General features: G+C 40.4%; 5 protein-coding genes, 1 long non-coding RNA gene and 1 pseudogene across 8 annotated transcripts; 2 read left to right on the top strand and 5 right to left on the bottom strand.

Moving 5' to 3' along the window:
- The first annotated feature begins 8,986 nt into the window (after positions 1–8,986).
- On the top strand, positions 8,987–13,098 carry LOC146578927 (butyrophilin subfamily 1 member A1-like). Its single transcript, XM_085269107.1, has 3 exons — positions 8,987–9,251; positions 10,538–10,858; positions 11,085–13,098. Exons 1-3 carry the CDS (start codon positions 9,182–9,184, stop codon positions 11,243–11,245), a joined length of 552 nt encoding a protein of 183 aa, XP_085125233.1. The 5' UTR covers positions 8,987–9,181; the 3' UTR covers positions 11,246–13,098.
- A 3,746-nt stretch (positions 13,099–16,844) lies between these two features.
- On the bottom strand, positions 16,845–18,562 carry LOC146578926 (Fc receptor-like protein 4). Its single transcript, XM_085268944.1, has 6 exons — positions 18,444–18,562; positions 18,324–18,359; positions 17,796–18,056; positions 17,471–17,716; positions 17,228–17,395; positions 16,845–17,142 (listed from the first exon to the last, which is right to left on the bottom strand). The coding sequence occupies exons 1-6, from the start codon at positions 18,490–18,492 to the stop codon at positions 17,042–17,044; spliced, it is 861 nt and encodes a 286-aa protein (XP_085125070.1). The 5' UTR covers positions 18,493–18,562; the 3' UTR covers positions 16,845–17,041.
- A 5,522-nt stretch (positions 18,563–24,084) lies between these two features.
- On the bottom strand, positions 24,085–26,565 carry LOC146578925 (low affinity immunoglobulin gamma Fc region receptor III-like). The gene is made up of 6 exons (XM_085268936.1): positions 26,133–26,565; positions 26,013–26,048; positions 25,433–25,705; positions 25,108–25,353; positions 24,859–25,032; positions 24,085–24,752 (listed from the first exon to the last, which is right to left on the bottom strand). The coding sequence occupies exons 1-6, from the start codon at positions 26,179–26,181 to the stop codon at positions 24,649–24,651; spliced, it is 882 nt and encodes a 293-aa protein (XP_085125062.1). The 5' UTR covers positions 26,182–26,565; the 3' UTR covers positions 24,085–24,648.
- Positions 26,566–29,840: 3,275 nt separating this feature from the next.
- LOC146578924 (Fc receptor-like protein 5) lies at positions 29,841–32,252 on the bottom strand. Its single transcript, XM_085267863.1, has 6 exons — positions 32,222–32,252; positions 32,102–32,137; positions 31,509–31,769; positions 31,184–31,429; positions 30,950–31,108; positions 29,841–30,845 (listed from the first exon to the last, which is right to left on the bottom strand). Exons 1-6 carry the CDS (start codon positions 32,250–32,252, stop codon positions 30,742–30,744), a joined length of 837 nt encoding a protein of 278 aa, XP_085123989.1. The 3' UTR covers positions 29,841–30,741.
- Positions 32,253–32,994: 742 nt separating this feature from the next.
- Positions 32,995–51,460, top strand: LOC146578923 (butyrophilin subfamily 1 member A1-like). Its single transcript, XM_085267862.1, has 4 exons — positions 32,995–33,325; positions 49,607–49,966; positions 50,205–50,335; positions 51,452–51,460. Exons 1-4 carry the CDS (start codon positions 33,247–33,249, stop codon positions 51,458–51,460), a joined length of 579 nt encoding a protein of 192 aa, XP_085123988.1. The 5' UTR covers positions 32,995–33,246.
- Positions 51,461–58,126: 6,666 nt separating this feature from the next.
- LOC146578922 (uncharacterized) lies at positions 58,127–62,397 on the bottom strand. 3 transcript variants are annotated; one of them, XR_014891552.1, is made up of 6 exons: positions 62,161–62,397; positions 60,400–61,166; positions 59,752–59,913; positions 59,401–59,508; positions 59,180–59,295; positions 58,127–59,037 (listed from the first exon to the last, which is right to left on the bottom strand). It is a non-coding gene; the product is annotated as an uncharacterized LOC146578922 (long non-coding RNA). The 3 variants fall into 3 exon arrangements; XR_014891551.1 differs by having other exon boundaries at positions 59,180–59,508; XR_014891553.1 differs by having other exon boundaries at positions 59,180–59,508; positions 59,752–59,908.
- Positions 62,398–65,277: 2,880 nt separating this feature from the next.
- Positions 65,278–66,931, bottom strand: LOC146578921 (tripartite motif-containing protein 16-like; annotated as a pseudogene).
- Positions 66,932–70,961: the final 4,030 nt, after the last annotated feature.

Raw genomic sequence — 70,961 nt, 5'->3', positions numbered from 1 at the left:
AATAAGAACTAAAGGATAAGCAAGTCTCGTTCATCATTTACTACACAACACAGAGACAAGTGATGTTTTTTGAACAGCCAGCAAAGTGATTGAGCCTGGTTACAGAGGCAATATGCTAGCTGAGCTAGTAAGGATTAGCTGGCCACAGCATGTTACTCATTTATCCAAACATGGTCAGTTCTGGTCAGTACAACATGTTTGGCAGTGAAACACTACGATACTATTAAAGATTAGTAAGAAAAAAAATAATTTATTCTACAAGAAACGAAACAGCAGTTTGAAACAGATCAGCTCTTTAGTACCAGGAGAGGTTCCGGATTTAAAACAAATTTATAGTTTCTCTTCATATCTTTGTTTTTCTTCCATGGATAGGTGATCCAAGTAGTTTTGGCTCAGGACAGGTGATAAAGAAAAAGACTGCAGTACTGCTGACTGTCACAATGAAGTAATGTTTTGGACAACGGTGGTGAGTTGGTCATGTGACTGAAAATGAATACTGTATGATGAAATATGTATATATGCATTGAATTGTGCTATTTCATCAGAATAAGAACAGAATAAATACAAAAAAATTCAACAAAAATCTCAGCTTTGAATTAAAAACAGAAGCAAACCCTGAGACACAGTTCAAAGAAATACATTCAAACTTGCTAAACATAGCGGTTCTTGGGACCCACTGTCCCTATTTTTGGGCTCCTCCTCCTCCTTAAAACAGCCCATAGGATCTCCATCCCAGTCAAAGACAGCAGAGGCATGAAAAACACAGAGTGAACTTACAGAACAGACACAGCAGAGACGTTTCCTCCATCTTACTGCTCACTGATATCAGACCAACACTGATATCAATTCACTGTCACTTCAAGTAAAACATTGCTCCTCCTCTTCATCTTCTTCCTCCTTCTGTTTGACTTGGTGTCAACATTCTTGTTTTCCCGAAACCCTGCAAAAGCAGAACCTTTGTGATGCCTTCACGTACACTTCAAATAAGTCAGAGGGATGTGTTTCTGCTCTTTTTTCACAGATAAACTGAACTTAATGACTGCATTACTGAAAATATTTGATTTCTTTATCAATCCTGTTTCATATTGACGGACACAAGATTCATTTTCCTGTAGACTGCAAAAAGTGTTTTTGTCATTACCTCACAAAGCAGCTGTAGCTCTCTTCACGACAACACAGACACAGGTCGGTTCTTTGAAACGGGCGTTTATTACTTGGGCTTTCTGTCCTCAGCTTCACCATCACCAGTATGCCGATACGCCACTACATCAATACGCCGTGAGAACTGGTCAACAGTCAACAGTACAAACCAATTAGCAACGTTACAGTACACATATTAAGTCCAAACACAAATAAAAACATTTCTCAAATGACAAATACCTCATTGACTGCTTGTCCTGAAAAGAGGTCCTTAAGTCCTTGTGTTGCTTTTTCTTTTAGTAAACTTTTAGCTTAACAGGCTTCATGAGAGACATCTGCTCCCTTGCAGTCCATAAAAAGTCTCGTGTACTCTCCTTAAGGGTATTCTCACGAGAGACTAACTCTTACACTGTACACATGCACATTTCAAATAAAGACATTTTAACACAAACTATATACATATTCATAAAATTATGTAACTTATTATAAATCAGTCATCCACATCATGAAATCTACACAGAACATTTTACCAGCATTTACAGCAGCAACTTGCAGAGCTGTAAACTGAAGCCTGCACCTAAGTGCCAAAACCTGCAGTTCCTCTCATGTCCACTAGAAGCTGTCTCTAAAAGTTGTTCAATCTGCATGCTAAGCAACTAAGCTTGGCACCGTGAGCTCATAATTTACCACCCACCCCTGTCCAAATATGGTCACTTCTGCTTTCAAACAAAAAAAAACAACAACAACGTGGTGACATCATTGATGCTAAAATGTGGAGACCAAAACCAGATAGTGTCATCACACATGCTGCATCCATCTTTAAAATGTTTGTGGAACTTAACAGACGGGTCATGACAGATTTGAGGAACCTTCAGGATTCGGATCAGGCAGTTTAGATCCATTCATCTTACTCTCTGCTCCAGGTTTTTGCAGCATCACAGGTAGAAGGATCCTGATATGAGTGTCCTCAGTTGGGGTCTCTCTGTGGACATGTCATGCTCTCCACTTTCAGTCTCCATGTCTGAGTGGGTTTTCTATAGATACTATGCAAATACAAAGATGTCTTTTCTGTGCCAGTTTTACAAAATACTCTGGACTGACAGAGTCTGTCTCTTTAGTGGATCATTCCCATGTTGAAATAGTTTTTACAGACAGATGTTGCTTTTTCTTCCTGCTTCTTTGTGTTGGTGTAGCACATGTTTGGGCAACAGGGGGCAGCCACCTTTAAAAGGAAACCATTCATTTATTAAAGAGAAAGCCGCAGAGTGTTTAAAAACAAAAAACTTCATTCATGAAGAATAAGGACACACATTTGTTAAAATTATCTAAACATCTGACGGCTATCGCGGATGTAATCACTTTGTAGAGAATCTCTAAATCTGAAAAATACGTTCCATGTAATGTGAGATTTTTCCATCAAGCAGTGGATGTTACCATGATTTCATAGAGTAAATATTAACTTCTTTCCCATGCAGAACCCTTCCTGCACTGCAACGGCACATCTGGACACTTTAGCTGTTTTGTGCACCATTATTGACAGAAATAAAGGCAGAAATCTTCCTTTTGTCTCATTTTTACTTTTACTGAGATGTTTCATTGGTATGTGATCTGAGGCCGTAAAATATGGAATAAAGTTAAGTAGAAAGGACAGGTGAGATGAGCTCTTCTATGAGGACGTTCAGGTAATGGCAAACTTTTTTTAAATTATACAATGAAGGAGGCGTACGGGGTCGAGGGCAGACTTTCAGGAATCTTACATGCTACACAACCTCCACAGCAGTGTCCTTATCATATCGGGGTGTGCATGGGCCGCTTTCCTCTGAAGTCGAATACCAGTTTTGTTTGGGGTCTTTTCTGCATTCAGGAACAAGTTTCTGTTACTGCACCATCCTGTAAAGGTCTCACACCCTCCCTGTAGTCCTCCGACATGCTGCTAGTGTCTGCATCATGTTGTTTGTGTCTGTATTGTCTGTCCACTCTGTTAACACTAGACTCCCATTGGAAATTTAAAATTCCTGCAACTCTTTAAGAAACAAAACCTAATGATCCCATATTTCATGGCTTTTCCAAAAATGGGGTTAATCATCAAATACTGAAAGTTTGGGTGAGTGGGGTCAAAAGGAAAAAAAAAAGGAAAAAAAGGAAGTCATTTCACCTCATAGAAATGAATATGGAGCCACTTCTGGGGCCAGGTTATTGTTTACACAGATTTTAACTTGAAGGCTGCTGTTGCACGAGGCAAAGCTGGCTAGATATGATTCATAAATATATAGGGGTTTGTGGTTAAGCTGAGGATTTTGAGCCAGAGCAGAGCTGGTCAGAGTGGGGAGTGTGTGACCGACTGTCTGGAAACTGGGCAGGCTCCTGGCTGTGTGCAGGCAGGAGAGGACTCAAATGCAGACTCACAGAGGCGAAGAGTAAACTCAAAACAGCCCAGCTTTATTTGCTGGCTGGTAAAACAATACAAAGTACTTTGGGAAATGATATAAACTAAACACACACAATGGCACACAGGGAAACACAACCATGAGGGTACAGAAAGAAACACAGGGCTTAAATACCCTGAGGGCAAACAAGGAGATGAGACACAGCAGGGAGTAATCACACCTGAGGAGTCCAAGGGGAAGCAAAACTAGAAACATTGACATGAGACAAGGGCCCATCAAAGTAAAACAGCAGAGGCACGGACTAGACACTGAAGGGAACACAGGGTACAAGGACAGGAGTGACATGAGAAGCAGAGGAACCAAAACCTAAGAACTAGAATTCCAAAATAGAAACCAAAACACTAACAGACTAAACAATGAGGAAAATAAAGATGAATAATGATACAAACGTCAAAACATTGGGTCACCGAGCCAGGACCGTGACACTGACTGTGCAGAGCAGCTGGGAAGTGGACCTGAGCAGAGAGTCCAGAGTGTGGAGAACTGATCTGAGCAAATAAAGAATGAAATCCAGGATCAGGTCTGAGCAGGAGAGCTGAGGAGGTGAAGTTGACCACTGAGGCGGAGCACAGTGGAGGGTGGATGAAAGGCAGCAGGTTTGGTGATCAGATGTGGACGAGACAAACTTTCACTGTTCTACTTTTACAGTAATATTGTTTTTAAATGTGTTTTAGCTGTGAAGTCAGTTTTAAAACAAAGACAATCAGCTGTTCAGTCTGTTTCACAGTGAGACTCTTTCTAGACTCCTACTTTGAAAAACAAAAGTTACTAGAAATAAATCATCTCTAACACTCAGATGACAGAAGACCTCTTTGTAGAAATGACAATAAATGCACAGCTTTATTTATTACTGATATAAAGTTTGCAGAGATCACCGAGACAATAGAGGCGATTCAGAGGTGATGCTCTGTGGTGACATCAGTGATGACATCATTATTCTCATCATTATGAGAAGCACAAAGGAAATTTCCTGTAAATATGTAGAAAGACTAGTTTACACAGGGAGACTAGTTCATCATTAGCACACTGAGTGATGAGTCAGTGATTCAGTGTTACCTTTGGTTCTGCATCGATACAAAGACACCACGAGGAGAGTGGAGATAAAGTATGGACAAAACACCAGCAGGTGGAGGACCACTCTGAATGCAAGCTGGATGGAGCTGCAATCAGGGAGTGGAGCTGAGGAAGGGGGCACTGTTTCCATGGTGGCTCGCACTGTAGCTGTGGTTGTAAGTGTACCTGCAGAGAGAATCCCACCTGTTTAATCTAAATTGTATTTAATCAATTCACTGTTTCTTCAAATAAAAACATTACTCTTCCTCTTCACCTTCTTCCTCCTTCTATTTGACTTGGTGTCAGCATTCTTGTTTCCCCAAAACTTTAAAAAAGCAGAACCTCTCTGCAATGAAAAGAGAACATGTTGGATTTACTTAATTCAGTAGTAGACATTGGTTGCACACAGAGGTTTTTCACCTTAAACAACTGAGTTAAGTCACCCAGGTAATTTGGGCCTATCCCAAATGTGATAGAGCGAGAGCCGGGGCACACCCTGGACATGCCACCAGTCTATTGCAGGGCTAACGCTGGAGAATATTTCCCAATTAACCTAACCCCAATAACTGCATGACTTTTAACTGTTGGAGGAAACCAGAGTACCCAGAGGGAACCCACTGCTAACTAGCTGGATTGCAGACTTGAACCCAGGACCTTCTTACTGTGAAGTAACCACCGCGCCACCAAGCTGTCAAGCCTGACTTCCCAAAAGTAGGAAATCTGTGGTTACAAGGCTTGATGCAGAATTTTCTTTACGTTTTTGTCCTTGACAGGTTAAACCACAATAAATAGCAACAACATACACATAGTTGTCTTCCTCTAATAACCCCAGTGATTTTCCTGTGGTTTGAAATCTCGTGTGATCTTGTGAATTTCATAAGTCCAGGCAATAAACTATTCTTACTAGATTGTATCATGTCATCGACACAAGATCAAATTAAGTTGTTGAATTTCATGCAGATCCCACATGATTTAATTATGTTGAGCATAGAAACATTAAATTGTTTTGTTCAAATTCTAAGTTAGTAAACTGTAAATGTAACAACCACCCAATTTCCTTTTCTTGAATGTGGTGCCTTTGCTTACACTTCAAATAAATCAGAGGGATGTTTTTCAGCTTTTTTTTCACAGATACACTAAAATTACTGACTGAGTTACTGAAAATATTCATGATTATCGATCATATTTCATGTTGACAGGCACACGATTCGTCTTCTTGCAAACTGGAAAAACTGTGTTTCCAACCTTTTTGTCGTGACCTCACAGAACAGCAAATTAAAATGATGAAAATGAAAAACAAAATAAATTTATTTGTTGCTGTTGCTACGTTATAAGGTCAACATAACCTTTTCTGGCACTGTTTTATTCTTTTATGTGTACATACTTGGCCAATAAAGCTGATTTTGATTCCAAACACTCAGTGTTCTTTTACACACTCACTAATTGGCTGTGGCTGATAATATTTGGAGATTATGGATTTCTGAGTTTCATACAACAATAAAAGGGGTTTAATAGTTTACCTACTGACCTGCTGTGTAGTGAGTACAATGAATATATCTACTTTTATTAAACTTCGCAGGCAGAGTCATGGTCATCATCAGGCTCACATTGGCTTTGCAGCTCCTTGTCGGTTTTGTCAAGAGTTGGTGACAAACTAATAATCCACCACCAAAGAGAATCTGGAGTACATAAAACCACAAACAATGGCAAAAATCCTCCCCTTCTTCATCATTGTCACCTGCCACATTTTTTCACCACTCAAAGCTAAAGAACAACATGTCTCCGTTATTTAAACCACTTTTGTTTGGACTGAACTGAGCTGCAGAGAAGACATTTACCGGTAGTTGATTTGTCTCCAGAATTGCATCTCTACAGCTTTCTGTAGTGCCAGTTCAAGTTGGCCCTTAGCCTGAGACACCTCATTACCATCAAACACATCCAGCACTGTTTCACGCAATAAGACATGAAATAAACATAATGTTTTGAGAACAGATCAAAGTGAGTGAGATTAAAGCAACAAGGCAAGGATGAAATGCTTTTATGTAACTTAAGCCAGGTACTGTACTTGTTTCCACCAGCCTTGGAAAGCTGAGGGAAAACAGGTTGAGGGTTGAATAAAAGTATAGAATTTGGTGTAGAAGGTTCTACATCAAAAGAGTTCAGAGGATATAGAAGTGCTGGGCAATTTATTAAGGATTGCTTCAGCTTCACTGAACAGGATTTGGAGACCTTTGTCACCTACTGTTTGCCGTGTAAAAGAGGAATCAGTGACCCTTAGCTTACTCCCCTCAAACATGGTATTTTACTGATCTCAACTCTTCCCCCCTAGCCTCTTTCTTAGTACCAACAAGATTAGTTCCATTATCAGACCAGACAGGCCAGATACATTTTAAAGTATTTGCTCGGATATGAACTTAAGTGGCATCTCATTCTTAATCCATATGGTTTAATATAATGTTGTCCCACTATTTTCAGCAATGGGAGCTTCTGCACTTCTGTGTAGGTTTTCCACAAGGTTTAGGAGTGCTAATGGGAATATTCGATCATGTTTCAGAAGTGTCATATCAGACACTGATGTTGGATGACAAGGCCTGACTTACAGTCTGCACTCAAATGGATCCCAAAGATGTTCTGTTGGGTTGAGGTCAGGTCTCTGTGCAGGCCAGTCAAGTTCTTTCACTCCAAACTCATTAATCCACAATCATCCATGTCTTTATGGAACTTGCTTTTGTGCACTGTTAGAACAGGAAGAGGCCATCCCCAAGCTGTTGCAGAAAAGTTGAGAGTTTGAAATATTAAATTATACCTCAAAGTGGCAGCATTGCTTGAAAGAAGAGTCTGAGTCCACATTACCTCTTCTTCTTTTTTATATTTCCACAAACAATTTGGTCCACAAAGAGACTTCACCCTGTTTAAATCCTTACTAACTCTTTCATCTGTCGCCCACCTTTGACACCAGAGGGAGGAAACATTAGCACATCTCTGACATTTACAAAGAATTTTCTAAGTATGGTGCAAATGGTCCTGTGTGTAAAGACAGCAGGGACTTTTGAATTACATGACTTCTGTAAAAGACTTCAGTTGAAGTCATGTGACTTAAGAGAAACTGGTGATCTTTACACTTTATCTGTAGACCTGCCTCGTTCACTCTGCTGCTGCTCTCTGAATAAACACCTGGCCACACAATCATAGCAAATGTTATAAACAAGTTACAGTGAAGTTATCAAGAAACCGTTTAATATGATCATTTCAGAATCAGAATCAGAGAAACTTTATGAACTGTCAGCAGCAGAATACACACATACAGCAGACAGCAGAGCAATCGTATAAAAAGAATTGTAGAAACAGAGATAAAAATATAAAAGGAAAGTCATATTAACAGTAATGTTAGTGGGATATTAACAGGTATTATAGCTGCACAGGTATGCAAATGTACGTTGTGGTGTAAAAAAAGTGACGCTTTGCAGTGAGGTGTGTTTACTGTGGTTCAGTATTTGTGGATCTGACCACGTGGTTGAATTAAATAGTCTGACAGCAGCAGGAAGGAACGGCCTCCTGTTGAAACTGCTCCAAGGAGGTTGGAGTCATCGCCAGGTTTCTGTCACCAAAAATAAATGAAATAAAGTTCATGTGAGGTTAAAAGTTTAATTAAGACTAAAAGTTTTGACTGCAGCATTCTGAGGGTCCTGTATGGATGTTACTGAGGTTGTGGGAATGTTCCTTCCGGGTAACAGTTAAAATATCTGAAACAAAAGTTTTTTCACATGTTTCTGCTACACTGATATTTTACCTTTTTCTTAACGTGACCGAGTTGGTTAAATTTAGTGGTGGGATGAGAACTGAACAGTAAGTATGAAAGTTTCCTGAAAGAACAAAACTTTTACTTATTCTGATGCACAAAATCAACTGATTTTAGTGAGAGGCAGCAGTTCTGACAGCTTTTTGCACTGTGGCTGCTGAAAGTCGGGGTTTTGTTAGCAGTCGACTGTCCTCAGTTTGTTTTCTCGCTCCTTTGTTTATTTTGGTTCTTTCAGTTTACTTTCTTGTTTAAAGACATGACTCACTGTGTGCACTAGCATTCATATAGATAGGCTGCTGCTGCAAGCCCCACAGCAGGGTGGACTAAACCATTTTTTTTTATCTGTAAGGGGTGAAATGGCATCACACCTAGTATTATCACGGCTAGTTAGGAATCAAAGTTTAGTCACCTGACTGATTTATTCATGAAATTTAAATATGACACTAATTACTAAAAAACAAAACAAAAAATGCAAACTAAAAAAAAAAATGTTTCAGGTTTGGATAGACCCCTCCCACCTCAGGGGCCCTGGGTAGTCCTACTCTTCCTCCACCGCTTCCACGCCCCTGCTTGCGTTGACACGATCACGGAAGACGCGGAAGACGCACGGATATTTAAACAACATTAAATGTTAATGTTTTTAATAAAGTCCAACTCAGATAATCTCACGTCCAGGATCTATCGATAAGGAAGTTTAAAGTTTTTTTTTTAAAGCTGAAGAAGGAAAAGTCCGAACACGGAAATGAGAGCTGGCAGGTCTGCGTGTCTCTGCTGGAGTTTACTGTCTGTCTGCGTCCTGCTGGTCTCTGCAGGTGAGACTCAAGCTGTTTTAAAGCAACATGAAGTATGAGAGTTCACTTTATATTACTCTGAAAAGTCCGTAATACTGAGCCTATAATATCTGTGTCATTAGTGTCTGTTTAACCTGTGCTGTGGAAACTCAGCACGCAACCCGATTTATTTGCAGTTCTTCTGAAATACGCACGGCGGGGTGCTGCGCTCAGTTCCCAACAATTTCTTTTCACTAACACGACAAGATCCGGAGAAATGATGTTGCTCTGCGCTGTCACTGAGGGAGGAGTTTAAGGTGTGCAGGAGGAGGTGGAGACTATATGGACTGCATGTTTCCAAGTGATTCATGTATTTTAAAAAACAGCTTTTCCGATAACCTGCATAAAACTAGACCCGTTTTGGATAATTAATTGCAAAAGTTATGCATTTTTACCACCACCAACAGTTTATTTTGTTCCCCTTTTTGGAACATTGTGTTATAGCCTACAACAGGATTTTACCAAAGAGTAATGCTGTGCAATACTACATATTCTTGTATTCATCCAATATCGAGTAAATATAGGGTCAGTATAGCTTTTAATTCATAAAGGCAGATTATGTTGGGGTGAGCAGTGTGTTGTGATTTATGGGCTCGGTCATCCTCAAATTGAAAATTCTGAACACATTTTCAATCTGATACCAATATCATCACTGTACTGATATTTGCATGGATCTGCCCACCTCTATAGGAAGGGTTCAGAGGCCGATGTGCTCCTAATACCTGTCCCAAGACCAGATAGCTCAATGCAGGTGAGCTGAGTTCTATCAGGGAGGGTACAGGGACATTTCCCGGCGGCCTTGGGATCATTTTTGCCAGCCATGGACTTCAGCTGTGCAGGAAAGCATTGACAGGGCTCTGACAATCCACACATGTGGTGTGGCTGTGTTAGGCTCACTTAAAGACTGTTTGCTGTTACCAATGCATTTGTAGTTGTAGGGGACTGTAACACTGTCATGAGAACTCCCTCTGTTCCATTTGTCCACAGTGTTCCCACAGAGACGGAGACCTGCTGATCTTTGAAGGATTATGAAGAATCTCCAAACAGTTTAATAGTAAAACGGCACCGAAAACAAGAAAATAAACAATTTAGATTAAAAGATAGATCATAAAAGGACTTAAGGGGCTCATAAGATTATAAAGTTACCTGAGCTGCCGTGTGAAACACATGAAAATCCCACACTGAGTGGTCTCTTAGCTCCTTACTCTGATTGGCTGCTATACTTTGAACCCATTAAACTCTCTGCTCTGAATTATTTCTTCTTTCAGACCGCAAAATCATCACAGCGGATAGTGGACAGACTGCCACTCTGCCGTGTCGAGGTCCAAACAGCGACATCATAGGTGTGGAGTGGAGCAGAGCTGACCTGAAGACACAATATGTCCTTTTGTACCGAGACGAGCAGCTCGATCCAACAAACCAGCATCCGAATTTTAAGGACCGGGTGGATCTGCAGGACAGACAGATGACGGATGGAGACGTGTCTTTGATTCTGAAGGATGTGAAAACTGAGGACACAGGAACATATGAGTGTCGTTTGTTAGATGGGAAGTCCATCAGCAGCATCTATCTGAGAGTTGTTGCTCCAGGTGAGTGAGTAGAGTTGAGTGTGTGTGTGATCAGAGGTGAAGCTGCTTCCTGGTTGTTGATGTTTGTTTGTAAAGATGTTGTTGATGAGACTTTGTAGAAAGCAGCTGGTCTGAGTGATGTGATCAGAGTGCAGTAGATAATGTCTGACAGCAGTTTGATTCTGTTCTGTTCTTCACTCATCACCTACCTGACAGCTGACACCTCACACCTGTTTCTCACCTGCAGGTCAGTCAGGAGGACAGAGTGGAGATGGAGTGAACGAGGATGGATTTGTTGGACTGAGAGCTGGTCTGCCTCTTCCTGTGATGTTCATCATTGCTGGTGTATTTTTAATTTACCGAAAACATAAAAAACGCAGGCGTCACGGTTTGTACTATCATGTGTGAACTGAAACTCTTTGTTGCACTACATGAAGCAGGAAAATGGTGGAGCGGTTTACAGTGGAGATGTGGCCATTACTTTTATTTATTTTTTGCACAGAAGGACAACAGAGCAATGCTAAACAGTATCCTGCTAACAGAACTTTGGCTCTTTGCAACCATTTGCACAGACAGCATGCTAACACTAAGTTAGCCAATAACACAGAGTGTTGCTGAAAGTGGGTGTATGCTGACCCCAGCCCAGCAGCCAGAGTCTGAACTTGCACAGGTAACAAAGGCAGAGATGATCAGTCAGACTTGAAATTGGTGTTTCTACCTGTCCGTGTTTCTATAGTAGAGCAGCTGTGGTGATCACTTTGAAGTCATCTTTGCTTTGTGTTGAAACCTGAATAATAAAAGAAAGATCATATATGTGTGTCCTCATTAGGACAGGGATTTTTGTTGATGTGTGGGACTCGGTGTAATGACACCAAAGCTGGTTATAAGACACAAACACAAGAATCAAACTGAGCTGTTAAGAGTTTATGACAGAAACTGAGTAATTTGTCATCACATGAAGTCAGATTATATCAAGTAATTAATAGACATGGAACTATTTTTTCTTCTCTCCATTAAGTGTTTTCTCTTAAAGGTGAAGCTAGTTTTCCTCTCTATGAATTATAATGTAAAATGTCCTGTTTTTACAGTTTTGTAAACAAAGCTTTATATTTTATACGCTAATGCTAACAAAAACTGTTTCATTTGTGAATGTGAAGATATCCTGTAAGTTGTCAGATTAATGCAGCTATTACAGTAAAATGACTCTTTGCACAGATAAAGCTTTACCTCCATGTGTGAGTGATCGAAGCAGATGCTGTATAGACATGTTTGTATTCACTGAAATTCACAAGAACGTCTCGTGTGAAGTTCACATTTAAAAACAGGGTCTAAACGGTAAAGATGATTTGGTAGACAGAGGATGGAGGGTGGGTGGATGAATTGATGGATATTTTTTATACATCCAAATAAGAAAAAATGATTATAATTAAGGATTAAACTATATCACTGTACATTCATGCTACTGGAAGGATTCATTAAATAGAATAACATCAAGTGAAACGCTACATGTATAAAGGCTACCTTACACCACAAAGCCTCGCTCTAAAAAGCTTTCACAGATTTAACACTGTGAAGCTGGGAATAAAGTTTCTATTTTTAGAGTATGTTTGGCACCATGTTGTGCAAGTACCGCATGTGATGTTACTGGGTTGGTTGGCTAATAGACTTCTATTCATTTATGTTAGCTAACTAGTGACAGATCAGATGTACCTGACTCAAACTGGCTCTCCTCCTCACTCTTAAAACAGGTGGATTTTCATGTTTCAGTTCAGCTAGCCGATGTTGAAGAATCACTTGCTGCTAAAGAGACAGAGGTGTAAATTAACCTTTACACATGTAATGTTTCATGTCCACTTTAAATACAATGCAGGGATTTAGTGTAACACATGGGATACGTCCAAGTGAACACATTTACGTTAATTACTTACATAAAAGTCTTCTTAGCTTACAAAGTTTTTCTATCAGGCTGTAAAGATGTCGTTATGTAAACTTTAACAGATTGACAGGTGACAGGATATGATGTATGCTGCTGTAGTGAAACTGGAATGGGGTTTAAAACTTGTGATTTTAACACAGATAATTTATGCACTTTTTAATTTTATGATGTTTAAGACTTTGAAAAAGTATTTTCATGAAGTCAGAGCTCCTATCTTGAGAGCACAGGGTTAGCTTAATGTGACATCAGAGGCTGAGGAGGAGGAGAAGCTTCCACTTTATCTTTGTGGTAAAATGTTTCACTGTGTTTAAAGACATGAATAAAAACTGTGTTAAATCAATGTTTCTGTGCTGACTGTGTTGTTTTCTGGTAGAAGGAAGTTTCAGGAGGAAAAGGTTTTAAAACTCAGAGAAGCTGTGCTGAGCTGTATGTTCCTTCCAGGCAGACGCAGATCAGGGTGTGATCAGTTAAGTAAAGACGGCTAATGCCCAGGAGTGCAGGGTGCTGTCCTCAGACATGCAGTTTTACTAACGCACAGACATGAAAAACGGAGAGAGTATAGAGCGCTCTTCCAACAAAAGGTCAAAGGTCAGTAAATGCAACATAAAATCCAAAGCAAAGAATTACTCGGACATAGAAATGGTGATTAGTGATCAGACGTCTGAATCTGGGACTTTTACTGTGAAAGGGTTTTAAAAAACTGCTAATTAATAACCAGACAATACAGACCAAAGAGAATTGAGGGAAACATTTACAGGCTGGATTATAAAAAAATCAAACAATAATCAAACATCTTATTTGGTCTCTTATGACAGAAAAACGCTGAGCTCAGGCATTTAAAGAAGACATTAAGATTAGAGACATGTTGCCTCACACACTGACCACATATTGGTCTTTTTGTAGAAAGTATTTGTTATTAGTATCATGTAGTCCATCCCAAGCTTCTCATTGACTCTTGAAACAAAAGGCAGTAAACTCTTGCTGTGTCCTCTATACTAGACTACAGGTGGACACAGCTGTAGTCTAAAGGGGAAAAGTCTTTCAGGTCACATCAGGAAAAGAGGCTATCCTAGATCAGATTCAAAGTCTAATCAGAATTCCTGATGGGTGTAAAGGAGTAGCTTCTTGAAGCAGCCAGCAGGTGGCAGCAGATCACCTCTTCAGTATCCTTAGAGAGCAATTTAGGATGTAAAATTGGATTCAGAATCCAGCATTTCTCCATGAGTCAGTGAAATAGAGACAAAGATGGTTAAAAACTACAACACAGAGCAGAGAAGTGAGTGCAGAAACAAAGAAAATAGAAGATTGTTTAACACAGACAGGCGACTAAGACAGAAACAGATGTGTAACTGCCCATATGGAAAAGAAATAGATTAAAAAAAAAAGATTATAAAAGACTTGCATAAGATGTGGCCTACTTCATACAGTGAATCATATAAGGCTTAAATGATTTACTCATGAAAGTGGCCACTTTCTCATTACTTTCATATATTGTTTTAATAAGTATCCAAAACATACAAGTTTCATTTATATAATTTTTCAAGGGATCTTATATCTGTTTTCACTCTTGTATGCTGTTCATACAAGTTTCACACAAGACAGATACAAACAGATATCTCCAAGCTCATAACCATGCTGCACTCAGTGAGCCCATTCTGAGAAGTCGCACCTCGTCCCATCGTTTCAATCCCAGCGGGCAGCCTTGTGGGGGTTTGAACAGCCGGTTCCGCTGTCTTAATTCTCCGATAAGCCAGGGCCAAGCCAGCTCCGATCAGCAAGAACCCTGTTATCATGGTCCTGAATAGGTAGATATCTTCAGCGTCCTCGATCGACAGTCCCGCCAGGCACATGATCCTCCATGTCTGCCACCCGTCCATCGTGTATCTGGCAGGGAAAGTCCAGGCACTCGGGCTCTCCCGAGCCCAGACTTCTCGTTGAGAAAAGGGTGTCAATAGCATTCAGAGACCAGTTGATCAAATCCATAATTCTCTTTAGGTTTTAGAAACAGACAGTGAGAGAGTGTTCCAGGGAAAGTAATGCAGACAAGACAAGGACACAAGAGGCCAAGCAGGGAAGATAAGGGAGAGGAGAAAAGTGTGACTGCCTTTGCCGAGAGCCAAATGAGAAATATAAGATTTATATATACCTTTTCCATATGGGTGTGTCATCTGTCCATAACTCTGGTTTTCAGAGCTAGCCTAAAGCTGCTCTCAGAAACACGGAAAACACACAGTGACAAAGGCTTAACTCAGTGTGAACACACCCAGAAATGATTAACAGCATAATCAAGGAACAAAAAGTCGGAGCTTAAATTAGACTCACAGTTTTTTAAACATGCTTTATCTGTGTCTGTAGCTCAGACTGACCTTTGAACCAGAAGAATGACACATTAGAACATTTACTCAGCTCGCCATCAGTCTTTGTTCAAACAGCAGGAACCAAACTAGGTGCAGAAACGCATTAATGAGGTGTGTCTGTAGGAAATGTACAGATATTTATTTTACCTCTCCAAAAGTTGATTCTGTTCATCTGGACGTAGCGTTTTGTAGGAGAAACGTTTCATCACTCATACAAGTGACTTCTTCAGTCTCAGCTGACTGCAGGTTTCCCCAAATCGGTGGGTTTTGGTCAGTGGTTGTTGATCAATGGTCATGAGAATTTGCACAGTAAAGATTAAGGAACTGACCTCCCAGCTCATTGTCCCTTCAGTGGGCTGGTTTCAGTCATTATGCAAATGTACTGTTTATAAGATTTGGGGAAACCTGCAGTCAGCTGAGACTGAAGAAGTCACTTGGATGAGTGATGAAACGTTTCTCCTACAAAACGCTACGTCCAGATGAACAGAATCAACTTTTGGAGATTTACTTACCTGAATGATTGAGCGTGCATCAAGTTATTTGTCTGTGAAGGTTCTCAGTCATCCAGGTCATCGTAGTCAAAGGAGCTTGCAAAGAAAAGCGTCTGGACTAAGTTCTAAGGTCAAACCTTGTCTCAGGCGATTAGAGGATCATCAGGGGGTCCTTTTGTCCCTCTGTGGGGGGTCACTCCCACTAGGTTTATATCTGGGACTCTCCACCATTTGACCTTAGAACTGAAGAAGCTTCTCGGATGAGAGGTGAAACGTCTTCAAGTAACTTAAAGAAGTCCAGACACTTTTCTTTGAAAGCTCCTTTGATATCAAGTTATTTATTTTACATTTATCATTTAATTATTCATATAAATAAATATGTAAACCAGCAAAACTGATTATTGACATGGTTCACTATTTACTTAATTCTCTGGAGTACAGGTGTGCAGAACATTTTTATGTATCTTCTTTGGATGTCATCACAGGAGAATTCAGCTCAGGCCTGTGCATGGAGGCAGCAGTACATTTTTGCCTGCCGGTGGTCTTTATGCTTTACATACTTTCTGTCTCACTGGATTAACACCTGGCTCACTGTTTGCTGAGAAAGGCCGGACAGTAAATAATCAGGAGATGCAATGGTGGGTCAACTTTGAATAAAGATAATTATCTGAGTCTGCTAGAAAATGTTTTCTCTACAACTTTATTAGAACTACTTTAGCTTTTACCAACTTTTCTTACTGCAGGTTTTTATGTTATTCCCAGAAAAACTGAATGAGCTCTGGAAAGATTTCTGTGAAACCTTTTTCAGGTTTCAGGTTTCCATAGTGTGGTTTAAGGTGGTTTGAGAATGAGCAGAATAACCTGACATGCATGTGTCTGGGCTGTCGGAGTACCTGACAGAATCCATGATCCACACTGGTCGTCCAACAATCCTGCTATCAGGGAACATTTCCACAACAAGTTCTAGTGATGCTCTCAAAGAAGGAAGTTCCAACTAATGTTTCTGTAAAATGTTATTTCATAAAACGTCCCCACAGTGGACACGACAACAGTGAAAAGAAATCTCCATTATGGGACATTATATCAATCAGTGAATCAATCAGTCAGGCCTTTATTTGTCACATGCAATGTTACACATACCTGCGTTGAAAATACATACATTGCACAAACATCACATTGGGAAGACAGGTTGGAAGCAGAAATAAATGTAATGGTTTGTACAATAATTAGTGACAGAGCTGCAGTGGTGCACACAGACAGTACATGATGACCTTTTCCTCTGAGCAGGAATATTTACTGGTTATCTACAGAAAAAAATTTGAGAGATGAACATCTGAGTCCATTTATTCAGATAATCTCCACATCAGAGATGGAGAGGACAAAGTTACTGAGACTCACAGAGACACAACAGAGCTCTGATTCAGAAGTGATACTCTGTAGTGACATCGGTGATGACATCATGATGATCATCCAGTCCCTGATCAGGCTGAGAGGGCAGGATTGAGACACGAATGTTATTTCCTGCAAAAATGTAAGAAGTGTTTCAGCTGTTAATTTATAGAGAATTCTGCATATTGATTAATCAGAGAACGATTCAAAGTGTTACCTTTAGTTCTCTGTCGACATAAAGACACGACAAGGAGAGTGGAGACAAAGTATGGACAGAACACCACCAGGTGGATAACTACAAGCTCAGGTGAAAATAAGTCAGGATGCAGAGTTGATGGAGTGGGAGGTGGTGTAGAGGTGGGTGGTGGTGTGGTAGTAGGTTTTTCTGCAGACAGAATCCCACCTGTTCAGGTGAATATGTGGATGAAATAAGAGGTGAAATCAGAGTGAAGCTCCTCACCTGTGACAGTGATCCAGCTGGATGGAGACTCTCCATGACCGCTGATGTCACACTTGTAGAGGCCTTCATCAGACCTGGAAACATGCTGGATGGTCATGTGACCTGTAGGCTGCTTCCTGATGAGGGAGCCATCTTTATAGAAAGCAGCTGGGAGGTTGGAGGGAGTGGTCTTTGTTTTACAGAGCAGAGTGACGTCATCTCCCTCCATCACAGAGAGGACAGGACTCTGCAGGATCACTGATCCACCTCAACACAGAGACAAACTACAGCATTTCATCCATTTACACACAGCTTCATCAACACTAACTCCACACACTCAGCTTACCAGTGACTGTCAGGTTAACCATGTTACTGATGGGACCCTCTCTGGACTCACACCAGTAAACCCCACTGTCCAATGGGAACACAGTGATGTTACAGGAAGAACCAGCACCTTCTCCCCACACATCTCCACACTGAGTCCTGTGTTGTTTGCTTGTGTTTCTCCTCAGAGTCCATCCAGCAGAGCTGTCGTCCTCCTCACAGCTCAGAGACACAAAGGCTCCTTTAAAGAACTGAGAGCTGCTGGGACTCACAGTCAGACGAGCTGAAAACATATAGAACTACAGTGTCAGTGCAGTCTTATACAACCACTTAAGTCCTCATACCAGATGTCATTGTATGGTCAATAAATCAGTTGTTTCTTGCATTAGACTAATTGCCAACAAGCAATTTTTGGTGTGTTTGATCTAAATAAGACATGACAACATTTAGACTGAACAAGAGTAACTCTGACATGTTCTTAATAAATGTGTCCCACAGTCTCCTGAGAGAGTGAGTCAGGTTTACAGAGTGACAGAAGAAGGTTACTGACCTTGGTTTGTGGTGCAGCTCAGCAGTGAGATCAGAACTAAAGAGAAATTAAACTCAGGTTAGTTCAGAGTTTCACATTCAACAAGACAGCAGAGGCATGAAAAACACAGAGTGAGCTTACAGAGCAGACACAGCAGAGACGTTTCCTCCATCCTGCTGCTCAATGACATCACACCAACACTGACATCAGCTCATGGTTACACTGAGTAAAACCCTCCTCTTCCTCTTTCTCTGTCTCTGGGTCTTAGACTTGTGGTTAGAAAAAACCTTGTGTGAAAAAGCTTTGTGTGTTTATTTCTCTGCTTCCTTGAAACCAAAGTTTTACACGTTTCAACTGAATATTGAATAAGAATTAAAAGCAACAAAATCTACAACTGACATTTGACCCTGAATGCAACACCAGTACCTGTATGATGTCTTCACTGACTGTCCGACCTCTTTTAATGGATGTTTTCTCAGCTCTTTGAAATAATTATATTGACTGCATTAAAGTAATTATTGATTTAATTAATAATATCGCAGATTGAGCCAAACAAACTGTGTCTTCCTGTAGTTGACTGCACATTAACTGTGCAAACTTTAGTTGCTTTTGTGCTTCTCTCTGTTCCAACCACTGACTTGTGGTCCGAAAGACTAAATAACTTGAATGGCTGCACAACATCAGACTACACGTCACGCCCTGGTTAATGTTTGTGAAGGTCTGAAGGAGACGTGCTGCATACAGCGAGCTGTGTTCATGTACCTGCAGTGACAACACAGATCACAAATCTTGTGTTTCTCCTCAGAATCTATCTGTCAGTTAAGTTAATACATTATTATTCCTACATTATTCATGAAAACATTTATGTTACTTGGGATACAATATAGTTTTTCAGTTATCAGCACAAAGGTCAGATAAACATTAAGTGTGCTTTGCTGCAGTGCTCACGTGATCTCAGCTCATCAAGAAGGAAACACAAAATCACAGAACAGAGCATCAGGATTATGATTCTAGTTTGTGTTCATATGAAGGATTTTTCAGTGTGTTATTTGATGACAGTTACAACACAAAACATCTCTGTGTGTAATTAGTTCTACAGTAAATAAGTAAAGTAATCCATTATATTAACACTGCTACTCATACTGTCTTTGTTGAAGGTTCATCAGAAAGTTAGTGATCTGTCAAGCTTTGGTTGGTCTTTTAAAGCTGTACAAACAAACAAATATGTGCAGAATTAACTGAAAGAAGATGATCCTTATCATACTGATATTTCATAACTGTCAGATTAGAGATGCATGAAGTATCTGAGCAATAAATTTGAACACATTCTGGTCCTGCTTCCTCATTGGCTGCAGTAGTAATGACTTCAGACTGTCACATGATGACGTTACTGACTTTGGTTTGTGGTGCAGCTCAGCAGTGAGATCAGAACTAAAGAGAAATGAGTGTCAGATTAGTTTAGAGTTTGTGGTGGTGAAGTGGTCAGAGAGCAGAGCCAGGAACATCTCCGTGAGCTGATTGTAAGAAAATAATGAAGCAAAGCCAGAGCAGGAAGTAGGGACATTGTTGAATTCAAAGATATGAAGAAGATTCATGTTACAGACAAACATCAATGAAATCAAACTACAGACATGACTGGGGCAGAAAATCAGCCCTGGCTTATTTTAGCCAGGGCTGACTTTATGTCTAGTCTCCGCTGGGCTGCCCAGGTTGCCTAGCAACCATAATACTAACAGCTGGAAACGTTTCATACAGCTTTGTTTGACAGACAAGAAGGAGAGAATCTTTTGTTCATTTGTTTGTTTGTTTGTTTCTACATGAGTGTTGATCATTCTCTGTAAGATTAAGCTCAGCTATTGAACGGCGTATATTTTAAAGTAAAGGCTTTAAAACCAAATAAGTACAAACGTCTCTAATGTCACATAACTTTGCCGATATGTGGCCAACAGTAATGTTTTAATGTTCTTCGTTATTAAACATTTGCACACAAATAAGTGACATAATATTCAGTACTTACTTTTAAATGTGTACTCTTCGGGCGCCCCTCATCTGCCATTTTTTTCCGGCAAAATTATCCACACCCACTGCTGCGCTATGCATTCTGGGATATGTTGGGCAATGAAGTCTACACCGCCACATCCTTAAAATTCAGGGAAATGAAGGACGCATTTGAGGGCCGCATTTCGAGCAGCCTTCGAAGTGGCACAGCCTTCGTCGCATCGCTGTGACGTAATCGGGCTTAAAATGCGGCCTTTAAGGCTGCAGACCCTGAATTGGGATACAGCCTATTGCTGTACAATGCCATCTGCCATCTTAGTTGAATTGGTCACATGACTGCATCATATGACTAAAATGTGTCATCATTTTCGAAAGCCTCGGTTTTTCCAGTCCGCACTGCGACGTGAAAACGCTGTTTTCGAATTTATCTGCGTTTTCAAAAAGCTCACATTTCCTTGAACAAAAACGTCGTCTCAGTGTGGACGGACGAAGACCAAAATGGAGAGAAAAAGATGCATTTTCAAACAAATTCGGATTAGTGTGGACGTAGCCTTATTGTGACTGCTTTCCCTCCTCCTCCACTTCTTCTCACAGTCACAGCCTCCTGTGACTGTGATGAGTCGTTACTGGTTGTTGCTGGTATGACTGTTGACAGTGCAGCAGCAGCCCTGAAGGCTAATATGTGATAAGAGTCTTTCTTCCTCTTTCTGCACTGTTACATATCAGTGCATCAGTGTGCTTTTCTCTGAGGATACAAGTGTTAAACCCACAAACGTGACCCAACTAAACACTGGGTGAAAAGCTGACACAAACGCTGAAAAAATAACACTTTAATGTGTGAAGTCCTTCACCTGAATCTCAAAACATTAGAAATGGCTTTGTAACCATAATAAATGTGTCTCAGTCTCCTAGAACTAAAGATCATGTTTCCTCCGACCTGCTGCTTCCTGATAATCAGACCAACACTGAGATAAGTTCACAGTCACATCTAGTAAAACCTTCCTCCTCCAGCCTGTGACTGACTGTGTTGTGGCTTTCTCTCCCTCAAGCATTACGAGAAACTTTTATTCTTTGACTGAAAAAAATTGGAAAAATAAAGTGTTAAAGATTCAAACTGAAACAGTAACGATTAACAACAACTGATATCAGGACCTGAAGGCAACATGAGCATCTGTGTGATGCTTTCATTGACCCTCCGACCTCCTGTAAGGAGGGTTTGAAGCTCTTTTTACACAAAGAAAATAAAATTCAACTATTTAATATATTATTGATAGTACATTCAATGATTTTTTTTCAGAACATTTGCAGATTGTTAGATACCAGCTGTGTCTTGCTGTAGCTGAATGTAGGTCAACTGTGAGGTCTGAGTTGGAGGTGAGCTTTAGCTTCTCTCTGTTTCAACCACTGACTTGTGGTCAGAAAGATGGTAAATAAATGTTTGGCTGCACAACATCAGACTGAAAGAAACACTAAAGATGTGAATCAGAATACTTTATTGATCCTTGTAGGGGAAATGTTGTGGGTTACAGAGCTTCAGTACAAACAGTAACAAAAACAGACAATACAAGAAGTAAAAAATAGCACAATATATACAATATATATATATATATATATATATATATATATATATATATATATATAGAGAGAGAGAGAGAGAGAGAGAGACAGAGAGAGAGAGAGAGAGAGAGAGAGAGAGAGAGCATGTGCAAAAAGGGTGTAGCTATTGCAGTGTTTACAGTGTGTTAAGTGGATGCGTTGTACAGGGAGATGGCCACAGGCAGGAATGATTTCCTGTGTCGTTCAGTGGTGCTTTTCGGTAATCTCAGTCTCTCACTGAACGAGCTCCTGTGACTGACCAACATGTCATGGAGTGGGTGGGAGGTGTTATCCAACATTGTCTTTATCTTGGACAGCATCCGCCTCTCCGACACCACCTTGAGGGAGTCCAGCTCCATCCCCACAACATTGCTGGCCTTACGGATCAGTTTATTAAGTCTGTTGGCATCTGCGACCCTCAGCCTGCTCCCCCAGCATGCAACAGCATAGAGGATCGCACTGGCCACCACAGACTCATAGAAAATCCTCAGCATTTTCTGGCAGATGTTGAAGGACCTCAGTCGCCTCAAAAAATAGAGACGACTCTGGCCCTTCCTGCAAAGTGCTGTGGTGTTTTTAGCCCAGTCCAGTTTATTGTCAATGTGTACTCCAAGGTATTTATAGTCCTCCACAATGTCAACACTGACCCCCTGGATTGAAACAGGGGTCAAGTGTTTCCTGGTCTTCCTGAAGTCCACGATCAGTTCCTTGGTCTTTGCCACGTTGAGCTGCAGATGATTCTGCTCACACCACGTGACAAAGGAGTCGACCACAGCCCGGTACTCTGTCTCATCATCCCTGCTGATGCATCCAACCACCGCAGAGTCATCAGAAAACTTCTGAAGATGGCAGGTCTCTGTGCAGTGGCTGAAGTCTGTGGTGTAGAGGGTGAAGAGGAAGGGGGAGAGGACAGTCCCCTGTGGTGCCCCTATGCTGCTGATTACCTTGTCAGACACACACTGTGGAAGACGTACATATTCAGAATCAGAATCAGAAGACTTCATTTATCCCCAAGGGGCAATTAACAAACAACAGAGCAGTATAATGTTGAAGGACAAATAATAAATACACAGAATATACAGTATATACACTTTTAAAATGACACAGCTTTAAAAGTAAAGTGACTGAAAGGTGAATAAATAACTGTAAGTGACTAAAAGTGAACAAAGTGTCGGTAGTATAAGAAGACTGTAGTTTATATTGTGGTCTTCCTGTCAGGTAATCAACAATCCAGGACACCAGAGAAGCATCCACCTGCATCGCTGTTAGCTTATCACCCAGGAGGGTCGGCCTGATGGTGTTGAAAGCACTGGAAGTCAAAAAAAATATGACCCTCACAGTGCTCGCGGCTGGTCCAGGTGGGTGTAGACACGATTGAGCAGATAGATGATGGCGTCCTCTGTTCTGAGACGCAGAGAAGCTGAGCTGAGCTGCTGTCAGATCACTTCTGCTCTCACACTAACAGAGTTTTTGTAAATCCTCTACGTGTTTACTCTCCATGTCGTCAGAACTCTAATCTCACTGAAATCCAACTGAATGTGTTGCACAGAAACCACATCACACAAGCTGAGCTGTGTTGATGTAACTGCATTGAAAACACAGAGTCAGTATTTATCTCCACATAATGTTCAAAAGAAACAGTGTTAAATGGGTCTCTACATATCTGAAATAAAATGTTCATTAATCAGTGATTTGATAACAAATGATTTGTTATCAAATCAAATGTGATTTACATGTGGTGGTCCTGAAACATTGGCCCTGACCTACTTAGAAATGTCTGACAGCCATGAACAGTAAAAATTAGGATTTCAGTCCTGCTTCGATTTGATTTGTACTTTCACTCATATTTCTATGGATGTAGCATGTTGCAGCTGATGCGTGCTCCACCCTGTTGCACACATTTGATCACTTATGACAACAACAAGAAACACTGCTGTGAAATAATTGAAGCTACAAACTAAATGATCCAAAATCAGTCGATCTTTCATACTGTCTGTGGGTCTTATGAGCCAGGCTGTGACAATGTGCGGGCTCACCTGGGATTCAGACCCAGGACCTCTCATTTCATATGAGGCTATGACAAAAAGAGTTGGGACAAAGAGGGCAGGGGGCCATCACAGCACAAACCACATGAGCTGTACGTACAGATACTAAAGAGTGACACGGACAACTGGAGCAGTTTGAAATGTTTCACAGGATGTGGCTTTAATAACAAAAAAGCACCAACAAGAAAGAGTCAATTTCAAGGCTCACTGAAAAATTCACAGTTTGTGTTGATCCAGGAAGAGGTGAAAAGACAAAAACTGCATTAGTCCAGTCTGAGTCATGTGATCATGTGTTTACAGTCAGGCACCAAAACGCTATGACAGCATCTGTGTGTGATGGGTAGATTTAATTCTGGTCAGAACCATCAGGACACCAGCTACTCCAGTGAGGTGATCAGGTAGGATGTGGAAACATGAAATACCAAAATAAAACAGGAAGTAGCGTGACTTTGTCTTTTTCTCTGATATTTGACCTGAAAATGTCTTTCATGTAAAAATAAGCTGAAAACGTCTTTCAGTGACAGAGCTGCAGTGATGCACACACACAGCACATGATGACCTCCTCCTGTGAGCAGGAATATTTACTGTTTATCTACATAAAAATATCCAGAGATGATCATCAGAGTCCATTTATCCAAATAATCTCAACATCAGAGATGGAAAGGACAAAGTTAGTGAGACTCACAGAGACACAACAGAGCTCTGATTCAGAAGTGATACTCTGTGGTGATATCAGTGATTACATCATCATGCTCATTATCCAATCCCTGGTCAGGAAGAGTGGGCTTGGTTGAATCACTGATGCCAATTCCTGAAAAAAACAAAACAAATGTAGAATATCTATCGGCTGTTTATTGATGAAGAGACAGGATTTAATCATCAGCACATTCATTGATCAGTGAATGATTCAGTGTTACCTCTGGCTCTGCATTGATATAAAGACATCATGATGAGAGTGGAGATGATATATGGAGAGAAAACCACCAGGTGGAGGACTATTCTGAATGCAAGCTGTAGAGAGGAGTCAGCAGTCAGATCTGGAGCGGTGGGAATAGTTGTAGTGGTGGGTGGAGCTGTGGTTGTAGGTTTGTCTGCAGAGAGAATCCCACCTGTTCAGGTGAATATGTGGATGAAATAAGAGGTGAAATCAGAGTGAAGCTCCTCACCTGTGACAGTGATCCAGCTGGATGGAGACTCTCCATGACCGCTGATGTCACACTTGTAGAGGCCTTCATCAGACCTGGAAACATGCTGGATGGTCATGTGACCTGTAGGCTGCTTCCTGATGAGGGAGCCATCTTTATAGAAAGCAGCTGGGAGGTTGGAGGGAGTGGTCTTTGTTTTACAGAGCAGAGTGACGTCATCTCCCTCCATCACAGGGAGGACAGGACTCTGCAGGATCAGTGATCCACCTCAACACAGAGACAAACTACAGCATTTCATCCATTTACACACAGCTTCATCAACACTAACTCCACACACTCAGCTTACCAGTGACTGTCAGGTTAACCATGTTACTGATGGGACCCTCTCTGGACTCACACCAGTAAACCCCACTATCCTGTGGATCAGTGTAGCTGATGTTACAGGAAGAAATTATTGAACCAGACCATTTTCCCCACCCATCTCCACACTGAGTCCTCTGTCGTTTGCTTGTGTTTCTCCTCAGAGTCCATCCAGCAGAGCTGTCGTCCTCCTCACAGCTCAGAGACACAAAGTCTCCTTCAAAGAACTGAGAGCTGCTGGGACTCACAGTCAGACGAGCTGTGAGGAAGAAGAGGAGACACATACATTACATTGTTATCAGGCATATTTTACACTGACTGAATTCACATTGTGAGTTGTTTTATGCTGACTTTCAGTGATGGGAAATTATCACTTTCGTTCTTGCACCTCACATTTATATGACATCTAATCATTTCGACTGATATAATAACATGATTAGATACACCGACAATGACTGAGGAGGAGTCTGTCTGCAGTTAGCTGCACCATGTTCTTAATAAATGTGTCCCACAGTCTCCTGAGAGAGTGAGTCAGGTTTACAGAGTGACAGAAGAAGGTTACTGACCTTGGTTTGTGGTGCAGCTCAGCAGTGAGATCAGAACTAAAGAGAAATTAAACTCAGGTTAGTTCAGAGTTTCACATTCAACAAGACAGCAGAGGCATGAAAAACACAGAGTGAGCTTACAGAGCAGACACAGCAGAGACGTTTCCTCCATCCTGCTGCTCAATGACATCACACCAACACTGACATCAGCTCATGGTTACACTGAGTAAAACCCTCCTCTTCCTCTTTCTCTGTCTCTGGGTGACATACTTAAAAAGTGTGAAGGAAAAAATGTCCATCCCGGTTTTCCCTCCAAGGCACGAGCGATAAGCAGAGTTTTGTCCTTTCCTTATAAGATTCCTAATTATTTAAAGTAACACTCAGGTATGCCATTCAGCTGGGTTAGTTACGACGTCGGGAGCAGCTTGGGAGAACAAGAAAACAGAGACTGCTTTAGGTTGCCTTCCCAATCGACTCAAAGGTTTATTTAGTACATAACAGCTTATATAGAGGAAAAAAAGGTTCGTGTGTCAGCAAGTTCTCAGTTCAAACCGGTACAGACTAAATAAGGAAACGTCTTCCTGCCTTGTGAGCAAAGAAGTATCCTGTGTGTAGTTTATCAGTTCAGCTACAATTTATGATCATCCCAGCAAAATACACAGAATACAGAGTTCTTTCATTAGTGAATTCTGAAACAAACCACCTGGCCTTTAACGAGCCTTTTTCTAAGAGATAAAGAAGGGAGGATGGGAGTAAGGAAGTGGTCTCGTCTCTGTGGTGTTTTCAACCTTGGGGTACCAGCCTGTGAGTCTTACACATCAATTCTTGGGTCAGAGAGAAAGAGAAAAACAACTATTAAATGGGCCTTATTGAGTAACTCTTTTCTGTATAATATCACAATAAAACAATATCCTGTAAATGCTACCATGGTATCAAAATATCACAACAAAGTGCTTATGAAAAATTGATCAGGCAGTTAGACATAAATATGCTGACCAATGACCAATACTGACAAAGAATTCATGACATCTTGCTTTTTTTCTTCACCCCGCCTTTTTTTTTTTTCCTTAAACAGCAGAGCAAAAAAGGAAACCCTCGAAATAAACACTCTTACTCAATCCTTTTCTGCTTCAACTTCCTCTTCTTTCTTCTCGCTGATGGCAGCATCATTTTTTCCACATTTTCCCTTGTGGTTAGAAAAAACCTTGTGTGAAAAAGCTTTGTGTGTTTATTTCTCTGCTTCCTTGAAACCAAAGTTTTACACGTTTCAAATGAATATTGAATAAGAATTAAAAGCAACAATATCTACGACTGACATTTGACCCTGAATGCAAAATCAGTACCTGTGTGATGCCTTCACTGAGTATCTCACCTCCTTGGAGGGAAAGTTACGCAGCTCTTTCTTGACAATTACATTTTAAATATATCGACTATGCTAATGTAATGTGTCTTCCTGTAGTTGACTGCACGTTAACTGTGCAAACTTTAGTTGTTTTGTGCATCTCTCTGTTCCAACCACTGACTTGTGGTCAAAAAGAGTAAACACATTGAGTGGCTGCAAAACCTCAGACTACACATCATGCTCTAGTTAACATTTAGAAAGGTGTAAAGCAGACATGTGTTGGATACAGATAGTTGTGTTCATGTACCTACAGTGAAAACACAGAGTCAAACATTATCTACCAATAATGTTTATAGGAGACGCTGTGACATGAACGAAAAGGGCTAAAAATTCACTGATTTGTTGACATTCAAAGGACAATACCTAAAAAACACAGAGGTAACAGAAAACATGGACACTACCTGACGTAAACTTACACATTTGTGGATTCCTCTACAGATATCAGATGTAAACTACAGATGGAGAGGATCATCATCAGCATTCTGTCAGTGTCTATATCTGAAAATAAAGATTTTTAACAACTCAGTGATTTGTTGACTTTCTGCCTAAAAACAAAAAATAGAGACAGTAAAAAACACGGACATTTACTTACTTTGAGTCACATGTTTGTGAAATCCTCTACACATTTACCAATCCAAGTACAGACATGGATTTTAGTGCACACACAAAATGACATTTACAGACACACATGCATTTGCTGCAACAATATCCTCTATCACATGAGTTGGACAATGTAAGGAAAGCTCCATGTGCGAATTACGGAGAAAGCTGTAAGATGTCAGCATTAGCAAATCGTACATTTTAACATTAGCTTTTTAAAATTGTATTTTAATCCTCAATGTTCTCAGAGGTTTGTGCTCAGTCAGGAAGATAAGAAGCGATCCCTGAATCCACTCCCAGTCACATGATGTTATTTTTACCATCTACTGGACACTATTTAAAGTAACATGTCAGTATCTGTGAGGGAAAGTGCATGATGCATATCCTCATCTGAGCAACCAGATTGTCCATTGATTTCAATAACAACACAGGAAATACTATAATAAAACAGTCCTTATCAATAACTCTTTTATGTGTTCCTCAAATATCACTGCAGGTTTCATTTGGAGATAAACTGGATGCTACTGTCAATAATTAGTAACAGAGTTGCTGTCGTACACATAATGATGATAGAAATCTTCCTCTATGAAAGAATATTTGGTTTTTAATTTAGATAAAATGATCCAAAGATGAACATCAGACTCAATTTATTCTAATAATCTCCACAACAGAGATGGAGAGGACAAAGTTAGTGAGACGCCAACATCATCATGCGTATCATTGCTCAGAGTGAGCAGATAGGATCAAGGTATAAAGATTGTTTAGTAACGAGTCCATTAGCTGAGCTATGCCAGAAAGCAGTTAGTGAACACCAGAGTGGTGTAAATCATGTCCTCTCTGTCATCCTCTACAGGAGTCCTCAGGGTCCATTTCTTGTTCAAAACACTGTGCTGTACATTATGATTCAAATAAAGACTCCAAGGTAGAGCGAATTAACAAATAGTGAATGTTTACTAAGGGTTACGTTGCAAAGATCCAACTAACTCCAAAGGTTAAATAAAAAAAAGGAATCAGCAAACCAAAGTCCAGGTAGTTTCAGGAAACAGCAGGAGTCTAATCAGCTCATCAGAAAAGAGGACAAAACAGGAAATACCAAAATAAAACAGAATGTACCAAAACATGTTCCTTTAACACCTGATCTGAAAACATCTGCAGGTTTCATTTAGAAATAAGTTGGATTATTTGTACAAAACAGTAGTTACAGAGCTGCAGTGGTAAACACACAAACAAACCAGGAGATTTAAGCTAGAATACAAAACAAAATATGACAAGAATTAAAAAAAAGAACAAACTAGGCATAAAGCAGGATAATAAATATGACTTAAATTTCAAGTTAAAAAGTACTGGAGCAAAGACCCAGGCCTGAGAACAGTCCATGGACCTGAGAAGGAAGGAGAGGGACTGAGGAAATATCCAGAGGAAACATTATCTATATAGCAGATGTTTGGTGTTTTTTCTCCAACATCAGATCTGAAAGCATCTGCAGGTTTGAATTTTTAGAAATAATCTGAATGCTTTGAAGAATCCCTTAGTTACAGAGCTCCAGTAACACACACAGTATATGATGAAAATCCGCCTCTTAGGATCAATTTATTTGATCTTCCCCTGCCAGTGGCAGACGCCCACAGACATCGCTGCGTTGGTGGTTCTTTGTGTCTGGGGGTGGGCGTCCAGGTACACACCGGCTCACTCCTGGTAGCTGCTTGTCGGGGCCTGGAGCCTGGGGCTCACTCGGGCCACTTCAGGGGTGGGGTGCCCTCGCCCTCTCGGCCTGGGGCTCGGTCACTCTGGCACAGCTGGCTGCAACCCAACTTTGCCAGACGGGCGCGTCACTGCAACTCCCCCTGGCTTCTGCTCCGCGGCTGCTGAGTGAGCCCCCATCTGGGACTCTCCTCAGCTCTTTCTGGGACAGTGGCGCGGCTGCCCCTCTGTTGGTCTTCCTTGGTCTCCTGTGTTCTGGGGGCCTCTGGATGTCTGGAGCCTGGATCTCCTCCATACCTGCTTCATGCCCTGGAGGACGGGGCTGTGGCCCCCCCACACCCTCTAGCAGATCATTACATGAAGGAACCTTTTAAATACAAGCGCGTCCATGCTCACAGGTGTACACACGGGTGATCACACCCACAAACTACACCCTTTTTGGCTCCTACCTCAAAGCACACTGTGTTCTGTTGATCTTATGTGCTGCACAATAATGTTTAATATTTAGTATTTACTGTTATATTCACATAGATCATTGTGATGATGTTGTATATTATATTGCTCTCTTTTTTGCCTGTTTTCTCTTTTTTCTTTCTCAACAGGTGATCGATAGATGGATTTTTTGTCTGTTTGTTTTGTTGGTTTATGTTTTTTGCCTTCTATGACAGTTCCTCTTTCCTGCTGTTTTTCTTTCTCCCTTTTCTTTTCCCAGTCAAGTCTGTCCCGTATTTAGCAAGTGAAAATAGAATAAAATAAACAATAAAAGGTGAACCAAATAGACCATTATGGCAAGGTTGGGATGGTCCATTTGGTAAAGTAAATCTGTTGGGCATCTTTCTTTGTCTTTAGAAAATAATTCTGATGGCAAAAGAGCCAAACGGGACAGGCAAAAAAAAAAGAAAGAAAAAAAAAGGATCAATTTATTTGTTTAGCTAGATGAAAATATCCCGAGATGAACATCAGAGTCCTTTTATTCAGATGATCTCTATGCCAGTGGTGAAGAGGACAAATTTATTGAGACCCACAGAGACACAACAGAAGTTTGTTTCAGAAACGATGCTCTGTGGTGACATCAGTAATTACGTCCTCATGTTCATCATCGAATCCCTGCTCAGGATGAGTGGGCAGGTTCAAGATGCAAAGTTTGTTCCCTGCACAAACAAAATATGAAAAAGTATCAGATGTGAACCAATGAAGAGTTCAGATGAAAAGAATATAATCATCAGCATATTAAGGGATTGATTCAGAGTGTTACCTTTGGCTCTGTGTCGATGTAAAGACATCATGAGGAGAGTGGAGATGACGTATGGACAGAATACAAGCAGGTGGAGGACCACTCTGAATGCAAGCTGGAGGGAGCTGCAGTCAGGGGGTAGTGCTGAGGTGGTGGGTGGAGGTGTGGTTGTAGGTTTGTCTGCAGAGAGAATCCCACCTGTTCAGGTGAATATGTGGATGAAATAAGAGGTGAAATCAGAGTGAAGCTCCTCACCTGTGACAGTGATCCAGCTGGATGGAGACTCTCCATGACCGCTGATGTCACACTTGTAGAGGCCTTCATCAGACCTGGAAACATGCTGGATGGTCATGTGACCTGTAGGCTGCTTCCTGATGAGGGAGCCATCTTTATAGAAAGCAGCTGGGAGGTTGGAGGGAGTGGTCTTTGTTTTACAGAGCAGAGTGACGTCATCTCCCTCCATCACAGGGAGGACAGGACTCTGCAGGATCACTGATCCACCTCAACACAGAGACAAACTACAGCATTTCATCCATTTACACACAGCTTCATCAACACTAACTCCACACACTCAGCTTACCAGTGACTGTCAGGTTAACCATGTTACTGATGGGACCCTCTCTGGACTCACACCAGTAAACTCCACTGTCCCATGGGAGGATGCCACTGATGTTACAGGAAGAACCAGCTGGTTTTCCCCAATCCTTACATTCAGCTCCAGTGTCTCTGCTTGTGTTTCTCCTCAGAGTCCATCCAGCAGAGCTGTCGTCCTCCTCACAGCTCAGAGACACAAAGTCTCCTCCAAAGAACTGAGAGCTGCTGGGACTCACAGTCAGACGAGCTGTGAGTAATAGAGTAGTAGAGGATATATAGACCAGGGCCCATATTACATTTCATATCTTAACTTCTAGTCCCATATTCCTTGTTTTCATTCAATATCAATTGTTACTGGATGATAATAAATCAGATATTATTTCTTACATAAGAGTCTTTGTTAAGGTGCAGATGTATTTGAGTGTAAGACATCTGTTTAATTGTAATTCAACATGAAATTATGTAGACTGACAGGAGTAAGATAACATTGATTTGACTGAAGTTTGGCACCATGTTCATAATTAATGTGTCCCAAGAGAGTGAGTCAGGTTTACAGTGTGACAGAAGAAGGTTACTGACCTTGGTTTGTGGTGCAGCTCAGCAGTGAGATCAGAACTAAAGAGAAATTAAACTCAGGTTAGTTCAGAGTTTCACATTCAACAAGACAGCAGAGGCATGAAAAACACAGAGTGAGCTTACAGAGCAGACACAGCAGAGACGTTTCCTCCATCCTGCTGCTCAATGATATCAGACCAACACCGACATCAGCTCACAGTCACTTCAAACAAAACCCTCCTCTTTCTCGTTGACTGGCTGTTAGTGTTGTGGTTTCCTCCAGAAATGCACTAAAGTGAACATCAGCACCTGTGTAATGCCTTCGCTGCCAGTCCGAACAAACCACAGGGATGTGTTATAGCTCTAGCTGACACATAGAGTAAAATTACTGACTATGTTACTGAAAGGATTGATTTTATCAATTGTGTTACAGATTGAAAGAAACAAGTTTTGTCTTCCTGTAGCTGACAGCAGGAAGTGACCCGGAGGTGGTTTTGTTCCTGTTGACTTCTCTCTGTTCCAACCACTAACATGTGGTCAGAAACTGTGTGGATGCACGACATCAAACTGCATCAGGCTGTGGTTAAAGTTTTTAAAGGTATTTGGCAGAGGTGAGCTGACGTTTGATCACTTCTATCAGCTAACAGACTTTTTGTAAACCCTTTAACCATACATGTCGTTACACCTCTTATCTCACTGAAATCCAGCTGAACACGTTCCAGTTGACATTTCTCTTGGTTGTGTGTTTGGGATCATTGTCTTGTTTAAATGTTGGCCCTCATTTCATCTTCGTCAGGCTGGTAGCAACACTATACCAACTTCACTGCTGATTTGGTGTTTTCTGGATGATGTGCAGTGCCTTTTGACCAAACGTGGTGTGTATTATGGCGTCCAAAGAGTTCAGTTTTGGTCTCTCCTTAATCGAGCGACAACTCATCTCCGCTACATACCGGATGATTTCCCGTCTAAATAATCTGGATTTTGTAAACGCTTAAGTATAAAATTGGTCTACGTTACGATCTGCGACGTATCGGTTCAGGTTCCTGTCGCGGTGTAAAAACAGTAAGTAAACGGAAACTTTTACTCCAAGTTTAAGTTGACTGTGTTCGATTAATGTTATTCTGACGATCGGTTTTCCCCTACTGTCTGCAGTTTTCAGTTAAGCAACAATGGCTGCGTGCTCGCTGACTACCTGGATTTCGCTATTCGTTGTCGTTGTCGTCGTCGTTCCCTCGGCTGTCGTGCCCGGTGAGATTTCGCTGTGAGGTTAAAATAAGCTTCATTAATCGAAATGAATGAATCCCGTAAAAAATCTTTTCATTTCTGCTCTGAAAACATCGGTGTCTTGTGTTGGTTAAAAGTGCCGGTACGTCAATAGGGCGCTCTGGTAGCAGCGATTTATTAAATGATGCGTCATTGCGGCCGCCATATTGTATACAGGCAAAGGTAGTTAATGAGGTTAGGACGATTTTTATTCATGTACTAACTTGGTGAATGATAACCCAACTCGTTACAGGTGGTGATAGTGTATGATGCAGAACATGGTTGCACCGGTCTCTGCCTGAAGCCCATTTATAAAATATATTTAGCTCATTTCAGCAAACAGTTCTTTCTCCTTTCTTTTAAAGTTAATTCCTATTCTCTGGTTAAGTGATTACGTGTGAACCCTGCTTTGGGGAATACTCTGAGTTTATTAAGGCTGTTGTGTTTTTAACATGTTTTAATGCTGTGGTGTCTTGTTCTGTTTAATCTCAACAACCCACTATTTAAAAGAAAAAAAAAAGTTAGTGATCTAGTGATCACTGTTGGCATCTCTCGCTTTTTATTACCACTATTCATCAGCACCACGTTGTAAAGCTCAGTTTTTAAAACCTTACCATGTATCTACGGCCCAGCCCATGTAGCAGTAAATTAATGACTATTCTTGTATGTGGATGGATTATCGTTTGAAGCTTCTGAATGTCCTCCGACAAAGTCAAGTCACTCCCCAGCCATCCCAAACAGAGCAAGGACCTGATTTACCTGCACAGTAAAGTACACAAAGCACAACATGTGGCCATTTATATTGTTTAAAACAGATGCTATACGTAGGTATTTTGTAATACATTTTTAATTAATTTTAAGTTGTTCATTCCACTTTATTTTTTGTATTGAGTTTTTTTTTCTTTTTTAAACAGTGATGTGGAGGGTATTTTAAAGTTCAGACTGGTACAGTTACAATAGAAAGGCATCACTTATTGGCAGCAGTCGCATAGCTGTCCTAACTGTCAAATACATTTGATTCCTCATCAAGTAGGTAGTGATTGGTGATTAATTAGTTTATGAGCTGTGTTCTACATATCCAATGGCCTGGGGAGAGTAGAAGAAGTTTGTGTTAGTAACTTGTTTACAGGTGACTCATTCATCTGTGAAGAAATGGACACTCACTTGTGGGCCTTTTCACATTAAATTCCTAACAAAGAGTCTTCATTAACCCCCCTTGTGGATACTTTTAAAAGCAAAGAAAGATGGAAGGCAGAGCTCACCATGACCACAAAGGACAGGATTAGAAATTAGTACATCATAGTGAAGGGGGGCATATAGAGCACTTAGTGTGGCATGTGAAGATCATGAGGACAGGGTAAGATGGGTGCAGGTTATCCACTGGTTATCTAGAATTGGCCAATGGTATGCTACAGCACTATTATCAGATGGTCAGCCAGTACTCTCTTATAGCCCTTTTTCTACTGGTACTTACTCGGCTCGGCTCAGTTTTTAGGGTTTTCCATTTTCCATTAGTGTGGTAGCACCAGTGACCAGGTTATTTCTCAGTACCTACTCGGCCACAGTTCCAAGCGATCTGAAAATGTGACATCAACAGACTACATGACACCAATTTGTAAGTCAGTGGCATCACTTGATGAGTCATGAGCGTGTCCCTCATAAAAATCAAAACTGATATTTTTGAAACCTGACAGTGAGGGAAATGGCTACACAAAAAACAACTCTATGGTCCCCGAGTCTGACAAAAAGCCACTAATAGAGGAGCAGGTATACCATCGCCTCAACATCCTCCTTGTGACATTCTTGCTGCATACAAATGATGTCATGGGACTTTCAGCCGCATGGCTATAGTAATCCCATGCACATTAGGTGGTATTTGAATGTAATAGAAAACAACTCAAGTTACACTGATCTGAGTAGGTACTACTAATGGAAAAGAGCTGTCAGGGGTGAGCCACATTTACTACCACTCTGTTAAGAGTTTGTATGCTCTACATGTATGGAAATCTCACAGCAGAGGGCAGCAAATGATCTGTTTCACACTGCACCTTAGTCATCCATCTGCTCAAATACTTCCATAAACATTTGGGAACACTTGGTTCCAAAATAATGTTGTTAAAGTTACTTTTGCAACAGGTTGTTTACTGTGAATAAAGCATATACTTGTTTAAACAAAGCAAATAGAGAGTCAGATGGTGTTATGATGAAAAGTGTCAATGTGATTGTTTCTTCTTTTTTTTTTTCTTCCCCTATCTCAGAACTATCAGCTGCTCTTGACTGGTCTGCTGCTGGTTTCAGACAATCAGTTGTTCTCCTGTGGTCAAATGCTGCTTGCCTGGACTGGGTTATGCTCTAAATCACAGGTGTCAAACTCCAGGGCCCTGTTTCAGGAAGCAGGTTTAGAAAACTCAGAGTGAAAAACGACACTCACGGTTGAGTAACCCCAAACTGTCCAACTCGGAATATTCGGTTTCAGAAAGGCTGATAACAATTAGTTCAATCAACGCGGAGTTGCTTTAACCCCAAGTGAAGCGCGCGGACGAGGATACATAAAGCCCTGATAAGCGGAGCACAGATTAAGCGAGTCACCATGGAGACGGAGGGAAAGAAGGCGTGGTCAATGTATTTCACAGCGCTTGAGGCCGAAATTCTGATGGCAGCATATGCCGATAACATGCAAATTCCGCGGAAAAAAGTAACACAGCCTCAGCTGCAAAAGAAAGGAAGCATGCATGGCAAAACATAGCCGACAGAGTCAATGCGTGAGTGTTAATATAAACATTGATCTAGGGATTTCCACCCATTTAACACGTTATTTTATCATATGTTATTTTATTTGTTATTTTATACATTTTATTTTGTGATGTGATGTGAGCGCAGGTGCAACCCAACAGGCCCCAAACGTTCCTGGCAGCAAGTAAAAATGAAATATAAAAATATAGTCCAAACAGGTAAGGTGTAATTGTATTATGAGCCACAGTGATTGGTCTGTTTGTCCGATGTAAATCAATTGCAGTTAGAGGCTACATTAATTTTCTTTCTGTAAGCACTTATTGAAATTATCTGAGCACATTACAAGTACATATTTGCTTACTCTGTATGCTCAAATGTGACCCGTTATAGCCAACAGAAAAAAAGCAGAGGCCCGAAAAACAGGTGGGGGTCCTCCACCACCACCACTCACAGAGGCTGAGCAGTTGGCCCTCAGCCAAAACAGTGGGCGCCCTGTGGCTGAAGGCATCTCTGCGGGGACATCCTCTGAGTCAATAACCCCGCAAGACACAAGTGCCTACATAAGGGGTAAATTCAAAATAATACATGATGTGCATACATCCCTTCTTCACAGTCACCTTTGCAGTGCTACTCATTCATTTGATAAACTCTTTACCATAATGGATTATTTTGTAGTGAAGTTATTTTCCGACTGATTTTGCCTTCCCTCAGTCTTGGTTGTCTTTGAGAGCATAATGACAATGAAGTGTAAGGTGATTGGTATGTTTGTTAATTGCCATTTGGTCCCTTGTAAGTTATAAGTGACCTGTATAAACCTCATATTCTATCAGTTGATGGTGGTGGTGTACTGCATCTGGTGCAGCCTCCTGTTGAGCCAGACCAACATGCAGTTGTGAGTAATACTCCACAGATTATATGAGTTTACAGTAGAACAGCAATGTTGTTTATTTCTTTACTACAGGAAAATAATGAAGAAACATTGACAGCTGTTACAGAGGAGGAAGCAACAGAGACACTTTATGAGGTTTACATCTTTTAATACTTTGTGTACAGGAAACACAGGTGACCAATAAAGCCAGTTGAACAGAAAATCAGTTTATTCTTCTTTCAACATGTTGAGGTGATGGGTCAAAGGAAATGATTGTGACATATGGTGTCTCTGACTGCGCTTCCATCTTGTATGTCCGTGGGAGGGTCAGGATGTTCATGGTTTGGATCACTGCTGATGTTTGGTTCAGAAGGACAGTGTTCTCCTCTAATTGTGGCAATGTTGTGAAGAATCACACATGCCACAATAATGTCACATGCCCTTTCTGGGGTGACCCTGAGTCTTTGCAGGCACTGGAACCGGGCCTTAAGCATTCCGATAGTCATTTCAATTCTGGCTCTTGTCCTGCAATTAGCCAGATTATATCGCTGCTGTGGGCCCGGTTCAGGGTCAGGGTAAGGGGTAAGCAAATAGGGTAAACATGGATACCCCCTATCACCAAGCAAGTAGCCAGTGAACTCTCCTAAGACAGAAGGATACACTTCAGTTCAAATGTCCCTGAAGCAATTGGTCTTTATATATTTTAAAGTATTCTCAACTCACCATGTCCAAATTTTGTGCTCAGTGTACATTCACGGAATATTTGTGAGTCATGGACAGAGCCTGGCCACTTGGCTTCCACATTTGTGATGATGTTGGCAGCATCATATATGATCTTCACAGTGCAGAGAACACAAATTAGCATCCATTACTATAATGAAATAATTTGTTAGTTTGACATGCTACAGGGAACTATGTACCTGTACATTAATGCTGTGGAAAGACTTCCTGTTCACATAGTCTCCTTCATTTACTGAAGGAGCAATGATTGGAATGTGAGTGCCATCTATACAGCCAATCACGCCTGGGAACCCTGAAAATAAATGTACAATTTAAGTAGTAGTCCAAGTATCACCACATCATACATTAAGTTTTGTTCATCCTGCTACCTGCAATTTTGTGGCATCCCTCTTTGATAAATCTTGTGGGTCTATGACCGGGGAACACCACAAACGAGTGCAGGAGACGTTTCAGTGCAACTGTAACATTCCTGACTGCCCGACAGACGGTAGCCTTGGAAACGTGCTCAGCGTCACCAATATTATACAGAAAGCTCCCGTTTGCAAGAAACCGAAGTGCAATACAAATAATATGCAATGAACTGAGAGCATGTCCACGATGTGTCACATGCGTAATATATGGCCTGAGGATGTTATCCAAATAACTTATAGATTGTGCTGAGAAACGGTAACGTTCGCACAGAAAATCATCAGGAAATGATAAAATGTCCAAACGCACTCTGATCACTCTCTCCCGGCGGAGAGCTCTGCGGAGAATTTGGGCTTCACGATCTACTGGCTCTTCAAGGAAGTGGCACGCCATGTCCGACACTTCCTACTGTCAGGTTTCCGACAAAGGGGCGGAGACAGTCAGGGTTAGTTGTAGTAAACCTGCTAGGGGGCAGGTTAGCTTCACGGAGTGTGTCGTCATAGTGACTCACTCAGGCTGCAGCTGAACTCGCTTTGTGAAACCGAAAACCCAGAGTTTTCGTTAACTCAGGGTATACTTACTCAGTTTTTCCACTAAACCGGCTTCCTGAAACAGGGCCCAGGCCTCAAGGGCCGCTGTCCTGTTTGTTTTCCAACTAACCTGCCATTGTAGCTTCTTATTGGCAAAGCACACCTGATCCAGGTAATCAACGGCAGGTAGGGCAGGGATATCTCAAAAACAAGCAGGATGCTGGCCCTCAAGGACTGGAGATAGACACCACTGCTCTAAGATGATACTCAAGAAAACATATATTAAAAAAAAATCAGACAGCTTTCAAAAGTTCTTTATCAGTTTCAATTGTGCCTCTTTTAACCTTGATGTTTAAGTTGCATTACCTGTATGTGCATGTACTAATTTGACAGCAGTGACCTACTGTGGAAATTTCTACATTTCTCTGTGTAAAATGTCACCAAGGTTATAAATGTCCGTGAGTGACCTGGGCAAGAGGTCAACAGAAGTTGTAACGAGTAAACAAACTGACACTTAAATTGGGCCAATTTCATCTGAATGAACACAATATCAAAGTGTCTGTGTGTAGAGATATAGATTATGGTTGAAATGGGTACAATTCCAACTGATATGAAGGACTTTGGAAAATTGTACGTATGATAATACCATCTTTGAGCAGTGTGCAGTGACTGACAATCTCAAACTTCCTGGCATTTCAGCCAACAGCAGCAGCTAGTTCTTGGAGCAAAAAAAGGCACTTCACATCAAAATAAGCTGTGGTATGCCTGCTTTTTATTTTTATTTTTTCCCCCCTTTTTAAATATTTGATTAAAAAAGGACAAGAAAAAAATAAACTGCCCACATGCTATGAATTAGTCTAAATAAACTTACAAAAGTAATGTTAACATTCTGGATGTTAATGCACACAAAGACATGTTCTGTCTTCTTCTGCAAACTCGTCACTTTCTAGCCAGCTGTAGGAGCTTTTCTTCTCATATTTGTGATCTGATAGAAAAGGTAAATCTAACAGATTTAAATAAAGTAATTAAGTTGGTTAACTTGTGGGCCCACAGAGCAGACATTCAAGTGACAGTGGTTTCTGTTTGTTGTTTTTAATACCCTTTTTTCCCTGAAGTCTTTTTTTTTTGTTTTCTTTATATCAGAATTTTATTTTTAGTTCACTATAGTAACCCTGCACTTTACATAAAGAAGACTTAATCCACAATCCTACTATGGCTACATGACAGGTGTCTGACCTAAGTCAACTTCAACAGCAGAAGTGAGCCTATGGAGCAAAAATTGGGGCCTAAGGTTTTCTTAAACTGAAACTGAAATTCTAAGTTTTGATGTCTTGGTTGATGCCCAATTCTCCAGGTATTTATGATGATTTTAGTTTTGATATTTAAAAAAATAAAGTTAATATAGTTAAAATAATTATCAGAATATTAATATAATAATATTAATTTTGAATTAATTGTTTTACCCTGAAGCAAATTGGTTTGTTTGTTTGTTTTTTTTTACAGTTTTTCTGTTTTTGTTTTTTTTTTTTGCTTCTGCTTTTCTTAAATTTGAACTCTTAACTTTTTCAATTTCAGACTTCAGATCAGATGTTCAGATCCTGATTTTGTATTTTGGGCATGTATCATGGGGGAGGGGCAGAGTGTGGACTAATGATTGACAGTTGACATTTTTTTTACAAATTAAAAATAAACATTTTAGTTAAAGGTGGCCTCCGTTCCGTCACAGATTGCGGCAGACACCAGCCAACAGGTAGGAAACACGGTTTCTGATTGTCCTATGATGGACTATATTGCTGGGTGAATGTTTGTAACATAAGCTTACAGTTTTTCTCAGTTGCTTTGGTGCATTTCTCACAACAGAATTAAACTTTGCACAACAGTTAGTTCAACCTCCACAACATGTAGTCGTTTTGGCACAACCTTGTGGCGGTTTCATGTTCATTGCGTCCAAAGGCAAATGCCTTTGGACATGAAGCAGTTGAGTAAGTACAAATATCTAAAGAATGGTCACTTTTGACTTGCTATTCATCACTATCTCCTTTCTTTTATCATGAATGTCACAATTATTTATACTTGTACCGGCTGAATAGTCATTGTCCTCACAACTAATAGTCTTCATTTCATTGCTTGTGTCAGTGCACTCAAAATTGTTGAACATCTTGTCAAACACTTTGTACACCCATTTTGAAAACCCTATTTTTAAGGAGTTTCCATGAAACCCCTGCACACGTTTGTATATCTTGACGAAGCGGGATTCAATCTTGCAAAAGGCGTGAACGAAATCACATTGGAGAAATAGCCACCATTGATGTCCCAGGCCAACGAGGAGGAAATATTTCAATGTGTGCAGCAATCTCAGAAAATGGCGTTCACACCCATATTCCTCGTATTGGTGCATACAATACACAACACCGGTTGGCTTTTCTGGACGCTCTTTATAGGGACCTAATCCCACAAAATGAAAGGGATGATCCTGGTGACAATCGGACAATGTATGTAGTGGTTTGGGATAATGTTAGCTTCCATCACTCTGCTGTAGTCGGGCAGTGGTTTGCAGCACACGACAGGATACTTATGGAGTTTCTTCCTCCTTACACTCCATTCCTAAATCCAATTGAGGAGTTTTTCTCTTTCTGGAGGTGGAAGGTATATGACAGGCATCCACATACCCAAATGACCCTGCTAGCAGCTATGGATGCAGCTTGTGATGACATCACAGCAGAGTCCTGCAGAGAGTGGAGTTGACACTCCAGAAGATACTTTCCCCGATGCATCGATAGAGCTGACATTCGCTGTGATGTTGATGCAAATATGTGGGCAGACAGACGGGAGCGTCTAGATATCAATGATTGATATGCAGCAGTGTCTGTTTTTCAGTTTTGTTTTTTTGTTTCATAACCACTGGAGTGAGGTTTACTGTCTAAGTGAGTTTATGTTTGCTGTAAAATGTTTGATTTACTGTATTTCCCCAGTTTGCACAATGCTGTGAACAGTTTCAATTAAATATTATCAAGAGTGCATATGGAGTGTCTTGATTTTCCTTTACAATTTATGGTTTTCAACATGCCATGCATGCTGTCCAGACTTGACATGTCATTGGGAAGCACCTACAAAGACATCCGTCACAATGAGAACATGTTCAAACCATTTGATTTTGTGACCAAAGGTGCTGGTGTAATGACTTGTAATTGTGACAGCCCTGACACTTTGATTGATATAAGTACTTGCTTTTGATGAATGTATTATCTGTTTTGATTAAGGGACTTGCTTTTGAAGCTTTGACTACTTATTTTGAACAACTGACTTTTCTTTTTGATGAAGTGACTCACTTTTGCAAGTTATCCACCATGTTTTGCAGTTTGCACTAATTGTTTTGAGAAGAGCCTTAGTAGTGGTGCAGAGATCAATTCTGTTGTGAGAAATGCACCAAAGCAACTGAGAAAAACTGTAATGATTTACTTAGTAGTCAGTCATTAGTGAAAGCCCCGCACCTCTTCATTGATACAGGCCCACAAGGCAATACTAAAAATAAAAAGGGTGTAAAGCTGAAGGAAAAAAAAAAACCAAGAAAGATTTGTATAGAAAAACATGTATTTTATAAATTTATTCAAGACAAAATAATTCATTTGGGTTTTATGTGTGTGTATGTATATAGATAGATAGATAGATAGATAGATAGATAGATAGATAGATAGATAGATAGATAGATAGATAGATAGATAGATAGATAGATAGATAGATAGATAGATAATGCTCTCTCTTTCTAGTCCCTGTCAGGACTCTAGCTGCAGCATTTTGGATTAGCTGAAGGCTTTTCAGCGGGTTTTTAGGACATCCTGATAATAATGAATTACAGTCGTCCAGTCTGGAAGTAATAAATGCATGAACTAGTTTTTCAGTATCACTGTGAGACAGGATATTTCTAATTTTAGAGATGTTGGCAAATGGAAGAAAGCAGTCTTATATATTTGTTTAATATGTGCGTTGAAGGACATATTCTGGTCAAAAATGACTCCAAGTTTCTGCACAGTGTTACTGGAGGCCAAGGTAATGTCATCCAGAGTAGGAATCTGGTTAGATACCATGTTACAAAGATTTTCAGGGCCGAGTACAATAACCCCAGTTTTATCTGAATTAAGAAGCAGAAAGTTAGCGGCCACCCAGGTCTTTATGTCTTTAAGACATTCCTGCAGTTTAACTAATTGGTGTTTCTTATGGATACATAGTTGGGTGTCATCTGCATAGCAGTGAAAATGAATGTCGTCTGATGAAAACTTAATTAACTTTAGTGTGTGAAGAGGACTCTCCATTTACATGAACAAATTAGACTCTTTTAGATATACAAACCACTGCAGCGCAGTACCTGTAATATACATGGATGAAACCCTTTCTGTGAAGCTAGCTAGCTTCCTGTCAGGTTCAGGTCAACTCTGACCGAATTACAAATTTAAAAACTCATAAATACTGTGTTTTACATCCGAATGCCTCAAGACCTTATGACATCTTCCACACTATGCACTTGAACATATTAAAGTGATGAGCACCTCTTTCGTTGAATTTTGAATGTTTTAATCAACTTTGTTACATCTGTGGTGTTCACAGTCAAAAGTGACTGCCGTAGGAAATGAATGGGAATCCCCACCCCTCTGGCCTCTGACCCTCTGAATGGCTCACTGAATGACCAAATGAAAGACCCACTTTTGCGACATACTGATCAACCCACTGAATGGCCAACTGAATGAGCATTGAATTACCCACTAAACTGTATTTGGTGGTGAAGAATGTTTCTTATGTTAATTTAAGAGGTTAAAACGAACTGGTCAATTGTGACCGCAACACTAATGTAAGGGGGGTGGGGGTGCACACAACAGGAGGGTTAAGAAATAAGTGCTTAAAGATTTTAAAACATATTTAGCATAATCTTCTGTCAGTACAGAAAATGACAACACCGGAATGGTTGGTTGAAGCTAATAGACTTAGATTAGTTTATGTTAGCTGGCTGCAACAATGACTCATGTTAAGAAACCAAGGATATACTTTCTACATTCACTGTCTGTCTCTTTACCAGCAAGAAGGTCTTCATTGTTTTGCTAGCTGCACGGAAACAGGAAAATCCCTCTATTCGCTGTAATGTTTAGATTTGTAAAACAATTTATGAATGAGGAGAGGAGTGTAAGGAGAGCCTGTTTGGACTCCAACTTGTCGGTCTGGTGAATCAGCACAACATGGTTTCCTAAAAGATCAGATGTATGCAGGCACGCAATCAGTCAGCAAAGAAGACCTCCACAAAATATGATCAGTGCTATTTTGTGCAATAAAGTATTCTCTCTTTTCCTAAGCTCAACCAAACAGTTTACCACATCACAGGTTGCATGCATATCACACCACAAACATAACTAAGATTCTTACCAAAGCACTGTTGAAAATCTCCATGGCAAATATTGACTTGTTTTTCCTGCTGATGGGGTGATGTGTGTGTAGTGATTAGTGGGCTGTTATGTTGTAAATTATTTCATTGTGCTGAGAAAAGAGAGAATGTTTAATTGCATAAAACAGTGCCGATTAGGGCTGGGTGTCGTCACTGATTTCTAGAATCGATTCGAGGTCAAAGGAAAATACAAGGTTGATACAAAGGAAAACCATTAATCAACATATGAACATTATGTGATGCTGCTGAAGTGAAGCAGAGCAAAGTTACAGAGGTTTTATTAGAGACACAGCCAAGCGTTTTGCAATTTTGCATAATTTTAAAAAGTTTACATTTGTTCTTTACATTTGGATTTTAGGTCGCAAGCCACCCAAAACTTGATCCCAAACTTGTCAGGTTTACTTGCAATATACTGCAGGAAACAGCACCGAGTCTTTGATGGGAAAAGCTGTTCATCAACGGTGATATGTAGACCAGGGTTGTAGCACGTGATGCAGTTGGTGACAAATGATCCCCACACACTGGAAACTGCAGCGAACTTATCAGTCTTTGCTCGATCACTGCGGGTGGACTTGTCATCAAAGCGTAGGTGTTGCATGATGTCTTGGAAGCGGTTTCGTGCCATAGTTCCAATTATCTGTGGGTTTCCCAGGTTTGCTGACCAGCAGTCATTTAGAGATGGAACCCTGGTAACCCCCCGCAAGATGACAATTGCAATAAATGCCATTAGTTCAGGGAGGTCCATGAACCAATGAACATGCTCCGTTTGCTGTGCATGTTGAATAGTCCATTCTTGAATGCTATTGTCATGGTCCTGGGCCATGTGGGCCCAGTATTCTTAGTTTCATGTATTTTTATATTTTGTTCTTTATTTAGGCCATGCTTCCTGGGTTGATCTGTTACGTTGTTCCTTATGTGTTTTCCCTTCGTGACTCTTACCCCCTGTGTGCCCCTCTGTGTATTTGAGCCCTCGTCTCTCTTTGTGTTTTATTCTATGTTTTCCCCAGCCCGTTATGTCTGCGTTCTCCCCGTGCTCTCTCTCCTCCTGTTTGAACCTCTGTGTACTTCCTGTTTTACTTTGCCCATCTCCCATCAGTGTTACATTCACTCCTGCCGTGTCTTATGATTATCAGTGTCACCTGTGTTCCCCGTGTGCATCCACTTCCCCTGATCATCCCTCATGTGTATTTAGTCTCTGTGTTTCATACAGTCTGTGTCGCGTCGTCTGTGTTCCCACCCCCTGTGTTCCGTATTTCCAGCCATCACCTTTCCTTAGTTTGTCCAGTTTAGGTTTCTGTTGAGCTACTATTCATATGCTGCATTCACTCTGTTTTGTTCCATTCATCAGCCATAATAAAAGGCTCGCTTTTTGTTTAAATCCACTCCTGCATCCTCGCTTGTGTTCGCACCTGGGTCCACCATACACATTCCCGCACGGTCTGCCTCCGCAGACCGTGACAGCTATGAAGCATGTCAAGAGTGATGAAACACAGGAAGTACTGTTTTTATCAATAAATCTCAGCAACAAAGGACAAACACCCATGTGTGTTGATTTCTCCCTAAGACGGCAAACTGAAACACTCCAAGTTGGTGACTTTTGGAGATTTATTTCCCTGGATGATTGATGCATCAAGATGAAACACAAAAGGAAGTTCACAGCTTTTAGCAGCTCCCCCACCCCCTCATCCACACACCCCCACTCCCCTCCCTCCAGAATTCACAGCGTGGTTCAGACTGATAACACTACCAAAAGGAAGCCAAACACTGTCACCCTTTACAACAAAACAAAGTGTGGCGTGGATGTGATGGACCAGATGGTTCGGGAGTACACTGTCCGCAGAGGAACACGGCGCTGGCCAGTTGCCGTGTTTTATAACATGATTGACATGGCAGCACTGAATGCACATGTGCTGTATCAAGCATGCACCGGGACGAAGGAAAGACGGGTGGACTTCCTGGTGGAGCTTGCAAGGGAGTTGGCTCACTCTCATGTAGCTGCGAAGAAGGCAAGAAAAGAACAGTTGCTTTGCACACAACCCTCCACAACGAGCCCTGGAAAAAGAGCCATGTGTCAGGTCAAACACAATTGCAAGAACAATCATGCCACTGTGCGATGTGTTCACTGCAACAGATACACATGTGGTAAATGCAGACTACAGATACCATGGCAGTGCCAGGATTGTGAGTGATTGCTGAAAATGTTGTAATATACTCACTCGCTTTTTATTATTATTTGTAAATATGTGTACAAATGGTTGGTTTTTTGTACTGTTTTTATCAATAAATCTCAGCAACAAAGGACAAACACCCATGTGTGTTGATTTCTCCCTAAGACGGCAAACTGAAACACTCCAAGTTGGTGACTTTTGGAGATTTATTTCCCTGGATGATTGAGAATGCATCAAGATGAAACACAAAAGGAAGTTCACAGCTTTTAGCAGCTCCAGCACCCCCTCATCCACACACCCCCACTCCCCTCCCTCATGAATACCTTTTTAACAACCTAATATACATATGAATGACTAGCCAATTTAGCTTCCACTTGGCTGAAGCTAAAGCTTAGCTAAAAGCCATTTGGCTGCTCTCTGGGTTTTATAGGTAGAAAAGCCAAATGGCTGCTCTCTGGGAGTTCTAGTAAGGACATTCTGTGACACTGTGGTAGCGTCTGCCTTTTTCTATCCAGTGACTTGCTGTGGGAGTGGATGCGTGGACAGGGACAGGAGCGAAACTGATAAACTGGTGCAGAGGTCTAGCTCCATGCTAAGCTGTCCTCTGTCTGTGGAGGCTGTTGGTGAGAGGAGGAAGTTAGTAAAGCTGACATCCATCATGAATAACCCACACCCCCCTCTGTGAGTGTGCTGAGCAGCTCCTTTAGTCAGAGACTGAAACACCCTCGCTGCAGGACGGAGCGCTTTTGCAGATCATTCATCTCGACAGCAGTTAGACTCTAACTCCTCAATCACGATGTTATGAGTCACTGGACTTTGTGGACATCCACGGTCATCTCTCCACGCATAACGCACCTATTATATGTATGGACGTGTTGCCTGAGCAGGTATATGTATATGTATACATATGTATATTAGTGTGTGCATGTACATGTATATACTTATAGATATCTATTACTTACATAATAATAGTAGTTGAAGAAGAGAGGAAGAAGAAAGGTTAAATTTATTTCTTGCATTTCCACAAACTTCTGTCCATAATCTCATACTATTTATGCTATCGTTTTATATACTGTATTATCTTAATACTTAGTATTTGTTTGTATTTTATTTCTATTTCTATTGTATGTATAAAAATATCAAATTATATCCAAATTATATCAATCACGGTAGCCATGTTTATATAGGTTCTCCTCGTGTATTGTGTGGAGTATGTGATGATGGGAATTAGGTGAATTATGTGGGATCAATAAGATGTTGAGCAGGGGTAGGAATTAATAAGTATGTTCATACTTCTTCCTACTCCTTTTCAGACCAAACATTGTTACATTATGTCAGACGATTTTGTTTTATTTCATTATATATTTTTTTGTTTATCTGAACAAATACATGTGTGTGTGTATATCTACATATATACATATATTCGTATCTGTAAATGAAAATATATGTAGTGTGTATATATTGTTTTTTTGTTTTATATGTCTGAAACAAATAAAGATACAATACAATACAATATCTGTACCTGAGCTGAGGTAATGCACAAATTTTCCTGCTGTGGGGTCAATAAAGTCTTATCTTATCTTATAAAAACAGAGAACTTGTTCAAAGCACTTGGTTCCCAGTATTTAGATACCTAAAGTTTCAATGAATATGTCCATCATCAGGCAAATTTGACCAAACTAGGAAATACTTATGCAAAAGTTTATGCTTTTGCATAATTACTCTTCTTTTCATTTTCTGGATATAGCTGTTTACATCATTTCCCCTGGGGATCAATAAAATACTCTGATTATCTGTTCCTGTTTTACTTTGGTAGTCATTTATTGAGCTTTGTTTACTTTCTGTTTGTCTTACAGTTTTCATTTATACATTTTTAAGTAGTAATTGATTATAGGCTGCTATAGTGGAAACATGTTTAGTTTATAGTACAATTATTAAACAAAAGATAAAAGTCAGTTTGTCTGCCTAGTTGCGGCTGCTGGTTCACCGTTCACCTGGAAGATTCCAGAACATTCAGGTAAGGACGCTACGGGATCGCTACCTGAGGACAGCGGTAGATCCTGCCTACAAGAAAATCACGAGCACGGCCAAGTGTGAGCGAATAGAAACTAATGAACACTTCGTTCAGTCATTGTGGCATTTATGGATTCGATGAAAGGTTTGTTCTTGGTTTACTGACAGTTTTAATTTGACTTGACGCATGGTGAAAACCTCTGTGTCACTTGTGGCGTTTTTACACCTCATGTCAACGTGACACCTGTTGTGTGACGTTTTTCTAGATGATTCTTTTAAAAAGACAGTAAAGTGACTGGAAACACACGAAAACAGATCATTTTATGTTTCAGGTTTGATCTCTTCTTTTTTTTCTGTTCAGTTTTTAGAACAGCTGAGATGTCTTCCTTTTGGCTCTGGTTGATTTTGGTGTTCGCCATCTTCATCAAGTCTTCCTCGGCTGGTGAGTTCAGCTGTTTCCTGATATATGAAATGATTGTGGGCCCACTTGAGTGAAATATTTTTAGGTTAGTTCGGTAAATGTCAGTGTACGTGTGTTAAAGTAGTTCTTATTTAATAAGCGCAGTTGAGAACCACTTCCTTATTCCCTATTGCGTCGACGTCACCTCACTGTTATGTAATGCCTCGGCCTGAGCGCTTCAGTTTGAAGTGAGAGTTTGAAATATTTAATTTTATATTTATGAGCCAATTTTACTATAATTTAACACTGTCACTAAGCCTATGTTTGACTCTAATGATGAAATAACTTATTATATGTAGGACGGAGGTTTTTTCCTACTTAAAATAAGCCATTAGGGTGTGAGTACATAGCTAAAGTAAAGACAGTGACTCAGTGCTGTCTGTTCGTCTTATATAAGTAAAGCATGTTTAGACTTCAGCAAGTTCAATCTCACTGACAAAAACATGTTTAAAAAAAAGAAAGCTCAAACTAGGCAGCAATCGGGGGTTTACAGTATATACATATTATTTTATGGATGGATATTAGCTCAACATGTTGAAATGTATTAAGTGACATTTGCTTAGGTCTTTATTTCCATTCCTAAAAGGTTTTCATGATTTTTGTTTTTAAAAATGTCACCAATAGACACTTACTAATGATTACAGGAGGTTTTAGGGGCCTGCAGGATGCTGGGCTTAATGTACATCACCTGAAACACTGAAGTTTGTAGTGAAAATGTGTTATATACCTCAATTACACCTGAAATTTACTTGTATTATGTATTTTATTTAATATAAACTGGGGTTATTATAAGTGTATCAAATGGACACTCTGGTCCCGTTCAGCTGAGCTCAGGGGTTTCTGACTGTTGATCTTTGCGCTGTTTGGCTGGGGTAAATATCAACATTTCATTTGCTCCTTTTTTGTCTCCCTTTCAGGACAGATAAATATTACTGCTGTGCTCGGTGAAAATGCCATTTTGCCATGTCGAGTTTTGGATGGTAACAAAACCATCAATGGCCTAGAGTGGAGCAAACCTGAGCTGGAGACAGAATATGTCCTGTTGTACCGGGATGGACACTTGGACTTATTCAAGCAGCATCCATCCTTTAAGAACCGGGTGGATCTGCAGGACAGACAGATGAAGGATGGAGACGTGTCTTTGATTCTGAACAATGTGACGACTGCTGATGCTGGAATATACGCAGTCCGTAAGATTCCAGAAACAAAGCGCAGGAAGAGAGCATATCTGGGCGGTGATCCCATCTGCATCATCACACTGACTGTTGATCCTCCAGGTGAGTGAGTAGAGTTGAGTGTGTGTGTGATCAGAGGTGAAGCTGCTTCCTGCTTGTTGATGTTTGTTTCTAAAGATGTTGTTGATGAGACTTTGTAGAAAGCAGCTGGTCTGAGTGATGTGATCAGAGTGCAGTAGATAATGTCTGACAGCAGTTTGAAGAGGAAATGGATTCTGTTCTGTTCTTCACTCATCACCTACCTGACAGCTGACACCTCACACCTGTTTCTCACCTGCAGGTCAGACAGGAGGACACACAGAGGATGGAGGGAAGGAAGTTGAAGAGATGGAGTCGTTGGTGCCTAGAGGGATGACGTTTTTTGAGGTGTTGTTTAGAGGGATAGGGTTTTTTATGGAGTTCCTGGCTCTGGTGAGTAAAGGGATGGAGTTGTTTAGGGAGTTGAGCAGCGAGATACGCCCCCCCCACCCCCAGCGGTGAAATACCCTCCGGCATCTAACATCAGCGAACGCGGAAGGGAGCCGTGAAATACACTCCGGCATCTAACATCAGCGAACGCGGAAGGGAGCCGTGAAATACCCTCCGGCGTCTAACATCAGCGAACGCGGAAGGGAGCCGTGAAATACCCTCCGGCGTCTAACATCAGCGAACGCGGAAGGGAGCCGTGAAATACACTCCGGCGTCTAACATCAGCGAACGCGGAAGGGAGCCGTGAAATACACTCCGGCATCTAACATCAGCGAACGCTAAATGCATTGCTACGACTGTCTGCAATGCATTTAGGGATATCGAGAAAAACTTACAAATTTCCACAGATTTGGTTATGTAAGCATTTTCATGAGCGTTTGCTTAAATATCCCATCGTCTATGTGCTAAAAGTTATGTCACAATTCTTCACACCAGTTGGCTCAGCAGTCAATAGAGATAAGGATACAGCAACTGTCTGCACCACCTGCTTAACAATTACCTTCAGGGCAATATTCTTGTTGCCTTTCCAGTGCACCCGTAGTCTCTTTGATTTGCACTAAAATCGATAAAATTGTCTTGCAGGATTTACAGTGGCTTATGCTTGCTGGTAAACAATGTTTGAAAAACAACAACAAAGGAAACGACTTGTTTTTAATTGTTTTCCAATCTCTTTCAGATATGACGACATCTAGAACATGAAATCATGACAGTGAAGTTTGTATGTAGTTCAATCCTAGAACCTCAACAGGGCTAAAGTAATGAAACAGGTTTCCTGAGCATGTGGGTTTCTTTGCATACAATGACATCAAATGCCCCAAGTCAGCCTGGAGAGCAGGTACACCGCCTAGAGCCACCTAGCAGCAAATTTAAAGAATCATTTAGCAGGCAAGAGACAGGGTAAGACTTTATAATTGTATTAAAGCATCCATAGCTGTGTAAGGAGGGGTTACATGACATGTTCTTCCAAAAACAGTAAGGCAGCATGTACCTTTATTAGTTTTACCTAAATGCAAATGCTCAGTCTTGGTAAAGATATGTGTTCTCCTGCTCTTTCTGCAGACCAGCTGATGCCACAGGAGGGAGGATGCCTCACCTTTATGCCTCAAGGAATCAACAAGAGTCATCAGTGCATCAAAGTTTAATGGTGTGTTGTTGTTTATTTGAATCACTAAATAACCCACACACAGAGCACTAACTTGACTCCATGCATAAATATGCTGCAGCATACTATACTGCAATACCTGGATAACTCTGCCTGGCTAAGAACAGAAAAAAAAATTCAATTTTTCACTTTATTTGAAAGTATTCCTTAAACATATTCATGTTTACTTCAGGGGTGGGAACTCCAGCCCTAAAGGGTTTTAGATCTCACCCTGGGTTAACACACCATTTAAATCAGCTGTGTTGGATCAAGGACTCCAGTAGGGGTGGGTTTTGATTATTGATTTATCGACTAAAATCAATTCTAGCTTGGATAACGTGATATCGATTCAGTAAAATCCTGAATTGATTTTTTAATATAAATTTATTTTGCCCAAAATGCCAGAATCTCAGGTTAACCTCACAAAATTTCAACCACCACCAAACAGCTAAAACAGTAAATGAGAGCAGGTACAGGGATTGCGCACAAAGACGTAAACACAAAATGCGGACCCGCCGACTGATCCGAATCAGTGAGATGTCGCCTTTCTCACTCGATGGCACGTACGCGGACACGCTGTGGGGGTTGAGAGCTGACAGCTCACTGATTTTGAAGCTTCGACAGGTGCTTTGTGTTTACGTCCTTTTTGCGCTGATTCTGAAGCTGCAGGTTTTCTCTCTCCAAGCAATATTGACTGAACCAGCAGTAAAAGACGATCCAAACTACGCTTCACATAAACATCGTCACGAATTTCCTCTGACTTTTGCTGTTTTGCTTCCACCATGATAAAATCACACTTCATGTAGAGCTCTTTCTCGCTCTCTCTCTCTCTATATTCGATAATCAAAACCCATCCCTACTTATTACCCAACAGTCTACGGTGTCGGCCGCTGTTTTTGTTTTTTTGTTTTTTTTACGTACTTCCGAAAAGAAAGCCTCATTTCTGCTGTTCAATACTGAACACATTTAAGCTTCAGTGCATCTATAATAAATATGTGCAAGTTTCAGTGCTTCGTTTAAACTGTATGATACTTATACTGACCCAGGGTCAGTGTAAAATACAATCCTAGCTGTGTGAACAAAGCCTGGCTCCTTTAATCCTGCATGACAAACCTCAGGATGCAGGTTATTATTACTCTTTCCTGCTGGCACACCTGTCACACCTGAGAGTCACTAGAAACTTACAGTGACGTGGACATCATGCAAAGACTGCCAGACTCTGTAATACTGCAAATGATCAGTGACTCAGGTTATCACTAAACTTTAAACGGCACCTCTGTGTCTCTGTGCTGAACATCTAGGATTGAGTCAGGCTGCATTGACTGTGGGACTTTAATGTGTTAAAAGCAGGTTGAAGACGGCTCAGAAACATTTGAAGATTAAAATTTAGCATTATGGCTGCTGGTGGTTTGTAAAGCCTCTACTCAGCTGTATTTTTGTTACTAACTTATGTTTGTTGTTGTTTAACACAGATTTCAGAAGAGCAAATATGCTTAGTAGTTTAACTAGATTTCATTTGTCAGTGTGGGACTGCTGAGTCACCTGAAGAACTCATTTCATTCATTCTCCACATGATGTTCATTTACAGAAATGTTTCACAGGAACTGATTCCTCCCAAAGGTTGAACTAGTGTGTTTCCATAGATTACCTCTGTATGAATGTACTTCTTAAATGAAGGCAAGTGTTTGTCCTTTTTTGTTCCTCAGGTACAGTACGTGATATCAAGGGCAGGCGGTCAACACTGGGGGAAGACAAGAAGCAGACGTACTTCCAAGAGGGAGCTGCAGTGAGGTCAGAGGTCAGAATCTGAAACAGCTCAGGTTTATATTTTAGAGGTTATAAAAAATCAAAATGTATTTATAAAGAAACCTTTAAATAATAGTCATAATTATGATTATTATAAGAAATATCAAACATTTAAGTGGATTTTCTGTTACACATATTGTATTAGCCCTGCGATAAACTGGCAGCCTGTCTTTGTCCTGTATCAGCTGGGATAGGCTTCATCCTCCCGCGACCCTGAATTGGATACATTGTATTCCAATTATGTAATCTGATCATTTACAAACTCAAGGTATCTAATCAAAATGTAAGTGATAATTATAAAATGGGAAAGCAGAAATAAGTGTGACATGAATGTAAATGTGTGAGCTGACATAGAGGACAGCTACATGCAGTCTGAAAAACCTTTGTTGTCAAGTTTGCAGGTCTATCAGCACGAGACATTCTTACATAGAAGAGACGTTAAAGTCTCTAACTCAGCGAAGCATTATTGGTCCCGTCTGTTTGGATAAATATAGTAAGTTGATGTTTGTCCATTTATTGACACATTTTCTTAAGTGCTTATCCAGTTCAGGATCACAGTGGAGCTGCAGCTGGATATGTTCAGTAAATAAACCTTACAAAAGTTAACAATAAACCTGCATCTCTGTTCGTTGTTGTCCACAGGATGAGAAAATCAAACTGGAACACTGTGGAACATGTTAATAAATGTTTGTGTGTTTATGCCTGTGTCTTTCACAGGAGGCGCTGGAAGGTTTCCCTAATAGTTCCTGGTGAATCAAAGCAGAACCATAAAGGTTGCTGGACTGCATGATGGCCTTACCCCTGAGCAGTCATCCTGTTAAAGGAGGAACCACTTAGCTGTTTTCAAAGTAGCTGAGCAGATTTCTTCTCAAGTAAGCAATTAACTGTTTGTTTGTCTGTTCTGCCACTTAAAGAGCATTTAAGGACGTCTTTCGAGTGTCCAGTTGAATTAATTCTACTGGCTCTCATGGTCATTTGTTATTATAGACATATTTTTCATGTTCATCCAGCTATTTAGTAAATTCTATCTATTTAGTAATATCCGTCAGCTATAAAATGTAATATAAATATAAAAATATCTAAATATCTCCTGTCCTTTATGTTTTAATGATGTAAGTCTGTTATCGTGTTACATTAGCATTCCTCACATATCAATGAGATGCTGTACAGTACAATCCTAGTGACACAGCAGAGGGATAACGACGGCTATTCAACATCGTTACACGACACATTCGAGCTGCATGACGCAGACAAAGTGACTAAATCATCTTTTTGTGGTTTATGTCTTCAAACCAGCAGACAAAGCCGATTGCAGAAGATGTCAGAGAAGAACTTCAGGCCATGGACTGAAAAGGTATTTTTTTCTTGTTATCAAAAGACATTTGGAGTGGCAGCTTCTACAACTGGTTGCGCTGAAGTAAAGCTTACAGTCTAAGAAATCACAGTGTTGATATTCAGCACAAAGAGAAAAGCTCACTTGTTTGAATTTATTTACATTTATTTATAGTTTTATAAATTCTGACTGTAAACATCTTTTACAGCTTTGATATTGTTTGACACTCAATATCAGGTGATGGGTTTTAATTTAAAGGTTGATGCTTCACTTTAACTGTAACACATTCATTATTTAGATTCAACAAAGAAATAACTGAATGTAAAAATGGCAGCCCTCAGGCAGGTTTATAGAGATATATGCATGCATTATGAAATTTATGTATCCCAGATAATTGTTATTCATCTAGTCATGGCAGACCCACCTCTTCCTCCCCAGTTAACTGCAACCCAAAATAACTAGTGGGGCTATTTACACACTCACAACCAGTGTGGGGTAAAAAGAGCCACCAAAAAGCTGTCAGCCACAGATGTGCTAGAAGAGTTAGAAACTCTACTTATGGAGAAACTTTCTAAGTCTAACAGAGGACAGGTACTCCTGCCCAAATAACATGATATAACCCCACATACAGCCCAGCCATAAAGTGAACCAAGTCATTTAGTTAAAGACAGCATGGGACCAAATGCATGTAACCAGCCTGCATCAACCTGGCATTTCTTCCTCCTGAATTAAATGAATGAATGGATGAAAGTTAAATGACTACAAACCTAAAGCCACTAGTTCCCACACTGGAGCTCCCTGACACTGTGTGTTAACCGTATTTAGCTTGTATCAACAGTTGTAACAGGCTAAGCCACCCGAGACACTGCATTGAATTTGTTCCTGTCTTAATGATTTCAGCTCAGATGTTCTGCTTTTTCCTTTCAGTAGATCAAAGCAGCTCGTGCTCCTTCTGCTTCAAATTTAGAAGAAGAAGAAGAAGAAGGCGAAGGCTTCAGCGAAGTGGCGTTCATGGTCTCAGTGAACAGTCACGGTCACACACTGCATGTGGTTTTAAAAGCAACATGTCTGTTCACCACAACAATGGAGATGTGTAATATTAGTGCAGCTACGGTTTGTTCTTGAACATCAGTTCTGTTTTCTACTTTGATCACTTAGACCAAAAAAGTGTTGTTTTCAGATTCTTTCTTTTACATCTATAAAGCACCTGCTCATTTTTTATTACAATTAGTTTCACATGAATGTTAGTGTTTCCTTTATGATCTTTTAATGCTTACACTACACTGTACATGTCTGCATTAGAGACATTTCTGTTACCTGTTTCTGTTGACTCAGAGTTGTGAAATGTTCTTTTATTTGATACACAATATGAAGTTCATAATTTTCTTACAAATAAAACTCTAATGACAAACATGAACAGCTGTGCTTATTTCTGAGACATGAGTTTTTGAATGTGTTGATATTTAGACAGTGTGCATCTGTATGCTGAAACTGTAATGGTGAACCTGAGGTGATGGTCAACAGAAGGCAAATATATATCAATATAAAACAATATTGAAGTAATGTCTTTACCCTCTGCAGCGTGTGGACGCTGTGCACACAATCACCTTATTCACTGTAGTAAACGTGCACCGCTAGCTCACGTGACTGACTGTCTCCATGGTTACATCGTATATTATTAGCTATGTAAACAGCTTCCAAAGATACCGCCATAGCTCTCTGCAGCTGTAACACTTTCACACTTTGCAAATCATTTCATGTTTTTGATAGTTATGAAGACAGAATATGTTTTTAAGGTCATGCTAGGCGGTTGCTATGGTGGTTGCTGTGGACTTGGGTGGACCGCGTCCGATTCCTGTTATTAGCTGTCCGCCGCAGGAAGGCTGCGTTCCATTTACAAGTAGTGACAGTCTGCCGCAACTCGAACTCAAACCCCGCTTTGTTCTGTAATTATAGGCCTTTTATAGCCGTTCATGACACGCACACACACATAAAGCACTTTGCCTCACCATGAGAATGCAAGTTTACCTAACCTAACCTTAAAGTATCTGATATAGGATAGAAAAATGAAGCAACCAGAGATTTAATGATGAAGACTCTGGGTTTTGTAGTTCACGTTTTACAGTCCTGAATGACTCTTTGCATATGATTTATTGAAGAGGACTTTAGAATGCACTTTACATTTAGACTGTTGCTGTTTCATTTTTTACATTGTTGCCGTGTTATGTCATGAATAAGGTTCACCTGCTGGGGGTTTGATGGATCAGCTGGACAATACAGTCAAAGACAGACTTCATTCATCATATGCAAGAATCCTAGTTGGATTTTTGTTGTCACTCATGTTTTTGAACCAAATATTGAAAACAAATCTGACAGACTGGATACCTGGTCAGGGTGTACATTACCTTGTACTCAAGCATCCCAGGACAGAGCCCTGCCCCACCATGAGCCTGGGTGTATACGTGGTTATTAATATAAAAGGACCGATACTGAATATGAATATTTCATGAAAATTGAATTATAATACAAATTAGTAATAAGGGTTTTTCTGCGCCCTTATCTACCCCATACTCAAAGAGCTGCGGGTAGAGAGGGTGACAGGTGAGGATGTCACTGAAGAGAAGATACTCGGTTTCTGGAGTCTCCTGGTCCTGTCAGTATTAGTAGGATGCATCTGCTGTGTCTTCTCGTGGATGCTCACCTACCTTGACTCGTTCTAGCCTGGTATGGATTTCCCAACACTGCGGACAGTGGCCCACGTCAGAGACGTTTAATATTGATTACATATGTCTGAATTGCTAACCCTAACCCTAGCTCAACAGACCACAATGCCCTGGACTGTCAGTATTATTACATGCTGTGAACATAAGTACCTTTGATCACAGTTTATGTTGTAAAAGAGAAGGAATATTGAAAAAAAGATCAACATTGTGATATTATTTCTTCCAAACTGACCAGAAACATGCTTGTCAGACTCTCACAGCAAAGGATCAGACTCACTGTGCATGACAGCTCAGGCCAATGATGTCTGTTAGATTGTCAGTTGTTTAGTGCTTCTGTACAGTGAGGGTCACCGTCTCTATTTCAGAATAATTAATATGCGGAAAACACTAAAAGTTGATTATCTTCCAATATTCTAGCATAATTAAAAAACTTTGACTTTGTAAGTACATATCATTAGTCCTAATGCCAGTATGAGTCTTCATAACTCCTGCTTTGAAATACTGAACTTTAAAATTTACCTGATGAAAGATCATTTACAGTGGCACTCTGTCAGGATCATTCTGACTGTAAGATCACTGTATTAATCTGAATCCTTCTGAAATGTGCTGTGAATGAATGCTGATGCAACTCACTGTGGGAAAGCTGTTAATAAAATGAATCTGTGACACATGCAACACATTCACAGAGGAAGAGGACACAAAGGGAGGACACGCAGAGGCTGTGTTGAAGTCAGAAATCCAAATCTTTATTAAAAAACAGGCGGCGGTTACAAACAGGAAGACAAGCAGTCCATCAAACAGTCTACAGCAGGGGTGTCAAACTCAAATACACAGTGGGCCAAAATTCAAAACTGGAACAAAGTCGCGGGCTAACGTTAGTATTTATTGAAAAGAAATCTTCCTCCAGATATAAGAATGAATCTTTTGTTATGGACTCAAACAAGTATTGCTGAAAAACTGAATATGGAACAAGCAAAGCCGAATACTAAACAATATATATATATTAGCTGTATAATACCAGTAGGCCAGCTCTGATAGTAATTTGGTATGGCTTCGCGGGCCAAATGTAATTAGGCTGCGGGCCAAATTTGGCCCGCGGGCCAGAGTTTGACACCTATGGTCTACAGGGTCAAACATACAGAGAATTCAAACAGCAGTAAAAATAACTGGACACTGAAAAACTTAAAGCAATGTGCGACGCAATAGAAGGAAGCAGCGCAGTATATTCACTGAATTATCATCAATTACAAAAGAGAAAAAGGACGATTTCTAAGGATTATTTTCTTAAATGCAGTTAGAGTGTGGCTGGTAAAGATGGAAACATACAGAATGTAAACTGTGTGAGTTTGTGAACTTTGTTAGTAACAAATGAGGTAAAAAAAACAACCCCAAAACAGACAAAACACAGAAAGAGGCTCTCAGTATTCATTAATAATTAGAAAGAAAAATTCTGGTTGTGGATTTTTACAGTCTTAGTTCCGCTCACTGTCATCATTATAATCATCATGATCAATGGCGAGGTCCTGAGGTGGGCGGGGCTGTCTCTGGTGATGTCACCATGAAGGAACAGCATCTGGCACATGTTGCTGAAACATCTCAGTACACTGGTGTAGTTTCCTCTCCAGCTGTTTGACATGTGACACTTGAACATTAAGGGGAAGAAGAAGAAACAGTGTTAGGTCAGGTGACCACATGGTTTCTAAAGTAACTGACAGGAAGTAACCAGGCCGTTAGAAATGGATGGCATGTGTTTAGAGTTACTGGAGTTGGGTAACTCTACTTACCAAAAGCAGAAGCACACAGATGAAGGATCAGATGCTGAATGTTGCAGGAACATGCTCATGTGTGGTGGTCATTCAGTGCTGCAGGTCAGACAGTCCAAGACTGATATGCTGCCCATCTGAGAGTTTGAAAACACACATGCAAAGATTTATTTTGTATTACAGTCAAAGTTGGATGTTCATTTTTGTCCTTTAAAAATGTTTGTGTATTTGAAAGCACTAACATTTAAGGATGACTTGGATCGTCTCCTTTAAAGGGGAGACAAGTGTATCCACTGATCTACGTCACTTTACCTGGATGATGACTCCTCCCCCCTCACTCAGAAACACTCCTAATATAACCAAGCAAATAAATAATATTGAAGATTTACTTACATCATTACAAAAACATCTCCCTTTGATTCTATTTCTGCATTCCTGCTGAACATCAGGCAACAAATATCTCAATAAATCACAGTAAAATGTAAAGCACATGTTCTCTCTGCTTTGTCTAACCTCTGCAGAGCCTCTGTCAAGAAAAACATATCTGTAAGCATAAAACAAATATACATTTCATAACACGTCACTGGACAAACCTCGGTCAGTTGATTTCCTCTGTGCAGTGCAGACGAACATCAGTCAGCAAGTCAAGGTGGTGAGATGGACTGGTGTCCTTTGTGACTCTGCTGGTTCTTCTGAGGAAACACCACCGTCTCTCCACACCGTCACCATCTGTGAGCACAAACTGCTGCTCTGCTCTGCCAGCATGTAGGAATCACATATCACACACACAGGGGTGAAGAAACATCAGAGCTCAACTTTGGATACTTTAGATCTAAACAGATCAAAGCAGCTCTTAGTTTCAACAATCAGTGAACAGACAAACAATGATACCAAACTGATTCTGTATGAATACAATATGGTATTTTCCATACAGGTGTCAAATTAATTTATTAAAACTAATACAGATATATGTATATTTTTTTTGATAAATTAGTTTGCTAAATTATAAGAATATATTTTTATTTTTTTTTCATTTAACAATTGCAACTGAAAGAAATTAAATATTGAACAAAAATATATTGTCACATTCTGAGCATGCTCAGCATGCTGACAGACTTGAAGTTGCTACAGATTTTAAGAAGTGATAATTATAGGGAAGAAACTTCTCTTTTTCATCCGTTTAATCAAACATTCGATGCCTCAGCTGTCTCAGTCTATAGCGTTCTGCAACTACAACTAACCTGAGGCTTGGATTTGGCTGCAGGTGCCCCTGTACATCCTTCTCAGCAGCACACATGTGGGTACCATTTAATCCCACTTCTTCCTGAACTTTGCTTCATCACAAGACCAAAGGTGGCATCCCGTGTCACAGTCTTATCATCATCCAGAAGAAACATTTGAAGAAACATCATGGAGAAGAAACATTTACGCGCCTCCTGGTTTTGTTTTCTGATCCTGCGAAAAGACTGAGAACAACAAAGCCCAGAGAACACGAGATACACAACATCCAACATTCAGACTCAACAGCCTCCATAAATGAAGAGCACCAGGTTGGTTCAGTTATAGTAGATATAAGCATACTTCACATTACTGGGTATGAAAAATAATGAGGAGGCAAACTTTGAAGATGCAGAGCATGATGTCCCACCATCAGACTGTAAACAAACATCCACCAGGCTTCTTTGTTGGCAGAGGTGATGATTCTCCTATCAGGGATCAGTAGCGTGTGTTAACCTGTGGTATAAGCAGCAGTCACTGAAATATTACTGTTTCAGATAAGAAATCAAGCACATAAAAGCCAGGGTGGTAGGGATCTCTGCAAACTGACTTAGGTCTGCAAGTGTGAAGCTCAACAAAAATCTGACTCTCCAGTCACAGACAAACAAAACCTCCAGCTGGGAGACAGAAAACGCTGTCTGGGTCTGGATGTTGCTGGTCAGAGTCCCACATTAGCACAGTGCTTCTTGGCGCCACTGACCCATGTGGACAGCGACAGTGGAGAACTGTTCTGGAAAACAGAGAAGAGAATTAAAATAACAAAAAGCCAAACAGGATTTCCACAAAGACTCTCTTGGAATCAGCAATCAAAAAATCACTGGTTCATATTAAATATGAACAGGTTCCTTAAATGTACGCAGTTCAGATCTGATTTAATTTAATTTCCTTCACACAGCACATTCGTCCAGGCTGACAGGTAAACATAGAATTAATCTCAGGTAACATGACTCATAGATTCAGTAAGAAAGATTGCAGGCTCTAATATTATTACCACACAATCCAAAGTAAGTTCATCTAGTTTTAGAAACATTCACTGAACAGTAACAGTGTCACAACTAAGCATATGCAGCACACAGAGACACAAAGGTGCCGTTTAAAGTTTAGTGATAACCTGAGTCACTGATCATTTGCAGTATTACAGAGTCTGGCAGTCTTTGCATGATGTCCACGTCACTGTAAGTTTCTAGTGACTCTCAGGTGTGACAGGTGTGCCAGCAGGAAAGAGTAATAATAACCTGCATCCTGAGGTTTGTCATGCAGGATTAAAGCAGCCAGGCTTTGTTCACACAGCTAGGATTGTATTTTACACTGACCCTGGGTCAGTATAAGTATCATACAGTTTAAACGAAGCACTGAAACTTGCACATATTTATTATAGATGCACTGAAGCTAATCGAGATATTTGCTGTCAGTCTGTGGCTGCGATTAAACACTTTACTGGAAACTTTATTAACTAGTAACTTCATCAGTCATGACAGAAGCTAATATTTCTGTGCTAACATCGTTTAACAGTAACAGCTTTCCTCCAATATAAGCTAACGTTTACACCGTAACTTTAAGCTAGCACCATAAAGACGGTAAAACGCGTAATAACATCTACAAATGCATCTTAAAGCTGTTATATTAGCACTCGGTGTATTACTAACATAACCACATTAACATTACTGACACTCGCTGACTTTTAATAGTCATTCTATGAATGCTGTCCGTTTAAATGGTCTTACCTGTACACACTGCATATCCACCGGATTCCAGCCAGAGTGGATTCTGGAGTCTTCCACGCTCCTGTTAGTGATCCTCCATCTGGATGGATGAGAACAACCTTCTGAACAATCTAGCAGGAGATGGCCCATATCTATGGGACTGATTTGTGCTAATAACGCCCATTGTATGGACTGATAACAGCCGAAGCGGGTGAATAAAGTCACCCAGTCGCTAGCTGTGCCATTACCCAGCATACATCACTCCCTCCGTAAATGCAATAAACCATACAAAAGTATCGTTCTGCCTGTTTCTCAGGTAGTTGTTTACATTATATAATTTATTGTGTTCAGTATACGTCACTACAATGTGATTTCGGAAATATATAAATATACGGACAAAAGGCTCTTCCGCGGCAATCTCTTCAATCGGAGGACCCTTCACGTCAATTCCTGACGCGAGGGGGTACCCTGCGCGTCCATAAGTGCAGCAGAGGGAGCCTGACCATGCGTCACACGTTTGACGAGTTGGGAGTGAGAACGTGTTGACCAAACACAGCTGCAGGGTCAGGTAGTGGCCAAGGTCCTGGCCAGAGGCCAGTCAGGACACCGGCTACCCTTTGGCTTATCACAATAGGTCATGACATGGTTAAATATCGCACTAATCCTAATTATTAAATTTTACGCAGCAAGTGGCACAATCTTATAACTTAATCTTATAACTACATAAGTTACATGCTTAATATGGTGATTCTCATATATAAAAACACTTCAGTATAGGTTCAGATGCCTCACCGACATAAAAAGCTGTGCTGTCTGTCTGTGTTTGTTATGGTTGGTGGTGATGTGTGCGGCTGGATGTAGAGCTACAACTGTTTGTGTGTTTGTAATAGCAACTGTGGTTAATACACTTTTTAAAGATGCTGAAAAGCATCAACATGTCGCCGGGTCTGCCGTGGTTCTTTTACAATCCAGAAAAGGCCATAATGGTAAAACTGAGACAACGACCACGGTATAAAAAACCTGTAAAGTTCATTTGTGAAAAAGAACAAAAAGGACAAATAGCTCATTGATTAGGGAAATCACCATCAAGCAGACAGTCACTCTAACAGAGCCTCAGAAGTCCACGAGTCAAAAAAAGAGGAACCAATCAGGCCTTCAAGTTTGTCAAACAGCATTTAAAAGAAATGAGAGCATGGGTCAATGTCATCTCTTTGTATTTGGTATGAAGTATTTGGGCAGAGCTCTAAGTACTATTTCTGATGAAAGGCAACAATGTGGAATGCTACCCTCTTTGGGGGGGAATTAAATTCTCAAATAATGATTTGCGATTTATGCCAGGATTAAAAATAGGTGGACAAATCAAATCATTTCTTTATTGAGACTATTTAGCTCATGCAGATGTCAAATATTGGTGTGAAGTTATAAAAACTGTTTGAAACACAGATGGACAATGGCCCAAAACATACAGTCAAAGCAACCCAGGAGTTTATTCTCCAATGGTGCTAGTTTAAGTCATTGTGCAAAGATATTGTTTTTAAGTTTGGAGAAACCTGCACCCAGCTGTGAATGAAGAAGAATGTGTCTTTACTGGACCCGCCTGGGCCGAACCAAAGTGAAAGACATATGCATAGGCACAAAAACTATCCCTGTGGCAGAGCGTGGTCTGTGGCGGCACACCAGAGGAGATGCGGATGCAGTGGAATATTGTTAAATGGCCAAGTCAGTCAGCTGATCTTTACCCAGCTGAGCATGCATTTCACTTGTTATAGACAGAAAGCTGAACGCCACTGCAGTAAAGGCCTGGCAGAGCATTAAAATGGAGGAAATCCAGCATCTGGTGATGCTCATGAATTTAAGACTGTTATTGCCAGCAAAGGGATTTCAGCCAAGAATCAGAAATGAGCATTTAAACAACTACTGTGTTAAAAATGCTTTAGTTCCTTACATTTTTTTATGTAGTCTTTTTGTTCAGCCCACTAAATTAAACCTGAAAGTCTGAAAATCAACTGAATCTGAGTTTCATTTAAAATTCATTCTGTACAGAACCAAAATAAGAAAGTTGTCTCTGTCCAAATATTTGTGGACCAAACTGGTCTTGAACGTTGAATGGCTGCAAACTTTGAATGTGGAAAAACACATGAGATTTATTTTAAAAAATACCCTTATTTTTTAAGATACATCAGGCTGTTTATCTGTTTTGTAAATATGGTCAGTTTAGAAGGGGAAGAAGAACTTTCTGCAGTGGTTTTACTCCATACTGCCCACTTAAGAAAAGTTTAGGCTCCATTGCATTTCTATGCATTCGCCAAACAAGAAAAACCACTACGCTATGGAGCAACTAAAAGCATGAATTAAGAAAATGAAACAACAAAACTCCACTGGTTATTCAAAACATGGAACAAAATACTCATGTTTATAAATAAACAGACACAGATACTTCATTTAATAAACATACATTTTTAAAGCAAATTTATTTGATAACTGGTGATCAACTTGTGGATACATTACTACAGCATTTTATGAAAATATTTATGAGTTAAAAATTTAACAAAATAAAATTAAATGCATTTCATCTATGACAAACTATAATGATGAGCAAAATATTTTTCAAAAGATACAGAAAATAAAATGTAAATTTTTCAATTTACAATCTCTGGTCAAAGCATGACATTTTTGTTAATTATTTTATTACATTTATTTATGCATGCAAATGTGTTTTCTCCATGGAGTGATTGTGGCTCAAGCGTTGGCAAGTCGTCTTGAAGGTTGCCGGTTCGAGCCCCGGCTCCTACAGTCTCCGTCATTGTGTTCTTTGGCAAGACACTTCACCCGTTGCCTACTGGTGGTGGTCAGAGGGCCCGGTGGTGCCAGTGCCTGGCAGCCTCGCCTCTGTCAGTGCGCCCCAGGGTGGCTGTGGCTATAATGTAGCTGCCATCAATAGTGACTGAACGTAGTCATTCACAAAGTAAAGCGCTTTGGGGTCAATAGGGACTAAGTAAAGTGCTATACAAATACAGGCCATTTACCATTTTTACCATGTCCTCTTTAACATTCAAGGGTGCAACCAACCAAGGGTTAATTTCAAAAAACGCACAAGAAAAGCACAAAAAGTAATTACTTCATTCTGCATACTCAAACTCAAACAAACACAGCAGAGGAGTCTGATCCTAAGAAATGATAAGCCCTCAGTCCAACATAGAGCGGCTGAGTGAATGTTGTCTGGACTCTGTGAATGAGAGTCATGGTGTCAGAGACACTGTAGAAGGACAGAATACCTGCTCTGTGATCCAGGTACACTCCAATTATGGAGGACTGAGGACCTGAAAAAAATTCCAATACTCTTTTATGACTTAATTCATACTCAATAGAAGAACACCTTAACGCCCAGGACTTATCATTATTTCCAAATTCACTTTCATCTCCAGTTCTGCTTATGCTTTTGCATGCGACTGCTATGTAAATACCAAACCCGCTCCACAGTACCTCCCAGTAGTGACGTCCAGTCAGACTTTCTCTGCTCAGGACCTGAGACCTGTTCATGAATCTTTCAGGGTGACCTGGATATGCCTGTTTTTTACTCACAAATGTTGCCCTTCTGTTCTCTTCAGATAATAACAGCCGCATGTTTACAGTGTCTGGATCCAGTGTGAGCTGAGTTGAAAACTTCAAGAATTCCGCTCTGGTTTGTGGCTCTGGCTGAGGTAGCAACACGTCTACATCAGTCACTGTGCGGGAAACTTTTTGCCATCCTTCCTGAAGATCGTCCTGTAGTTTATTTTTCACCTCTAATACAGCAGCCGGCACATCATCAAAGTACAGCAGAGGATGACGTTTAGTGCAGGATACCTCTGTACATTCAGTAAAATTTGAGAACAAAGGGAACATGTGTAGAAACTGAGTGTTATCCTCTGTGTGAGAGAGCTGTTCCAGTTCAGCCTCTTTCCTTTTCAGTTCCCTGAGCTCTTCCTGCAGTTTTTCCAGAACCTCTTTGGCTCGATTTACTTCAGTTCTCTGTTGGGATCTGATCTGTTGCTGGATATCAGAAATGTTTTCCTTGATGAGAAGGAATAGTTGTTGAAGTGTCTTGTTAGTGTCCCTCACAGCTTTATCAGCAGACTCATTAATGGCTTCCATTTCCTGCAGAAACACCTTAACATGTTCTTCTCTGTTGAATTTTTTCACGACACGGCTTCAGCTCTTTCTGCTTTTCAGTTCTTTCTGTTGAAGCTGGGACTGTGTCGTGGCCTTTATGTTCACCCATGGAGCACAAATAACAGATACACTGCTGATCAGTGCTACAGAAAATCTTCATTACCTCACTGTGGTGAGGGCACATGTTCTCCTGAAGCTTCTTGAATGGGTTGACCAGTTTGTGTTTCTTTAATCCATCTACATCACTATGAGGCTGGAGATGGTGTTTACAATAAGAGACCACACAGTGCAGACACGACTTGAAGGCTTTCAGCTTTCTCCCATGACAAACATCACAGGCTACATCTTCAGGTCCAGCATAGCAGTGATCAGCAGGAGCAGCATACAGTCCAGTCTGCTTCACTTCCTCCACCAACTCTGCTAACATGGTGTTTTTCACCAGAGCAGGCCTCGGTATGAAGGTCTGTCTACACTGAGGACAGCTGTGGATGTGCTTCTGATCCTGTCCATCCCAGTGAATTTTAATACAGTCCCTGCAGTAGTTGTGTCCACAGGGAATAGTCACAGGATCCTTCAGTAGATCCAAACAGATTGCGCAGGAGAGTTTGTCACCAGCAATCTTAAATCCTTTCTGTGCCATTTCTCCCCATAGACAAAGTGTCAGTGAATGCATGTGAATGTTTTACAGGTATGAGAGAGAACAAAAGAAGGAAAGCTTTAGATATTCTGAGATTCCAGAAACAGGATCAACAGGTTTGAATGACCTAGTATGTTGTAAGTGCATTGCTATGCATTCCTGCCTCAGTAACTGGAAACGCCTGAGACATCATCTTCCACCAAAAACAAGAGGAAGCTTTGCTTATATTTTATTTAGGTTATTGTAATTGCATCCATATATCATAATAATATATTTGAGAATGCTTTAGAACTCTCTTGCCCTCCTAATGTTACTATTATTATTATTATTATTATTATTATTATCATCATCATCATCACAGTGGTTGAAATGCACCTGCTCAGCACCCCCAAAACTCTGATCCTAGAATCGCCCCTGCTCCACAACAATTGAAACAACTTAGAAACGAGGGATATCCTGTGAAGCCACACTACTACCTACTTTACAGCATATCTACTGACACACAAGTAACAGGTGTCTACATTGGTACATTAACTGCAACAGAAAAAAAATGTTCCCAATGTTACTGGTTCTATGAACGCACACTTGCCAGCATTAGTCCAATTCAGTTCAAGTCCATAAATTACCCTCAGCAGCGCTACTCTACAACTACGCTCTCAATTGCCATAGAAAAATGCAACTCTGCGCACTCTGATTGGCTAATGTCCCCTGTGGGAATCATGCTCCTCCCCAATGACTGTATAAAGTTACAGTCATTGCTCCTCCAATGCAGTGAATGCATGACCGGGCAAGGACTTTGTAACAGTTATGTTTCTGCAAAGGTTAAGCCACCAGTGTGCACAAGGCCTTTGATCAGTGATATATTTAATGTGAAAATATATTTGCTGTTGTTATTTAAGAATTTTCAAATTTACCGTTTTAAAAAGGAAGCAGAAAAAAAATAGTAAAAAAATTATATCATTATTATTATTTATTTTTGATGAAGATGACGAATTACACTGTATACATGTATTTGCATTCTTGAACAGTAAATCTAAATATAAAACGACAATTCAGATTGTGATTTATAATTAAGTATATTATGAACTTGAATTGAAAATAATTTTTCTTTCACTTCTAAATTATCTTTGATTTTTTTTTTTTTTAAAAAGTGGCCTAACAAATTTGCTCAGTACTATAAATGCAGATTTTATTTATTTTAAGTGAACCGTGAATACATTATTGACTGAATGAGTTTAACCTTATTAAACTGAAGTCGCTGAAGTGAGTTTCTTTAATCAAGATGTTTAAAGAGTCTAAGATGTTTATTAGCCATCTCCTCTCTGTCTAATCATAATGTATTTTTTACTTTATTGGTATATTTTGTATGATTGTTTTATGTTTAACTTTTGTGAGAACATACTTTTTTCGACTGTAACGGAGCGAAGGTGATGTTATTCCACAGTGTTTTTAAAGGAGGGAAACCTTCCTCCAAACGGACAGAGCAGTGGAGCCGCCAAGGGAAAGTACACGAATTAAAGACTGTATAATTATAATATAATTTATTATATTTAAACAGCTAAAAATGTAAAATGAATTAAACCAGCCCTGGCCAGGGGACAACACAATAAAAATCAATAAAACACAACATTGAAAGTCCAGTGGCGTCCGCCACGGTATAAAAGTCACTAAGAATTAAAAATCCAGTGAAGCGGTGCAGAAGGGAAACCCGGCGGCGTCTTCGCCTTCCTCTCCGCGTTCTGCGCCCCGGTGCGCTAAAGAAAGAAAGGCAGCGGCAGTCACTACTCTTTTAGGCAGCTACGATTCATTAAAGGGGACAAGTCAAAAGACTTACCCCGGGTGGGCAGAGCTCTCAACTCTGCCCACCGTTTCTTTGTAACCGCCAATCGGTACCGGCCCGGCCCGCCGTCTCTAATTTCCCGCAGACGCGTAATCTGGCCTCCTGTTGCTGCAGCAGTCGGACCGCTCGCTCTGCGTCCTTGGTCGCTGGCGCTGTATCTTCCTCCCCCCTTAACGCCAAGCTCCACCAGCGTTATGTGTCACTGAGCACACTGTGTAAATTACCACTCCCTCCTTTCCTCTCAGGTGTGTCCAATTAGTAAAACGGGAAAATGGCGGAGTCTCTCCAGAACAGATTGACGGTATAACCAAAACATGCAATATAAAAAATAGATAAGCACTTCACATTAAAACACAGCAAAGCAAAACAACATCCGTCCTTCCCTGGATGACACGACAACTATTTTTTTTACAATTATTTTTTTATCTTCACTTTTGAACGAATTTCACTGCCAAACATCAAGTTAAATGTGGTTTCTGATTGGTTTAGATCAGCGGTCCCCAACCTTTTTTGCGCCACGGACCGGTTTATGCCCGACAATATTTTCACGGACCGGCCTTTAAGGTGTCGCGGATAACAAAATAAAACTAGTACCGGTACCGAAAAAAAGAAGATTTATTCATAACACACGTGAAAAGACCCAGGAAAACCGAGTTAACAATAAAAACGATAACAAAATAACGCTGAAAACCGATAAAAACCCCGAAAACCATACATTTCATACCTGAGACTCAACTCTCGCGGCCCGGTACAAACGACTCACGGACCGGGACCGGTACCGGTCCGAGGCCCGGGGGTTGGGGACCGCTGGTTTAGAGTATAGCGCTACAGGTGTATACGCACTACAGGTGGAATGATTAGATTGTGAAACACAAGTTTGTTTTTCATTAAAAAAAATATGATTGACCTCAAACTGGAGATACATTGATTTTTATTGTAAGATTAAACAACAACAGCAAAACAAAAAAAAAAAAAAAATGCGTTTACGTGTCTACCTGGTAGCAGTGGTTGTCACAGCTACAAGAAATCACGTGATCCCTAAAGGTAAAGAGGCTGAGCGCACCTAAGTGTTCGCGGAAGTAACGCGTTGTGTTACTGTGGAATTTTACAATCTCGATTACATGTCGACTCCAGGTTTGTTCTTGCTTTAATGACAGCTTTAATTTGACTTCACAGGATGATGAGAAACTCTGTGTCAGTAATTTTACGTATCGATGTTTACCTCATGCTTCCTGCATGCCGTATACTTTATGTTAATGTCATACGGTGCGAGCTGTTGTTTCTTCAGGTGTTTCTTTGGAAAAACTGTATTTAAATGAAAGGAGATGACCAAAAACTTTGAACATTTTTACGTTTAAGTTTGAACTAATTTGACTCGGTAGATTCAATTTAATCATTAATATTTTATTCCGTTTAGTTTTTCGAACAGCTGAAATGTCTGATGCAACGTCTTCATTCTGGCTCCGGTTGATTTTACTGGCCATTTTCATCCCTTCTTCCTCCGGCGGTGAGTTAAACTATTTTCTGATATGGAAAATGACTTTGGGCCTAGCCCGAACCTTTTTTTTATTCTATTGAGATTAAAAATTTCCTTTTCAAGGGAGACCTGGGCAAGATAGGCAGCAGCAGTATCACACAGCAACAAACTTTTTAAAAAGAAGTTCTTTGGAATTGCGCCACCAGCCGCTGTATTGTTCAAAGGCCTCATTGAACACACACATCCAGAAAAAAAAAAAATCGCAACTCATTGAATTCACGACTGATTTCTTTGCAGAGGTGAAATGAAATTCATTGGAATTCTGGTGTCCATGTCTGGAGTTTACTAATGATTATTAATGATTAATATGATCATAGTTATGGAGGAATAAATAACCCCTGAGGATATTTCTACATACGTCAACATGATGATTCAAGATATTTAGAATCTGAGCTTTCATACTAAAATATTTATTTTTATGTTAATTGTAAAAAGTAGAATATGTGCTTTCAAAACACCAACGAGTCGTGCCTTCCTCCTAGCCAACACAAAAGTACATTTTCAGGAGTTTTGGGCTAAAGTCCTAAAAATTTATGTGTATCTGTATAATATAATTATATGTGAGTCTTGAATTTTGTGTGTGATACAGTATTTCAAAGGAAAAAGCCATGACCTCCGCTACTTGTATCACATATTCCACACATGTATTATTTTCC

The sequence above is a fragment of the Mchenga conophoros genome, linkage group LG3 (genome assembly GCF_057382185.1).
Source record: "Mchenga conophoros isolate Kocher_MC1m ecotype Shallow Benthic linkage group LG3, M_conophoros_male_GT1.1, whole genome shotgun sequence".
NCBI classification, from domain to species: domain Eukaryota; kingdom Metazoa; phylum Chordata; class Actinopteri; order Cichliformes; family Cichlidae; genus Mchenga; species Mchenga conophoros.
The sequence above is the reverse complement of the archived record's forward strand: the minus strand, read 5'-3'. Positions and strand labels throughout refer to the sequence as shown.

Bases quoted from the DNA above. Each gene is read 5' to 3' on its own strand.
- LOC146578927 (XM_085269107.1), top strand. From the start codon at position 9,182: ATGAGAGCTGGCAGGTCTGCGTGTCTCTGCTGGAGTTTACTGTCTGTC. The intron at 9,252-10,537 runs GTGAGACTCAAG...TTCTTCTTTCAG, and splicing joins CGTCCTGCTGGTCTCTGCAG to ACCGCAAAATCATCACAGCG. The intron at 10,859-11,084 runs GTGAGTGAGTAG...TCTCACCTGCAG, and splicing joins TCTGAGAGTTGTTGCTCCAG to GTCAGTCAGGAGGACAGAGT.
- LOC146578926 (XM_085268944.1), bottom strand. From the start codon at position 18,492: ATGTCATTGAGCAGCAGGATGGAGGAAACGTCTCTGCTGTGTCTGCTC. The intron at 18,360-18,443 runs GTAAGCTCACTC...ATTTCTCTTTAG, and splicing joins GTCTCTGCTGTGTCTGCTCT to TTCTGATCTCACTGCTGAGC. The intron at 17,717-17,795 runs GTAAGCTGAGTG...CTCTGTGTTGAG, and splicing joins GGTTAACCTGACAGTCACTG to GTGGATCAGTGATCCTGCAG.
- LOC146578925 (XM_085268936.1), bottom strand. From the start codon at position 26,181: ATGTCATTGAGCAGCAGGATGGAGGAAACGTCTCTGCTGTGTCTGCTC. The intron at 25,033-25,107 runs GTGAGGAGCTTC...TTCTCTCTGCAG, and splicing joins CAGCTGGATCACTGTCACAG to ACAAACCTACAACCACAGCT. The intron at 24,753-24,858 runs GTAACACTGAAT...TGTTTTTTTCAG, and splicing joins ATATCAATGCAGAGCCAGAG to GAATTGGCATCAGTGATTCA.
- LOC146578924 (XM_085267863.1), bottom strand. From the start codon at position 32,252: ATGGAGGAAACGTCTCTGCTGTGTCTGCTCT. The intron at 31,770-32,101 runs GTCAGTAACCTT...TATTACTCACAG, and splicing joins GAGCTGCACCACAAACCAAG to CTCGTCTGACTGTGAGTCCC. The intron at 30,846-30,949 runs GTAACACTCTGA...TTGTTTGTGCAG, and splicing joins ACATCGACACAGAGCCAAAG to GGAACAAACTTTGCATCTTG.
- LOC146578923 (XM_085267862.1), top strand. From the start codon at position 33,247: ATGGCTGCGTGCTCGCTGACTACCTGGATTTCGCTATTCGTTGTCGTT. The intron at 33,326-49,606 runs GTGAGATTTCGC...TCTCCCTTTCAG, and splicing joins TCCCTCGGCTGTCGTGCCCG to GACAGATAAATATTACTGCT. The intron at 49,967-50,204 runs GTGAGTGAGTAG...TCTCACCTGCAG, and splicing joins ACTGACTGTTGATCCTCCAG to GTCAGACAGGAGGACACACA.